We start from the raw sequence: 59,797 nt of genomic DNA, 5'->3' as shown, positions 1-59,797 counted from the left end.
ATTATTATGAAATGTAGAAAGGGGAAAAAGGAAATAATGTCAACATCAATGCTAGATGAATACAGTATAATAAAGTAGAAATGTGGGTATTTATGTTTCTCTACTTCATCTATATCAATGAAAATGTCTTGATGAAGCCTTGAAGATATTAATAATGACTGATTTTCAACAACCGATTCGTCCTATCCGTCTTATTCGACTCAGTGAGGTTTAGTGATGCCATCTGAAGACATTGTCAATATCACTAAATTTCAATATTGTCGCATTAAAAATGTATCGGATCATGAAATCGATAGCACAGGTAGGACTGCTAAGAAGACGTTATTTAGAAAGTTTTTTTTTTATTCTAAGAATTGGATCGTCCATCCATCAACATGGAAGCATGGTATGATATTACAGAAAAATAAAGCCTTTAGCCATTAATTAGGATGTCAATTGTCTACAATGGCAATAGGATGATCCCCTTGCTGCATTCTAGTATAGAGTAAAGATTTAAATCACCAATCTGTTGTGTAATAGAAAGCCCAGGCAAATGCAATTTTATCAAAGTGGGTTTTCCGGACGAATGCTACCGTCCCTCATTGTGTACCATGGTGTCGATTTAATAGTCAGGAAACTGTCAAGATAATACATGATCGATAGAAGATGAATCCTATTAATGTGGGACAATTGTAAAAGCTAAGATCACGTATGCCTTTGATACGCCATAATTGAAAAAAACTAGCAAAGGGTTAAACTCTAGACTTTCTTTATCCACAACAACAACAGCACAGTAGCAATGCGCGTCTATCATAACTGTAAATGGATAAAATGGATTGTAAAAAAATACATTAGATCCATTCTAAATAGAATAGAACGGCTATTGCTATTGTTATCCTTGATTTTGGATTATTTTTTCCATAGTTTATAAGCTGTACTTGGGATAGATTAAATGGACAATTTTCTTCTAGCGTCCTACTCAATCTTTTACAATCATGATCATTCTTATCATCATGAAAACAAATTTTCTTTTGCGGTCATTTGAGAAAGTATCATCTCACCACAAAGTTTACATTCTATTTTGATAGCCAATACAGTGTTGTAGTGTTGGCTATTTATTTCTCGTTTCTATCTAACTTCAGTGGCGAATGTAGAAAGGGTTGGCATGGATTAAACAAGGCCATAATCGTGGAAATGGAGAGAACAAACTTGTGACATGATATCCACTCTAATGTGATGTTTCCATTTGAGTGTAGTCGTACAAGATTGAAGTAGTAGAATGTAGTTATTAGTGGAGATTAGTTTCGTTAAATAATTATGACTAACGAGAATTGAAGTACGATTGGATAGATAGTCAGTGTAGATGACTACTACTCAAAGACAGTGGAAAGATGTATATATGCTTTTAAAATAATGAATGAGTAATTATTAATATGAGTTCTAATTAATAAATGATAGATCTATATCTAGTGCTATGGAGAAGTGGAATACTTCAAGACGATATGATGGTGTATTTTGACTATGAGAAAAAATGGAATTTTCAATTGGAAGTGGATGATAGATTGTCCAGTTGTATATTATCTGAATGGAATCATGATTTTTTGGATCAACACCTAGTATGCACTAGTGTAAACTTGATAAGGATATTTTTCTTCTTCTCTTGAAGGAAATTCTCCTTCTAACTGATTTCGAATCTTATCATAGTATACAAGTTCAGAAGTGAAGAAATTAAGAATAACGAATGGCGATGTAGTAGCACCCGACAAGAATGACGAGGAATGCGAATCAATAATAATTCATAAGTAGATCTTGGACTGTATTCAAAATGATCGCGTTAAAGTAGGGTTAAGTTTCGACTTTGATTATTAGTTGACTATAAGGGCCAAAATAAAAAAGATCAATTTTACAATTATTATACAGTATAGTAGTTCATTGAGGCCATGAATAAGCCAGGCCCAACAGCAATCATAGGTGGCATGTCTTATGGATGAATTTTCAATAGGATCGAGAGATGTAATTTTGTAGAGCGCAGTAGGAGATAGATACAACATCAACAGATGCATCTCTCTACCGAACAGTCCATAATTGTATAAATTGTGGTCGACAGTTACCTTGACCAATTACTTAGTAGAATAAACTAATTGACCTATCGGTAAAGTTACGTCTCTCCTCGTTATGATTAACAACGGAGAAATTCTTGATCAATCTATGGTATATAATACAGTGAATGTAGGTATACAACGACGATCATGATGGGGATATTGTATAGTATCAGTTTGAGGATAAACTAGGACAATTAGCCTTTCTAATGATGATGCAGCAGGACTACTTTATGATGATTCTTTTAAATACAAGGAGAACAAATAATCGATTACTAGCAAAGTGGACCTACGCGTATACTGGCAATTATTTCGATCCCTCTTAACAAATGGCTATTCAACAGTATAGCGATTCCATTTATTGCACCATTGCAAGTCATTTTTGATTACTATTGGAGAAGAATGGACTAGAATTATGATGAAACAGGCTAAGACTAGTCGATATAGATTCAATGGTAAACTCTTCTAACCCTGACGTAAATTGTAGAAATAATAATAATGACGATTATATTGCATTCTCATTGATGTAGTAATTAGGCAAAGCTTGATGTACATATTTTATTCTCTACCAAGACTACCATACAACTTGGCGTAGTATATCGGTCTCATGGTAAATATGTAAAAAGAGAAGACGATCATTCATGTTCAAGTCTCTTTCGATAGCATGGCGTCCAAGTTATGTGATAATAGAACGAATAGAATAGCAAAATGCATCCACCTATTGCAGTATATCAATTTCATATTTGATGTACATATTTTATTCACTACCATACAACTTGGCGTAGTTTATCGGTCTCGTGGTGAATATGTAAAAAGACAAGACGATCATTCATGTTCAAGTCTCTATCGATAGCATGGCGTCCAAGTTGTGTGATAATAGAACGAATAGAATAGCAAAATGCATCCACCTATGACAGTATATCAATTTCATATCACGACTACTTATTGTCCATTCTACCTTGATTGACTAATGTACTGTATACGAGCATGTAGTAAAAAATGGATTACAGCTTAATGTAATTACCAATTAGGTTGGGGATATCGTGCCATCCACCCCCAAAGAAAAAAAGAAGATTATTTTTGTACGGTATCCTACAGCGTTGGTTAGAGAAGTTAAAGACGACAATAGTGTAGAGGTTATCTGGTAGATTGATTTTGGGGACTCTCCAAGAACGCCAATACAGTATACAAGTCTATTTTCGTCATCAAAGGATCAATAAGTTACTTTGCAGCTTTAATATACCAAATAGGGCATGAAGAAGTCGAAAGTGACAACAAGCAAGCCCTTTTGGATGGATGATTTTATCAAGTTCATCAATCTTGTAATACCGTCTTACTCGGTGGATAGACTGTTGTCAGAGTATAGCCCGTTGTACGGTAGTATTGCTATTTTGAAAGTTAGATCAAGGAATTTAAACAACTTTTAATTTAGTCCATTGCAATTTCAGGCGGCAACGTATAAAATACGTGGCTAGAGTAAAGTAACGCCTCATTGAATGCATAATAGTCCATTGTACAGTATAAGGCATGAGAAAAAAAACGATCTGTTCCATCCATTTTTGACGAAGGAAAGCAATGGATTAGAAAGAAACAGTGTGATCCAATGGAGCGATCTGAATGAAGCATTTTTAAGACATGACTTGTTCAACATCGACTATGCTGTCAAGTTGTTCTCCTACTCTTTTCTACTGGATGTTGTTATGGAAAAGCGATAAGTGATGATTCGTAATTACATATGTATTCAATTTGCAAAACTACTACGTTGTTGTCATGAATAATAAGCGGCGTTGTGATAGAATGGGGTAAAAAAAATAGCCAAACATGATCAACTAGATAGGCGATCGCTAACCTCATCCAGTAAGGCAAAAGGGGATCCATCTTGGAGTTTTTTGGGAACGTCATGAACACGCAGCCGAGTTGTGCCTTTGGAATAAGCCATGAATTCTTATCGCTGCTGGAACTTGCTGATCGCTAAAACGACTTGAATAGCCTAAGATGGAAAATGATACAAGCTCAATCAATTTTTTTATCATCCATTTCAATATGGAGACATTTTATTTATTGCTATAGAATGGAATGGATAGCAAGCCCCCCCCCCCCCATTAAAAGAAAAAAAAAAAATTCACTACGTGGGTAGCGGACTAACTCGATGGGATAGCATCATGACGATGATTTGGCATCGTATAGCGCAGTAAAAGAGATTGATTCAAAAATCAAGATGGACTATGTAAACTAAAAAAGAGTGGACGGCGTGAAGTTAGTTCATTACAGGTTGATCCTATAGACCTTGATATTAATTGACTATTTAATAAGAAAATGATTGAAAATCTTCCGTTATGAACTGATGAAGCGGCACATTATATGACAACGTCATTAACCTCAAATTAAAATGTGAGACTTGATACTATTTTGAAGGGCCACAGGTAGAAATGAGGTTGAATTGCAATGGTCGAGAAGATGGATAATATCGTTTGCTTGTGCGATTGAAAACTAGGATGCAATCATGATAAGTACGATAGACGATTCGCCATGGCCAACATGATCGTCTCTTGATGTTGATTTCATGTGGTAGACAACAACAGCGCAAAAAAAGAAAAGATTTGACACGCCTAGGGGAGCAAATAGAGACAAACGCTACTATGGGCAAAACATCTTGATGAGAAAAGTAGGCAAAAACGTTGATGCAAATGGACGAGAAGTGCAGTAAAAAGGGTAAGCCGATCGATCGATGCTGGAATAGAGTGGAAATTGGCATGAATTCATTTTCCAACTTGAACATGATGGCCGATCAAATAGAACAACTTGGTTATTGTTGATGTGCTGAAACGATGTCCAGTTGGAATGGATGGAAGAAAGGGAAGAACTCGAATGTTAGCTAGTTTTGGATCATGACTACGCGGAGGCATTCATCCCATGTCGGAGCTATGCAAGGCCATCAATCGTCTTGCACTCTTTTTCTCATAGCCATTTCCATTGTAGAGAAGGATGGATTATGTTGATGATTGTCCATCTTATCGACCTGTATGGGATGTAGTCGTCTTGCATCGATACTGCACAAACTAGTTTATCTCGGCTGATTGAATGCCGTCTACCGTGTCCTTGAATGGATACCAAGCAAGCAACTCCTGCATCAAGACAGTGGTTGGATGGGATTAGTCCTCAACCTGCGCTCATGTATCTCTCCACGACTAGGTGATGATGGAACGTTGATCGTCGATGAAAATGCTCCACTGGCTGACAGCTAGGTATGGAATGGAGTAGAAAATGATGGCTAGGAATAGAGTAGAAAATGATGGCTAGGAATAGAGTAGAAAATGATGGCTAGGAATAGAGTAGAAAATGATGGCCAGAAATGGAGGAGAAAATGATGGCCAGAAATGAAGCAGAAAATGATGGCCAGAAATGGAGGAGAAAATGATCGACAGAGGAATGGATTTTTCTGGCCGACAGTGCTGTTATTGTACTCTTCTGGCCATGCTATGAAAGAGCATCAACAACGCTAGAATTAGATTAGCATCCTGGACATGAACTACAGTAGCAATTGGGAAAAGGGGGGGCCAGGCCACGCCAACAAAATACGCGATGAAGAGAAAAAAATAAATAACCCATCGATCGATCGTCTCCGACACCGTCGCCATGATGATCGTATTTGCAAATTGCAATCGTGTTCATCTTACCTGCAATGGTAGATTGGACAAAGACGTTGCAGTCTTGCGATGCCACTCTTATTATCAATCAATATTGAGCCGATGAGCAATAGAAGAGCTAATTTAGATGCACAACAAAACTCCTGTGGCCAATAATAGAGTCGACGATTTCTCATCACTTGTTAATATTATGCCCCCAAAATACAATAGCTATGATGAACTGGCCCAAGTTGTCTTGTGTATACTAAACAGACAATTAGACGCTGTCATCAATGCAATCCTACAGTCTGGATGTCCGTTGTTTGCTCTTTTCCATCATTTGAATGCAATGGCACTTGTTTTTCTTGTTGTTTGGATACTAATGATTTCAATGATTGGCTTTTGGCCCAATAACAACAATCATTGTCATCCTAATCATTTGAAGGTTGTATGGCTCTCCTGCCTTGCAAGCCTATTGTATAGCCATTGGACACTATGATACAGTCAACATTGAAATGGCATCGCTGGCAATGGTGGAAAGAAGTTGCATGGACTGCAGCGACTAAATTGGCAATAACATGATGGATTACTGTTATTTGCAGTCTCTACACCCTATGCAAGGATGTAGTCCTACCAGATGGACTGCAGCGACTAAATTGGCAATAACATGATGGATTACTGTTAGTTGCAGTCTCTACACCTTAGCATGGATGTAGTCCTACCAGATGGACTGCAGCGACTAAATTGGCAATAACATGATGGATTACTGCTATTTGCAGTCTCTACACCCTAGCATGGATGTAGTCCTACCAGATGGACTGCAACGACTAAATTGGCAATAACATGATGGATTACGGCTGTTTGCAGTACACCCTATCCAGTTCCTACCAGTTCAACTGTCCTTGTGCCTGATTGAATTCTATTTTTACAGTGTGTCAAGCTTTTGCATTGGATTGCAGTGCGCCTACAGACCCTAAGTTGTATCTGGTATCCAGTACAAAAACAAGGTCAAATATGGATGGAGATACTACTGTCTGTCTCCATTCCAGTATAGCATCAACACCAGTCGAGTGCAATTGATCTGTGATTGCTCGATGTTGGATCGGATGTCTATCGCAGTGGACAGTCATTTTATTAGGGGGTCTGTTGAATTGAGTTTGATTTTTGGAGGACAGTACAACAAATGACCGTCCACTGTCCTGTATTGGGGCCATCCGTTATGATGAACATTTCTTTCTCGGTAAATGCTAAACATGCAGATGTAGTACTGTATCGAGTAGAGCTGCTTGTCTCTCTCTCTCTCTTTTTTTTTTTTACCACAGTACAGTACTCCATCAGTCAGAATGACGCCATAACAACCTTTGCGTTCCAATTTTGCCATCGTCTCCTTCATTGACGGGTGGCAAGAAAGCTAGGGACAGCAAACGGCCTGTTCAATGCAAAATACAGTAACATAGGCTTGTCACTTTGCCCATCATTCTACTACAACGGTAGCCATCCAACCTTCTACCAAAATCAACTTCCTTTTCCACTACATGCAATGAAAATGACGAATAACCTCATCAGTCGTCCAACTTGGAGCATAGTAGGCGACCATCATCAAGACGACAGCAGTACAACAGCACTTGCAGTACAATTTGAGTAGACCGCGGCCTATGCATTAAGCGTCTACTAGACAGCCAAGTCATTTCATGTCCGAAAAGTGCCGCTAAAGCGCCTGCTCAGGGCCGATGTCGGTCAGGCGCACACCGATCATTTTGCTTGGTTGATTTTGCGCAAAACTGGCAGCGACTGCCCGTACAGTACTGTGTACTGTATGTTGACAGTATACAGTACGGTAGGAAGACTAGTACTGTACTGTACTGTACACTACAGTACAGTACTGTATATTGACAGTGTACAGTACGGCCGAATATAGTACTATGTACTGTACAAGTTGTCCCAGAACTTTTTCCCGATAAATTTTAAATTTTAAAAATAAAAAATTGAAATTTTTGTCCATTTTCAATAAGATACATATCAGTCGATAGAGGAAGAGTTAAATTATTAGAATCCATTGGCAGAATTCACGTACGATATCTGATTTCTCCATAATTCAAGTTCTACTGCAAACCGTTATTTTGAAAACTACAGTACTTAAAAAGTACCATACAGTACTGTACAGTATATTGACAGTGTCAGGACGGAGGTGCAAAACACAAGCCTTGTACCAGTACACTGTGAATATTGGAACTCGAGCAGATCAACCATATTAGCAGACTAGAAATCAAATCGTATTTCTAGTCGTCCATCACTCAACTAACCCCATTAATTGAATTGAATTTCATTTCCACAACCCTTTTTACAGTAGAGCACTTCCATAGTGTGTTCTTAAATTGCATTATCATTTGAAAATGCTCAACATTTTGACCCAATCTTTGCTGACAACCCAAAATACCCATACTTCATGTGATATGCTACAGCTGGTCGTGACATCAATCGACGCGGATGGTAGTACGCTACAAGAATACCATTGCTAGAATAGAATCAATGCCAAAGAATACAGGACATCATGCTTAGCTTGCAAGACAGTATATGCCGTAACGAAGGGGTTTTCTTCGCGGATACATATGCAAATACTGTACATCAATCTACCCGGACGGTAGTACGCTACAATAATGCCATGGGCAGAAATCGTAGAATGAATGCCAAAGAATACTGGACAACAACATGCTTAGGTTGCATCACACTATGCAAATACGCAAATACATCAATCTACCCGGACGGTAGTACGCCTCAATAATACTATTGCTAGAATAGAATCAATGCCAAAGAATAATGGACATTGGACTACAACATGCTTAGGTTGCATCACAGTATGTGCAGTGACGAAGGAGTTTTCTTCGCGGATACATATGCAAATACATCAATCTACCCGGACGGTAGTACGCTACAATAATACCATGGGTAGAAATCGTAGAATGAATGCCAAAGAATACTGGACAACAACATGCTTAGGTGGCATGACAGTATGTGCAGTGACGAAAGGGTTTTGTTCGCTGATATATGTGCAAATAGCCTTAATTAATAATGAATAAAATGTAATATAGCAATAATACAGCCCACACTAGTTCCGGCAGGAAGTAAAGGAATAAATCATTCCATCCCCTTACTTCTAGTTGCTGTAATGAGCAAATAACAAGAACAAAGTCAATCCTTCTTCAAACTCGTTTGCAAGCTGATTGTTCTTTCTTTACAGTGCAGTAATTAGACACGTAGAGGATACTTTTGCCTACAAGTATAGCAAGCATAACTTTACGACATCTCTTCCGCGAGAGCAGCTGCGTCTCTAATTACAACAATCTCTATTGTACAAAAGCCCTATATTGTTGACTTACAGTACTAAAATAGACTATGTCAGTGTCATGGTACGAACTACCGTGAAGAAATAGCTATCTAAATTTGGTTAATATAATATAGTGATAATATATTACATCTAGTTCCTTGCAATAGGAATTACTCTAATTATAAATGTGTTACAGTAAATTTAATGCTGTGCTGTAATGTGTACTGAAATGATTCTGTGAATGGACATATTGTAGTCCGACTGTGAAAAACTAGTTAGTAGATGTTCTCACCCAAGTATTTTTATAAGATGACTTGTGAATGTTAGCTGCTGTAGAAGGGTATATAAGCCCGTCAGATAGTTGAATAAAGCAGTTCTCAATTGTCTAGTTGAGTTTAACGTAGAATTAAAGGCGTCTAAATTCTTGTGAGGTAGTTAAGGGATACTGAATCCCGGAGACTATAGTAATAAAGAGATTTGTTTTACGTTATCCTTGTCACGAAGCTGGTTTGTGACAGTCAGATAGAAACAGTACAGGACAGATAGAGAATACGTGTAATTTAAAGTCAAACAAGTTGCTGCAACTTTTTACATGAATAGGACACAAGTACAGCATCCCATGCGATGGTGCCATGGATATCTTCACTTCCAGCAGTTGCCAAATCTGACACAGTGTCCATGGTGGAGTATAACAACTGCATCATGCATACAATATATCGCACTTTTGCCAATAGTCCACAACGCACACTCAATATCCACAAACGATCATGCTGTCATGACAAATGCTGTACGTTTTCTTGATTCAAATTTTCCAATAAGGCATTGCTGACTTTGCTTTACCCGTACAACTACGAGTATATTCTATAAATGTAGATTATCGGGTATTAACAGAAGGGGCTACCACATTTACACATACCACGCATGGTACAGTATCTGTGTTGGGGAAGCGACAGAAAATTAAGCTAGTATGTACAGCATTATACGCGATCGTACGAAGATTTACCTCCCAATAGTATGGCAGATTGATATTCCAAATACGGTAAACCATCAAGGGCTGCTCAACATACCCGTATCCAGGCAGTTTTCTAGGTTATGCTATAAAAAGGAAGATCAAGTCAATTGATAACATAACGATGTACTGATATTTCATTTTTTACTGAATCTCCAAGAGTATCGCATAGTCAATATTCTAACTTACTGTGTCATCTCTGTAAGCAGAAATGGAGCGGCATTCCTATTACTACATTAGAAAATGGTGCGCATTCTGACTAGCCGCTACATACCTCATAGCAATCGTTGATGAACAGAAAGTACAGCTACACAACAACTCGTAGTTGTTTATAGCAGCGTTTTCGAGGGTAAATATAATTTTATTAAGGGCAACTTAAAATGCCAAAATTGCAATCTACCAAATTACCAGTCTTTTCACCGTTTCAACAATCCCTATATCGAGCCTCTTCTCATCAATGATGCATGAATGATCGATTTGTCATTTAAATCAAGTTGGCATTTATCTTTCCGTCTGTGACTTTGACCTACAGTATACACTATACAATTTTCGGATCGGATTTCGGATTTTATGTAGCGCTTTCAATCGGATTAAATGTTTAGTCGTAGTGGGGTTACAATACACTAATACACACTATGACACAGTATACAGTACTGTACAGCATGCAGTGTACTGTAGACAGAAGACGGTACAGTATAATTTAGCATACTGTACAAGTGTACATACTGTACGAGTACAGAGAGACTGAATTAATGTACACATCATTTATCAGTGTCCTTGATCGATGGGTGCATTTTACAACTTTCTTTACTCTTCGCAGATGTCCTCTGCAATGTTTAGGATATTGTTAATATGCAAATACAATACCAATGTGTGTTGATTTAGTACCGTCAATGAGGATGGCCGAGAAAGCTTAAGCGCTTCTACTTTGGTCAAAGAAATAATACGCTCGTGGTCTATAGATTAAGATCGCTGTCGCAGAAGCGTAGTAAATACGCATCAAGATCTTTAGCCTCTACTTCCCCTCCTTACCAGGGTATCTCACCAATATTTTTCATACTCTTGCTAACTTCCATATACGGTAGATCATACAGTAGTGACAGTACATCATTTTACTTCTGTAGTAACATGGTAGAGTAGCATTTGCGGCAGTTTACGGACGCAGGAAACTTTGTATAGTATGTACTGTATGGCCTGATTGGTAAAAGTCGACCTTTTAGGGAGATTTCCATGTTCACGACAAATTTCCGATCCATTAGCATTTTAATTGGCTGGTTGATAGAGTAGATCAGAATTGACGTTGAAGATGATGCTTCAAACTTCAATGTAGTTGCTTATAATCAAAATAGAGGTTAGATTGGATTACTACTGCGGCTGTCACGGTGGACTTAAGATTGCATTCACTTCAGGAAGTCAATGTAGTTGGTTACAGTCAAAATAGAGGTTGGATTGGATTACTACTGCGGCTATCACGGTGGACTTAAGTCTGCATTCACTTCGAGGACGTTGGTTACAGTCAAAATAGAGGTTGGATTCCATTACTACTGCGGCTATCATGGTGGACTTGAGTTTGCATTCACTTCAGGACGTCAATGTAGTTGGTTACAGTCAAAATAGAGGTTGGATTCCATTACCACTGCGGCTATCATGGTGAAGTTGAGTTTGCATTCACTTCAAGGACGTCAATGTAGTTGGTTACAGTCAAAATAGAGGTTGGATTGGATTACTACTGCGGCTATCATGATGGACTTGGGTTTGCATTCACTTCAAGGACGTCAATGTAGTTGGTTACAGTCAAGATAGAGATTGGATTGGATTACTACTGCGGCTATTACGGTGGACTTAAGATTGCATTCACTTCAAGGACTTAAGGACATAATCACGTCGTATATTTTTTGATGGTGCCACAAGCAAGTAACTACTGGGTACTCAAGCACCATTTATTTTAGCAAGTCTAGTGGAACGGGTGCCTTATTGAAGTAAGAATGCAATCATCATCATATCAACAAAAGAATACAATAGAAAGAAGAAAAGAAACGCTATAACAATAACGTATCTAATAAATTGAATAGGAAAACACTTAAACGATGATGTCACGTTCTTTCTATTGGTCTTTATTGACAAAGCATGTGTATTGACTTTGACAACCAATCAATGTCGTTGCTGTTGCCAATCAAGGATAATAGCAAGACGAATGCAACTTTTCGTTTGCTTTGTATCAACAGTAGCGAAAGCAAAATTTCCCCTTGCTATGTAAACCAGCTTTCGTCTACATATTGTGTGCCTATTCTATGCATACTAGTAGTGTACAGTAAGTAGAGTAGAAAGAGAGCCAAGGAGATAGAGTAAAGCAAACTTGCACAAACAGCCAGTGGCGATAGACACCATCCGGTACAGTGTACAGTACAGTCTTGCACAAGAAGTAAAATGGACTTGAAAATGCACACCATGTAGCCAGTAGGCTACCACTTGCTATACAGTCTATAGTAGGAATGATGATGATCTCATCCATATCATCATGCAAAAGAATCAATATCATAACGTCCATATAACATGTACAACAGTAAATCAAGGCTGTCATTTTACAGTGCACACTCTACACGGCAAAGGAGAGAGTACAGTACTGTACCGTGTCGAGTAATGCAATTTTACCGTTAAGCCGTTTTTTCCAAACTCATTTTCCATCACCCATGTCCTGTTGTGTGTTAGCACTTGCTTCATTATTATTGGACTAACTTTACATTCTCTCGATCTTCATCCAATTCTAATTATTACTGTAGTGTTAACGATCAATTCATCAGTACTGTGCTTGATCGCTTGTAGTTTCAATTCGGAGTGTCTTCAACGTTACAGGAAAGGGGAAAAAAAAAAGGTTCAATTCAAGGCGTGGAAAAATACAAGGTGAAAATTTGCCCTCATTCTCCGCGTCGACACCATACAATCTTACCCTAGACAATTTCTCTCCTCCAACTTGCACCACTAACTACAGTAGGTAGGATACCACCATTGGTTGAACATTATCCAATCAACGTCAATGATACAGAAATAGACCGCATTGTATCCAGTGGTATACTGTACATCCTGCTGCTTCCAAGATGATATTTTCATGCTAATACAACGCTGTTTTATCAAATTGAATGACTTGATTACCTCCACGGATTCTCTCCTCGACTGCCCCAAAGTGTCCATCACGCGCAACAATCACAACACCCAATCCCAAACAAGGCAAAATAACAAGGTGTCCCAACACTATCCTCGTCGTCGTTGTGACGACAAAATCATCCTCTACGCTAGCCAGCAACAGTCAAAACTACTGCAAGTCAATTATAAAGTAAGTGGATGATGATACCAATGAAATAGTCGTTAGCATCATTTTCCGATCTTATCATGACCATTTCTTCTCAATTGACAACAGCAAAATTATTCTCCAGTCTCGGCAATCCAATTGAAAATTCCATTTTCGCCTACGGTCATACGTAGCCGGTCAGTATGGCCGACGCCAAAATTAACGTTAAGCGCCTGAAATATCCAGAGGTCAGCGACATCTTGGTAAAAGGAGGAAAATTTATACGATGGGATGATGTAAGTAGGCTTGCCAATGTAAAAAAAAAGAAAGTGCAACATTGCATGGATGATGTTCCACATCGGTACAATCCAATCTTACAGTAGGTCATTCCATTATTGCTCTACTCACTCCAAACAAATGATAGAAAAACGCTGTAGAACGACAATACTGGACAGTAGACATTCAACTTTGACCTAATCCTATCAATGTATGATATAACCAAACTATCTCCCGTTTACCAAACCATTGTATTGATTTAGACGCTGATAAACGTTTTCGTCTTTTGCACTTGCATGATTGCTACACTTTTACTTCCAACTACTGTAAAGTACAGTCCATGTCCGTATCCAAAGGAATAACTTTCCCCCCCCCCCTTCTCTCTCTCTCTCTCAAGAATGTTGTCATAATTAATCATGACTCGACTTTGAAGTGATAACCAAAATAAAAAAAAATGTACAAGAACATATGTTCAATCTTGCTAGTCCTACACGTACTTTACTTCATCGCATACAATGCAAGGAATCGGAAGTAGAAAAAAAAAATGGCAATCGAAATAGATCAAAGTAAGTTATAAAGATTGTACTGTATAATAATCAATTCATTATTATCATGGAAAAGAAGGACAGATCCGTAGGAGTAGTGTTAGCCTCAATCGTACTGTTTACCAGATCAAGAACAACGCGTACTCGTATGGATAGGATAGATGTTGGAATAAACCTGATGTGATTTATTGCACTATGCTACGTCAATTTCTGAAAGTTCCGTTGCGATCAATTCCCGACTTGGAGAACGATAGCCCTTTCAAGACAATCGAATCTTTCATCAGGGCATACTGTCATCTGCTCAAACTGCCTATCGTACTAGAAGTAGACCAATACTTTTCCCTTCAATTTAACCAACAGTACAAAATTCAAGGCGACATATCGCCCGTATGTCCTAATCTCATTATCATCATACGAGTCTATCGAATGGGTCTAAAATCGATTGTTGACAAGGCGAAAATTGCCCATGTCTTGACCATTGCATTAATATCGACTCTTGATCCATTTTATGCAAATAATCGACGGTATCGCTTCATTCAAGTTGATCTACACGATAGCCAGTCCAAAGACTGATATCATCAATAGATTAGTACACTATTTCCATGAAAATTTGGCCCATTTTGACTTTGTAAAATGGCTCCTGCTCGCTTTACTTTTATCGCTGTACCTATAGTTTACAAAGGAAATTTCCCCACCCTTCCTTTGTGATCCAATCGCTGTCTATTATTACATGCAGCCACAATGATGATGAGTAAAAAAAACACATGCCCATATGGAGGAGCCTAATTCAGTCATAAGAGCTTACTAAACTATCACAACATCTGTGTAGTAACAAAATGAAGAACTGATTGTTTTCAACCATGTTGATATCATGACCTATGGGTTGAAAATGATTCTTCTTCTAGCCGGCAGCATTAGTGAAATTTGGAGTAAAAGTGATCTGCAAAGGTGGGTGAGATAAAATGAAGAAATTGCTCAAGTTATTATTGACGTTTTGACATATGATGTCCAACTAAACCGACTACAAGCAATAACTAGAGCCCTTTCTTAAATCTCTTCCTTTGTTGCTATTGAAAGAATTACTTGGTGACAATCATTGCAAATTGTCAAGACAGGAGATGTACACTACAGGATCGTCTATTTTGATTCGTTTACATTCAATCCACATTGAACTATCGATTAGTGTTGACTTGAATGAATCTAATTTGCTATCGGATAGCCGCTTGCACCAATTTGACAACTTAAACCTACATCCCATGACAGCGGTCGACAAGTCTACCACTCAATCCAATCTCTCTCCACAATTTACTACACAGTATTGATCATCATGCTGTCAGGGTAAACAAGAAATATCCTACTTTTATGACATTAAGGCATATTGTAGTACCAATACCTACATTGCGTGATAAAAAAACATCATATTGCACTATAATAGACGACTTTTTAAACAATATCAGCTAATTTATCGCAATAAGATAGGAAATAGTCTACTGCAATAGGTAACTGGTAGCAACTGCGTCAAGATTAGCATTGCCTGCATGAAATAGGCTTAAAAGAAGGGTATTAGAGCTTCAACGTTTTATTGTTGGTTTTGGAAGTTTTATACGCTTCTGAAGTGGTCCACTTTTAGCAGAGTATCCTTTTTCGCAATGCCTTATCCTACAATATGCCAGTATAGACTGGACTAAAATCGCTCAATAATCTAATGAAACATTAAAATGTTGATTATTTTTTTCAATTTTAGGATAATGCAGTGGCGCACGTTTGCACATTAAAAGTGAATACGAAAGGCAATGTTCTTTATTGGCGAGGCCAAGATACAAAGGTAAAATTTAGTGTTGTTTCTAGGCGACCATATCAGTTTTTGTAATAAATGTTTGCAACGTCTCTAGTACGATAGCATCATATAGACAGACAATATGCATAGAAAGTTGCAGTTGTTCATTCATTAATTTCCATACGGTATAACAAAATAGACCCCTTTACAGTCGGGAGTTTTACCCAGCACAGTATGATATTCAATTTTGATGATAAGTAAATAGAGCCATGTTGTTATTATTATAATTACCAATCTGATTTATAAATGATAAATGGTTTTGCAACACTAGCAATAATGCAGTATGCAATGTTACTACACTGCAACTGTATCATCCATCATCTGCTTTCGTACTATGCGCGTTTACACTACGATGTCTTTCAATCCAAGTTTTTTTTGTTCTTTTTACTTCCACGATAAATATCCAATTTTTCTATAGTTATTAACATAGCGTTCTAAGCTATGTTGTAATAGCGGTATTAAAGTGTTTTATATAGAAAATCTGACAATATCATAATTGGATTGGATTTCGTCATTTCCACTACAGAAATAGACTTGATTTGGTTGGGATTGTTAGAATCTTGGATTTTACTGTACAATTTCTCCGATTCCAATAATCCTTTGCCTTATTTGATTCATTAATAACTACGCTACAATAAACAGGATTGTTAGAATCTTGGTTTTTACTGTACAATTTCTCCGATTCCAATAATCCTTTGCCTTATTTGATTCATTACTAACTACGCTACAATAAACAGGATTGTTAGAATCTTGGATTTTACTGTACAATTTCTCCGATTCCAATAATCCTTTACCTTATTTGATTTAGTAATAACTACGCTACAATAAACTATCGGTAACCAAGCCAAATGATGCTAGGATAAAGCGTTGTTGTGAACTTGGTACTAACCTACTAAATTGAGGGAATACAGCATCCATGTTGTGTTGCAACGTTGATTCATGATGGTGAGAAACAAAAGCTTGAATCGCTGTACTACTGTACTGTTAACCAAGTCCTTGCAGGGGGCAAGGCGAGGCAGAGACTTTCAACAGCGCCTAAATAACATAATTAGTTAATGAATTCATTGTATAGTACAGTGGCAACAAACATAGAGGTAAGAAAAACCTCGATCATAACTGAATCTTTAAAGTGCAGTTATAACGGTTCGCTCACAATTTCCCATCACGGTCATGACTAATATCGGACAGCTACAGCTTGCCTAGTAGTTTGAAGGTAGTCCTTGCAAGGTTATATCCTCCAAATGGACGAATATTGAATTTACAGTAAATGGACAAATAGGCAATAAAGTGTTATGTAGTACCGATATAGTAAAGTATACTGCTGTGGACTATAGTAGTCGTCAAGAGTTCGATCTTGTAGAATTTTAAATAATTCCAATTCAATGTCCTTCTCAATCTAGAGTGCTGCACTACTAACAACCAAATTGGCAGCTTGACTCAGCTGAAACTTGATAGTCTCGATTTTCTTAACACAGAATGCTCAATCATTTGACAATGCTACAACGGCGATTGATTACGGAATCTATTTTGAATATTGTCCTGTAGCTATTGCAATAGAGTACAGAATGATTATTTTGGAAAGTACTCATTTCCACTGCTCTGACACACTGCATGTAGTAGTGTAGTACGTAAAACTTGCCGAGCATCAATTATACAACTGCAACGATTTTAGGCACACTGATCTATCCAGTATGGCCATTTCTTAATTATAATGATCAGTCCAATGGCAGATTGCATCAAGTTTTGACTGATGCTCAATATCTCAAGTATTTGAGCAGCATCGTGAAGTACACTGCTCGAAGTGATGGTGTACGTTGCGTTTCGCCAACAGCATTCACGGCATAACATACGCTCCCGTTGAGCAGTCCATCAATTTATTGATCAATACTCTATGTCAATAAGCTAAGGTGATGTTGATCCTAGTGTTGCCATCAAATGTTCGGATTACCCATTATGGGATATGTACGTGTATTGATGAAGCATCCCTTTTCAAAAATCTTAACAACAGACCTTCTCGGGAATGGAGATCCAATTTTAAACAATTTTTTATCAATACTGTTCTAATGACTACCTTCAAAGTTCATTTCATCTTCAATTTAAATTCTATTGGATACTGCCATTGACAATCTTAAAACATGGCTTAATACAAGCCATTTCCAAACTGTAGACGCGTATACAGTGTAGTCTACGTACTATATCTTTCAATATTCGTTATTGATGAATTGTGATAATTATTATAAATGAATATAAATGGACTCTATTAAATCTTGTAGGATTCCGATTGCCTAGAAATCAACATTATAAAAGATGTTAGGACTGGTCGTGCTGCTCGATTACCAAAGGTGAGTTTTAGATACTTTAAACTTTTTTCTGTAGGCGATGTTGTAATTGATGTATTTGAGTTTACTGAATATGAGGAGTACTAAGCCTTTCCTACGGAATGGCTCTAATCGTCACTAATTACCAAATACTATTAAAGTTGAATTCAATAACTCAATATAGAGTAATATTGTACATTCATGAATCGTGTAAATTATAATACCATCATGCATTTTTTTCGGCACTTCGTACAGTAGTACCAGTCAGCTTTTAAGAGCTTTATCATTTTCTTATAGCCACTCATATACCCCGTCAAAATGTATATCTCCAACAATACATAAGCTGGCATATACAACAATGTCAGATGAATGTTTTTGCTGTATGCTTGTTTAACTGCAATGCTCTGCACAACTTGCGAAAATAACATAGGCTGTTTCTCTTCATGCTATAACTGCAATTCATAATGTACACCTTCAAATTTTAATTCACTGGATTAAATACTAATTCCAAGTAATGATGAACATTACTTTAGCAATATGACGTTACAAATTAGACAACTATATCTATTTCCAATTTCGCTTATTTACGGTAACCTTAATAGCTGCTGGCTAACTGGCAAAATGTATACGTTACAGACCGTTAAAAGACAATAAAATATGGTCCTACCATGCGTATACGCGTATGTACTTATAATACTAAAGATGGCGGTTCATTGCAGTGTTGTGCTGACGGCATTTATCGACAACTACAAGATAAAAGTAACATTTTACAATGTATTGAATATCTTAACTAGTAGGCCGATTTTATTCACTACTCAATGCATGTTTTCATATCTGAAAAACTTTGAATCACTGCTGAAAAGAATACTGTGCTGTATTAACCTTTTATAAATGCACTTAGGCCATAAGCGTACTATCTATGCCTAAATTACTGTGCTTTGTCAACTTTGATCACGTTTCGTAGTCACGTTGATGCTACCTTTTCTACCAGAGAGATTATTTCATTCTGTACCGTAGTATTATCCAATTATTAGAATTAAAACTGATACTATCCACCACTTCATAGACGCAATACTCGCAACACCTGATCTAACTATTCAATATTGCCTTCTCTATTTATGGAAAGGCCACCCATTTACAATATATACCGGTCCTTTGTAACATTTATAAATCGTATACACGTACAATAGACATTATGTCAATTTTATGTTTCTTCAAATCAATTAATATTGAATTTGAAAAAATAGTTACTATACGTTCTATTGCTATAAAGCTATTTTAATTGGCAGTATTAGATTGATATTCCGTTATTATACAACGTGATAGTTATCCACAGTAATTACAAATAAAAAAGTAATTTTTATGACAATTCACTTTTCTCTTTGATACTAATTTATAGGATTCCAAATTAAGAAATTCACTCGATATGGGTGGTAATAATGAGGAATCACTGGAAGATAAATCGGTTACTGTAGTTTACGGATACAATATGGTAGATATCTTTTTCATTACCTTCGTATCAAATTCTGCTAAAGTCGCTAAGGTGAGTTCCGATAATAGTTTGAATAGCTTTTCGTGCTAATAAAAAAAAATTGAAATATTATTTATTTATTACATTTATTATACCTTTGATCGTTGTTGGATTGAAACTATTATTGGTGTGGATAAAATTTTATTCACTTATGTCGTTAATGTCGTTGTATACAGTAATTATAATAATTTTTAAGGCATCATAGCCAGAAAAATGTCACAATTTTATCGCATTAAATTCAAAAATTATAGGATTGGACAACCAATCTGTTCGCGTTATGCCATAACTTATTAGCTCTGAACGCACCGCCAATATCGGTTCTGGAAGTTCAGTAAGTAACTTGAAATTACGTTAATTTTTACTTCTGTTAACGTTACATGAAGGAATAATTGAATAATTAATCTTGGTACAAAGTATTTGTTTGTTATCTTGGCTAACCATATTGTTCTCTTATAAAGATACAACAAATTAGTCTGCAAAACTGTCGGTGAAGGGAAAATATCCGTCAAAGAGTAAGAAAATTATCATATCTACTGAGATAAATACTAACAATTTATTGTAATGACACGAAAGTATCTCCCCTTATTCAGAATAATGATTATTTCATTATTTCTATTGTTAAATGTTAATCTCTTCTCATGACTACAGAATTGAATAATGGAACTTATTAATTATAGATAATTGGTGATTCTCACCCTTTTTTTTCTCAATTTCAGCTTTGCTAAAATTTATTGTAACCACAAAGATGATAAAAAACGAGTTACAGACGCCTTGGCAGCTGTTGGATTACCTTCCAATATAAAGGTTGATAGATTTTATGTAATATTTGCATAGTAAAAATTAAGCTTTGAATTGTATATACGAATCGATTATTAACGTATTACAGAATGGACACCATGATTAAGAAAAATAACTGAAAATCTTATATCTTAAAAATATTCTATTTCAGACTGACTTTATACCTACATCCAAACTTACTTTTGAAGATTTCCTCAATTTCTACTTTCGTTTGCTGAATAGACACGATGTTCAGAAAGTTTTCGAATCACTGTATGCTATATATTGATTCCTTATTTAGGATCAATCGATCTTCACTTTAAGAGATTAATGTGCATTGTATAGTAAATTGAGTTCATTAACCTGAAATTGGCAGTACTCATTAATATTACCGTAGAATTTATGTAATATCTGTATCCTTTCATAACATCGTATTTATTTTCATAATTGTAACTTTGATCTACAAATTTATCAATCTTTGTAGACTATCGTTGATGTAGTTACGCTAATTTTAAAATATTACAAATTTCATTGCAGTGGAGCGAAAAAGAAACCTTATTTGACGTTGCAGCAATTCGTTGACTTTTTGAATAAAGACCAGCGTGATCCAAGACTTAACGAGATTATATATCCCTACGTAGATGAAAAACGAGGACAAGAGATAATTTCCAAGTTTGAAACAAAAAAGGAATTCTATAGCAAAGGTAAACCTGGCTAATCGACATTTATATTTGCCGTTACTAGCTTACTGTTATAACCCTATCGCGACATCGATTGTACTTTAACTGATAAATTTATTTTTACATCAGGTCAATTATCTCTGGATGGATTTACGCGTTATTTAATGAGTGAAGATAATGCAATAATTCCACTTGAATCATTAGACATCTATCAAGATCCCAATCAACCCTTGTCTAGCTATTTCATCAATTCATCACATAATACCTATCTGTCAGGTAGGAATATCAACTATCATTTTTTTGGATATTGCAACTCACTTTGGATCGAATAATGTCGTCGATTCCAAGATAAAGATGATAAATCAATCTGATCTAATTTCTTAATTGACGTTAAATTTATAGGTCACCAATTTACGGGTAAATCTTCCGTTGAAATGTATCGACAAGTCCTAATAGCTGGTTGTCGTTGCATAGAATTAGATTGCTGGGATGGCAAAGGAGACGACCAGGAGCCAATTATTACCCACGGATTTACGATGTGTACAGATATCTCATTTAAGGTAGCGTTGATAATAAAAGTCTTATATATACACTCTAATAATTCTTTAAATATGCTAGTTATTTCTCTGAATTGTAATTTTTCCATTCTTTGCTAATTCTAACTCCTTGCTATAAAATGCTATTCTTTATATTGATATTTATGATCAATTCATACAGGATGTAATGTACGCAATTGCTGACTCTGCATTTAAAACGTCTGATTACCCAGTAATATTATCGTTCGAAAATCATTGCACGTAAGAATTTTAAAACTACAGTAAATGCACATAACTGTATTGAATCTATTTCTAATAGGAAATACTTATCATTAAAGTGATGAAACTTTACTAAAGCTATATAGTAATTTTTATTAATGCAAAATATTACATAAATATTATCTTTAGTACTAAACAGCAACAAAAGCTCGCTCAGTATTGTAAAACAATCTTTGGTGATATGCTCCTGAATAAAATCCTCGATGACTATCCGGTAGACATTAATATCTTTTTAATTTTACGTCTAGTAATACTGCACTGTATGTTGCAAATTTCTTGGATTTCCTAGTGTATACTAAGTTGTTGATTGCAATAATTGCTCACTATAAATACCCTTTGTTATAGCTCGAACCTGGAAAACCACTACCACCACCGAGTGCTTTATATCGAAAAATAATTATCAAAAATAAAAAATTAACAGAAGATATGGTAGCTTATGTCGAAAAACAACCTTCTGTTGATGTACCAGATCAACAGCAACAATCGAATGAAGCTGCCAACGCAGCTGATACGGATAAACCTCAAGCTCCTCCTGCTACAACATCTGCAGAAAATGATGGAAATCCTGAAGAAGAAACCGATGGTGAATCAGAAGCTGAAGAAGAGGCTCCAGTCAATCAGCAAGTTACTCGAATGAAACAAAAGAAAGTGAAGAAAGTAAGTTAAATATATTAAACCTCTGCAGTTCAAATTTAGTTTTTTTTAAATTAATAGTATAACGATTTTATTACTATATCTAGAAACGAAACGATGAGAATACTTGCTGCAAAGAATTATCTGATCTAGTTAATTACGTAACACCTGTGCACTTTCCGGGCTTTGAAAAAGCTGATAGTATGTAATAATGTAGCGTAGATAATGCTCTTCTTAAAATATTCAATATGAATGCGGATATACGGGCGTGATAAAGTTACTGTCTCATAAAACTTTCTTAGTTTTTGTGTTGAAAAAATTAATTATTAATTTTATGTCAATGTATTACTACACTAATGATAGAGAAAAATTTTTCATGGGAAATGTCTTCCTTTGTTGAAACTTCAGCAACTAATAAGCTAAAGGAACAACCAATCGAATTTGTAAAGTATCCTTTGAAAATTGATAAACTGTTAAATTATGTTTACTATATCACTAGGATGTGGCTTGTTGTGTTTTATTTTACGATGACTTGAATTGAATAACAATTAAATAATTTCCTTGACGTGTATCAACTAAAGCTATAACAAGAGACAGCTAACTCGAATATATCCAAAAGGCAAACGTGTCGATTCTAGCAATTATATACCTCAAATTTATTGGAATGCGGGTTGTCAACTTGTGGCTCTCAATTTTCAAACTATGGGCAAGTTGAATATTGAATATGAAGTTTTATACAATTTACTACTCAATAAACATGCTACCCAATTAAAATATAAATAATATTTGTTATTGCTACTCGATCGTGTAGATCTTCCTATGCAACTTAACAATGGAAAATTTGAATTTAATGGTCGATGCGGGTAAAAAATTGTACTAAATAATTCATTTATGATAAATTGGTCAATTTGCCAAATTATGCACAGCTAACTTGCTACAGTTTGGCATGACACTGTTTTGAGATATAATACTGTGATCGTATTCCTAAATTACCGCTCGATTTTCTTGGTATTATAATATGATTCTTTATTTGTATACATATAGGTTCCTATTAAAGCCAGACTTTATGCGAAAGAAAGATCGAAATTTTGATCCGTTTGCAGAATCGACAGTGGATGGGATAGTGGCTGGTAAACTTTCCATCAAGGTATATTACTATATTATATTGGAAATAGAATGTACTTTATGTACTCTTAGTACTGTATTTATTCCTTAGATATCATATTCAGTTACGTAATATATATAAATTTAAATCATAGCATTTTTCAGTGTTAAGTTGCAACCTTCAAATTTCGATTATGGTATCATTGTAACAAATATAATTCTTACCATATCCTGATTGGGCTACTTCAATATTTTTATGCTATAGATTCTCTCGGGACAGTTGTTAACAGAAAAGCGAATTGGTACTTACATTGAAGTAGAAATGTACGGACTACCTGTTGATACAGTCAGAAAGCGGTACAGGACGAAATTAGTACCTAATAATGGTATTAATCCTTTCTATGATGAAGAACCATTCGTGTTCAAAAAGGTTAGCTTTGTTGACCTCGATAAAAATGATCTATTGAAAAACTACATTATACATGTATAATGTAGTATATTACTATTTTTGCAACCATGATGATAAATACTGTATGATCATAATAATCATTAGAATTCTTCGATTGATTGTTTATCCACAGATTGTTTTACCGCAACTTGCTTTGCTTAAAATTGGTATTCACGAAGAAAGCGGTAAACTTATAGGTCAGCGTGTTTTACCAGTAGAAGTCCTAAGAGCAGGTTAGTTAAATATTGGTAATATTATCTACCAGAGTATAGCAAGTAAATAAAGTTTACTAAAGTTACTTTGTATTACATTTCGTCGCTATTCAACATAACCCACTTAATAGGCTATCGACAAATTCAGTTGCGTTCAGAATCGAATATGTTAGTAAACGCAGCTACAATTTTTGTCAAGATTGATGTCAATGATTACGTTCCGGGAGGTCTAGCTGGTATGATATCAAAATTAAATGATCATAAAAATTTCCTAACCCTAATTTCCTTCTCAGGTTATAAATTCACTGTTGGAGTCTAATTATCTATTTTAAACTTTAAAAGACTTTGCTGCCGCTTTGGCTGATCCTATTAACTTCCAATCCGCAGTTGAAAAAAGGACAGAACAATTGGCTGAGTTAATGGACGAAGACGATGCGCAGGGGGTAATCGGAGTACATCGTAGCCTGTATATTCCTATAGCATACGCCATTCAAGATGAAAGCATAGCTTAAGTTAAGCAGTTGATTAATGTATTTATATCAATTAGGAGACAAATAACGGGAAATCATCAGTAAAACAAGATTCTCAAAGCAAATTTAATCCTCCACACAATCCTCCTCAATCTCGAAATCCGGTTACGCCTCATTCGCATGATAAGACGAATCCTCCCCAACCGGTGCCAAAGAAAATCAGCAGTGATGGCAATGGTACTAAGATTCAAGGCCAAACTAATCATGTTGAGCCAGAACCAACTATGGAAAGAAACTATGATTTAGTAGTGGTTGAAAATAAAAAAGTAATTATTCTATCTTATTTTCATTTATAAATTATGTTATGTATGTTGCTAATCGTCTGTATCTATTCATTTCTTTTAGACTTTCAAAAAGCAACAGTCCCTTAATGAACAAGAAGCAAGAGCTGTGATGAAAAAGCATTTAAAAGTAAATTATATGTTTAACAGTTAACAAATGGTAATACAGTTTTGAAATGCTATTAATGTGGATAATTATGTACTGTTAATAGTCTAAATCAACGTTAGCAAAAGTACACAACGAAAATTTGAGTAAATTACGCCAAAATGAATCGCCAATTTCTCCTAAGTAAGTAAATCTTGTTGTAATATTATATATTGGCATAACAACTACATTACTTAGCAAGTAACTATATAATAATTACGGTTTCAATCATCACGAATAATTGACTGTACTTTAAGCGTTAGCTAATGTGAAAAACTAATCGAACTGCAGTTGCCGCTTCCATTCAAACTTGTCCTTTATTTTAATTTTTGCTTGTTCTAAAATTCGCAAAATACTAATCCGACTAATATAGGAACAATAAACCTACTGGTTCTCAGGTATCATTAATTTTGATTTTACAAAAAAATTTGTTACTCATTACGCTTGCTATCACCTAAATAGATTTATATTCTAAAATCAATTTAATTGCACTGATTAGGTCAATAATATTACGTGGTTGGAAAATGAACAAAAATCAGAAATGCAGAAACTTTTGCTTTGTCAAGTTGAAGCATTTTACGAATTAAGAATGAAGCACTTAAAAACTGTTAGTAGTATATCACCGGACATTTACTATCATGCCATTCTAATTACGTTATTTAATTTTAATAGTAGTAATAAAATAGCAGATTCTTTGTAATGCAGTATCTATATAAAGTTTTTTTAATTATTTAGGAATTCGATATTAAGGAGAAATTGCTAGAGAAATATGAAATTTCAAGCAAAAAAAAGTTACAGCAAGCTCACGAAAAGTAAGCTTTAAGGCACCAGTTACAAAATCTTACTAGTACAACATGGTGGCATATTGTTGTTACAGTGGCATGTTACTGACTAGTGCAGTCTACGTTGTACATGTACTCGTGTAGTACAGCCCCTTTGTAAAATTACAAAATCACATTTATACTATGGCATTGTTGAAGATAGATTACGATTTTTACTATAATATCTTCTCTCAGATACTGTATTAATACGTGCAAAACGATATTGACTTAATTTTTATGGGTACTTACTATGATAATAGTACAATTGCTGCCCGAAACTATCTGTCAATCTGGTTGAAATTATTATCGGAGTTATCGTACATACCACTTGTCATTAATATTTTTGCAGATTTACAAATCTTTCATAGTCTTGATTGGTTATTTCTGTAATACACTTGTGCTTCTGTAAATAGTACTTTTTTAATGAACTTTTTCATTAGACAACTATATGATTACAATTGCACCCTAATATATGTATACAGTGCCCGTAATCGAATGTATTGATAACATGAAGATCTTTTTACTTAAGCATTAAATTTATTATCTGTTATTACGAGTACATTATAAGTATATTTTTATAATTTATTTTAGGGAGGAATGTAGCATGAAAAAATATTTGGCGGTTAGAACTAAAGAAGAAATTAAAACTGTCTCCAAAACTACTACTGATAAACATGAGCTTCGAAGGTTCTTATTTCCGATAAAAACTATATTACTAATTATAATTATTATTAATAAGTTTTGCTGTTAGAAAGTAAAAAACAAGATTTGTAATAAGTATTAAGTACTAATAACTTGGTGCTTTTTTAAATATGATTAGCTTGAAAAGTGAAGTGAGACGTAAAATGGTAGAAGACGCGGTCCAAGAAACACACAAGGTAATCATTTGGACCGGCAATGTGCTGTATTATTAATCTATTTTTGTGGTCAGTTAGTAGTTAAATATTGCGATATTTATAACTATTACTAAATTCTCCTTGAATGTTTTGTAGCTAAAGAATAAGCAAGAAAAGGAAATTGCAGATTTAGAAAGTAGATTTCAAGAACTTGCAGAAGAGCTTGGTAATGAAAGGAAAAAGGTAAATTGCAGTATTGCCTGTTGAGTGTTTATTTTTAAATCCTTTCATATTATAAGATTTATTTTGTCGATAACGCATCATTTACGAAAATTGTAGTTAATTCAATTCTTAGTATTAACAATAGCTGACACTTTATCAACTAGGAAGAGAAATCTATTAAAGACGAGTATGAAACGCAGCGTCAAGAAATCATTCGTGATGAAGGTTGAAGGATTCTGAATACTATTATTACCATCTAATGGTCTTCAATTTGTCCCTTCACTCAATCCTAATAACGGTGTGCCATGGTAGCTAGCCAATTCTCATCTTCGAAGTGAACGGCATGGCTTACAAGGAAAAAGCTGTGTTTACATTTACTCGTACATCAACCAGTCACCTAGCTAGCCAGAATTGGTAGCTACATTGCAAATTTATTATTTAGGTTGCAACTAATCGAAAATCTACCGGCAAAAATTCATGATACCTTTTGTCCTCTCTATTTTATGTAATGAAGCACTGATATTTTATCATTCACCGAGGATATTTAATTAAAAATAAAATCACCAGAAATTGTTTTTAAAAATATATACTGATTAACGTGATGGGTAAAATATTATTTAATTTGTTAAGTTTTAATGAAATCAGCTATTATTCGTTTGTTAGTTAAATCACCAATTCTTGCCACATTTTAGTAACTGGCTTATCAACCCAGCTTTATCCTCCAAAATTTATTAATTATATAAGCTTGATCTAGCCTTACATTCAAATTTCTATCATACTATGTAATATTTTATCGTGCTCACAGACATATGGCACCTGTTGTTTACAATCTAGAATTCGTTTAAAATTTTTTCACCATGTCATAAAAAATTTGCAAGCAATCTTTCTAATTTGTAGAGAAGGGTTTTTATTATTTTTAATCACGAGGAATTAGATTTATTTAGACATAATACATCCATTTTATCGACAATTTGTTTATAATCCTAAATTATATTGGGTACGACATTCTACCAGTACAATTTTAAATTGTATTTATTATTACCTCTTGTCTTATTATTAGTTTACGATAGAAATATACATATATATATAACATATATATATATATGTATGTATATGCCTTCGTTATCACTCTTGATTATTTAGCACATCATGCACATGTAATTATTTCTAGCATTGTATTTTACTGACACAAGATATTTTTAAAAATCTTATACCAACACCATCTTACTACAATATGTAGCTCTTTTACCCAGTAGGAAGACTATTAAAATGTTGACTTATAACAAATTAAGTAAATGTAAGTGATTGATTATTCAATATTTAGTTTTAGCTTATTTTTGTCATACTAAATTAGCGCGTTTAAGAAACTAATAATATATATTGTGACGCCTAAGTATAAATGCCTATGAAGAATTGAACAACTGTGCAGTTGTTTTATGAGTAGTGTAGACATTTTATAGTCACGAAGCATGATGCTATCAAATCTACTGCTTAGAGCAATTTTTTTTAAATTATTATTATTGACTTCTATTAAGCGGTTACCTTTGTTATCGGTTAGTAGTATGTCTCTAGCGATTCCATCACATAACTCTTAATTGTTAGGGAACTTGGATTCATACGTTTCTTGTCTTTGGGACTACTTCAAACGATGAGTGCTTCATATCATGAAGGTGAAAGTATAGTGGTAAACAAAATAACCTCTATGGGTGAAATGGAGAGCATTAACTTTTTCTAACTTTATTGGCCGAGGTTATTATCTGATCGACGTCTTATGCACGAACTAGTACAGTAATAATGTCACTCTTTTAAATCTACAAGTGCTAATATATGTTTGAACACTTACATAGGATAATATTATGAGTAGAACTTCGGATGGTCAAAAACTCTAGCTACCTTTCATGTACATTATATTTCGATGCGCTACATAACATAACAAGCTATTTGAATAGTTCTGCCAGCATTCGTGTCAGCACGGCATATATGATAACACAGTTAAGAGTTAGGCTAGGTGTACTGTATTATTATTGATTGAAATCTTTAACTTAAAGCCAACTGCTGACACTTTTAGGCAGTAACTTTGGTTCATAACAAAGTTTCGTGCCATTTTTTTGATTTGTCGGCTTCTTATATGTGTACATGTAAAGAATACTGTTGTAGACAGAAAAAAAGTTCTTTTATTAAGATGCAATATATGCATTGCCGTTTATTTATGTTAGTAGTTATTTAGTCTACAGACAGTAGCGATAAAAATGTTAACATGAGTATTACGTCAGTAATTCTGTGTAGAAACTAGTATCACCAGAGCTGACAAGAGCGATAGACAACTGCAGCACTGAATCAATATTTCTCCAGGATAACCAATAAACGCTTTGATTTAGTTCGTTCTTGCTATAATACTGTTAAGGATATGCATTTACTTTGATACAAAATGTTTCTTGATAACATAGTATTGCACTTCACTCTACTTCAGGGGAGAAAAAGTTATTACAGGAAAGATAAATGATTAGGGATCAATTTAATTGTGATTCAAAGATAAAAAAAAGGAAAAGCTATTCCCTTTAATGGAAATACATCACCACTAAAGGAAGAATAAATAATATAGTAGAGCATTTTGTTGTATATACTGTATCGCCATCATGGCACTCGAGTAAGTCATGGCAGGCATACGCTTAATAAAGATTAGCGTTAACATTACTGGATTGATAGAATGTTTTTTGCAATATAAATAACAAGAAACCACCAAGTATAATCAATTATATCAAATAGTTAGCTTTTTTTATCCAAAAATGACTAGAAATATTATCATTTCATGCAAAGTCGACATACACTAATAAGTACTTGATAACTATCAGATTTTTCTTTTTCTATCTAATCAATTGAAGATATAAGTTACTATACAATTTCTCAGCTAAGCCCAATCACAATCTCCACTAGCTTTATTAAAAACGTAGTCATTTCCACCTATGTTCATGATACCATCTTTTAAATGTAGTTTCCATTTCGATCTGGCACGAGTAACCTAAAATAGATTTTCAATGATGTCAGTATCACATTTCTAGCAATCACTACAGTAAAATATTCAGAACTCCAACCAACCTTATCATATTGACAAACAATAACATTATCGCATTCAAACGAGTCAATATCGTCTTCATCCGAAGCGTCATCATCTGTATTTAATGGCTCATCATCCTCAAGCTGCCATATATCGTATAGGTCAATAATACAGAGGGTTTAATAAATGGAACTATTGCATTATTAGATGGTCATTGTTGTAGTAGTATGAATAACTGCTACCTCTTTGTTAGCTCCGTCATCGGCATATGCAGCTTTATCCGAAGCCGGGCCAGACTCTGCTTCGCTTTCATCAGAAGATACGGCCTCTTCATCATCATCTTCATCATCGTCATCATCATCGTCGTCTGCGCCATCATTTTGATTTACTACTCTCCTGGAGGTATTCTAATTATAGTAATATATACACATTACGTCAGAAAGTCCATTTCAATTTTACAATTTGATTGCAATTGGTAAGTAATAACTTGTTGAGATTTACTTTAGCCGATTTTGCTCCAGTACTTGCAGAATAAGACGGAAATTCGGAGGCATTATCTAATCAAAGAAAAATGTTGATTGGAGAAAGTCATCAATGACACTTACTTAATAAGCACTTGGTTTGAGACGTAAATATATATACACTAAAAGTACCTTTGCTATGCCTGGTATTATTAACCTAAGTTAATTAAAATAGTAGAATTATGTTAGCCAGAGCATAAAATCAAAGAATAAACAATAAGTATTATACCATCGACTAGAACATTGCATGAGGCAGACATTTCCTACGTAGTCTTTACCTGAGATAAAGCGTCTATAGGAAACCTATTGCCATGTGGGTACATAACATTTGATGCACTTGCTGTACGTTGATCTTCGGCAACAAATTCTTTGACCGATCTCGATTGAACAATTTTAAGTTCCCACTGCTAAGGTATAATTATGTCAGATGTTATTAACCTTACTAGGTATGCAATGGATCATGAATTGACCAAAAAAGTTGATTATTCAATCGGCCAGCAACGGTTGTCCAATTTATAATACTATTTATGTAGTTATTTTTATTTTTTAGTTACCGATTTTAACTCTTGTAAAACTTGTTCATCGACACCACGATTTAGAAAAGATTGGCGTATACTTCTAATAACATCATTAATAACGTAATGGTAGAGACCAGCCTAGAAGTCATATCATGTCAAGACGATTTAAACTGCTACACAAATATCATTCAATAGCCTATTGATACTAATTTTAATACAGCATTCTAGCATTATGATATCAAATACATTTATTCGATATACTACTGTACAATAGCAGTGATTGCTAAATATTAGTGGATATCTACATGTACGTATAAGCGTCTCTTGGAATACAGTAGATCAGTTACTGTTTGTATAGAATCCCCTCTTCTATACAGTCTAGCGTATGAGAACTAGTACTTTACTACCGTCAATATTGTAAAATATTCTAATGAAGTTCATGTTCATCCCTTTCGATATCAGGATAGCGTATTCTTGTCTCCTACAGACTATATCCTACATAGGGAATTAGACTAAAAATACCCAGTGATCTTGTCATCCAAATGGATTGCATGCATATCACGTAAGCAAAGTAGGGATTATTCAAACTATGTGAAGGGGGCACAGAGAGTCAAGTCAAAACAAGTAGGTTGAATTGCAACCTTTGCCAACAAGGAATACAACACAAGGTCAGCGTAGTTCCACTTTAAACTATGTTATTTCTACCGCATAACCAGCACGGTAACCTATAGTATTTTTTAGATTGAGCTATCTTAATGCAGCAGCAGTAGCGAAATCGACTGTATAAGTTGTGATCAATCCCGAAATTGGACAACCCTAGATAAAATTGGTTGCTAGGCATTGCCCACTGATTGTTGGTATCGTTTGGATCTCGACTGAAAGGATTCTCAATATGATTTATAGAATAATTAACAATGCTGTATAGTAAATGATTTAGCGCTAGAGTATGAGAAATGGTAGTTCAATTACAGTAGAAGATTGATGACAGCTGCTATCAATACTATTGAGTACAGAATTGTAGCAAAAGTAGCTTACTTTATACGTTTATCAAGCTTCCATCGTGCTATTGACTATGCCAAAAGTGGGAAAATAGTGTACGAGTACATTGAAATAAGGATATGCTAAGTGAAGGAGTTTAGCAGGTGAGTATGAAGAAGAGCTCCATGCACAACAACCACGATCATCCTGATCAGCCATGGCAAGTTGGATTTTGAATCTTAAGATAGATTGAAAAGCAAAGTTGTCAAAGCTTGTTTCCGTTATAGATTGTGTATTCTTGCGAAGTCAGTAAGACATGCTGTACTACTAGCATGATCAAGCTACCTATTGCTGCAGTTGTAATTCCCCCTTGATTTTATCAACAACATGCACTTGATTTCACAGTTTCACTCCACGCTACTATGACGACTCATTGATGATTGACTGTGTTAAATTCTTCTAATTCTCAGCCATTACCATATTTGATCTCGATTCAGGATCGACTGTCGCCATGTTGTGGAACCACTTGGTGCACAGCTATTTATGTTGCATCTGTACTATGGATTGCATGTTAATTGCGTGCTATGCTTTGGAAGCAAAGCATCAGGATAAGGTAAGGCAATATAACGTTATAAAATAGTTGACTATTCGCTATGGATGTTGCATCTCGTCCTTTGCTAGGGATTGCATGCTATGATTTATATTAGTTGTATGCTATGCTCTCAAGACAAAAATGGACGATCAGCTAGCCAACATGGCGCTATGAAACGGTTGACTATTCGCCATGGATGTTGCATCTATACTAGGAATTGCATTTTAGTGGTGTGCTATGCTCTCAAGGCAAAGAATGACGATAAAACAGCAAGCATAGTGCTATCAACTGGTTGGCAATTAGCCAATACTAGTGCATCGGTTCTAGGCATTTGCATCTTTGTTGTTTGCTCTACTTTCAAGACAAAGGATGAGGCTAAAGTTAGCCCAAGATGGCTAAGATTTGAGTCACATACAAGCGGTTGCAACACCGGCTACCGCTGAGCCTGGCTCTCCATACGCTATTTTTTTTCGATCTCCATCGAAGGATAACGAACATGCAATAGTCCAGAAACATCGCAGTAGCTACTCATCTCTATCTTATTCAGCTTAGAAGCGACTTACGGGAGTGGATTCCTTGCCTGCTCCAGCCATGACCGATCGACGATGACAAGATGAGGAAGGTAACCTTGCAAGTTGGCGATAATAGGATTATGTATAGCAATAGACGGTTGTCTGGAGTAGGACACTCGTTGTCTAATTTTTTCGGCCTTTGTTGATCAACGCTTGGATGTTCAACAGTCTAAACCAAGGATCGAATCGTTGGTAAGATCGATTGCAATAAATCGAAGAAGGAAAGACTTAATTCCAACCAATGAATGCCCAATCAGGGCAGCAGAAATAGCAAATCCCTTCGTCTACAACAAGAAAGAGCAACTTTTTTCCTGGACTCTTGTAGCTCGAGTCGACATTACCAACTCCGTCGCCGTCTTTTATATTGTGGCTTTCATCGATTGGCCCTTAGGGGGGGGGCAATCTCAATGCCAATTGTAGCAGCTTGGATTGGATTGGCTGAAAACGCATCGCGTTGCTTTGCGACATCACAATGCACTTGGGGCCATCATCCGTCTTTCTTGTCTGTCTGTTTCTTTTTGTTCTTTCCCCCTCTTCAAAAAACTGCAGTCGTTATGGCAAGGAAACAAGAGCAACGGATAGGAAAGGAAGGATGGACGGTAGGCACCATGGCATCAACAAGTCCCTGCCATCCGTGACGCTATTGTACTGTAGACTACAGTAAACAGCCGGTCCAAAAATGATACTACTGTACACTGTACACTGTATAGTACTGTATTGGTGGCCGTATTAGAGAGGGGCGAGCAATGGGCTATCCTTTTTATGGTCATTCTGGTAGACGCTATCACTAAAACCGGATACTACACTGCTCCAAACCAACCACAGCTTCAAGTTGCTCATTTGGATGAGAATCGTAGGCAGCTATCGCTTCAGATAGATGTTTCAATTCAAATGGCCAATAAAATAATTGGCCCCGCATTTTGGATTGACTATAGTGAACGACCATTTCATTTTCCTTCTCTTTCTTTTTCTTTTTAGTACAGTAGTCCCTGATCCTGTGGCGGACTTTTCCTTTTTTCCCGAAATCCCATAAGTTCACAGCGGAAAGACAGAAAGACGGATCAAACACGCTCAGAGCTATACTGTCTCACATAGTCTCACGACTCTCACGTACTATACTGTACTGCAAGCAGCACTGAGCAGGACACTACTGTACAATCCAGTACAGTAGTTTGTACTCTGTACAATCGCGATTTTATGTACTGTACACTGTATGCAAGTACTGTACTACGAAGTACTGTATGTGCAGGTACACAAAATCGCTAAGCTTCTACGCATGGGCCAAAAAAGATTTTACTGTCCATCTACAGGCGTATACTTGGACTGGCAATCTGCCACTGACGGCGTCAAGGTTGCATTCTTGCAGCCAAGATACAGCCTGCACATTTCGGCCATCAACAGTCGTTGACAGTGCTTTCTTAATTGGATATTTTGACCCAGTACTCAGCCCAAATTGGCGATTGAAATTCAATCGCCAATTTGGCTCGTCTCTTTTCCAACGCAGTACAGTACTGTTATACTGTATAGATCTTAAAGGTATCGAACCGAACCGTTCCCAGCTCCAGTCCAGTACAGTACAGTGTACAGTAAAAGTACTGTAATCTGTGTACTGTACACTGTAGTCTACTGATTCAAAAGGTTTCAACCTTCAACTCCATCGAGATTTGGCTATGGTCGAAGAGAAATTCCTCTGCATGCCATCCACCAATTGGGCTAGAAATCATTCATTTCTTCCTCTCCTCCACACTTATCTGCAATCCACTTCAACACTGGCAATGTCACCACCGATTTCTCAGTTTTTTATCGCGTCTATTCTAGGAGATCCATTGATATTCCATGATTGTATCCTTGCTCCAACACTTGACAGTACAGTCTTTCTTGTTCGTCTTGTTGACAGTAGGCGTGCTGGCGTCGACTGCGCTCCAACTACCATCCATGCATTACCAGTGCAGTAGATTTAGGATTAAATGATTGCATGCCAGTTTGCTAATAGGATAATGGTATAGCGGAGTGAACAACTTGACTGCAGTCCTTGTCAAGTCAAGTTTGAATGATTCATGTTGAACCAATCAATTTGAACGCAAGCTGTGCTGCAGGACATGCTATAGTCCTGCTGTACGATACAACCGACAACATGATAGATCGTAGAGTAGCATGCAATAGGCCTAGCTTGATCAACAACACCATTTGTGCTTGTAATCAAGTTAAATCGATCAAGTATGGATAATGGATTGTACTTAAACTGTGCAAGGTAGAATGAGACAGTAGGATAGACTGTAATAGTGACCTGTATACAACATTGCGTTGAAAAAAAGCCTTCACTGCAACACCAATGTTTCTTAACTGCGTATCAATGCAGTTCGTAATAAAATAGGCAGACAAGCCATGGATCAATTTTGTGCTAAAATAGTCCAAAGCAGGAACAGAGATCAGTTAGCGCCTTTCCTTGTAAGTCCATGATAGTATTATAAATTGTCCTTTGATCAGGATAGTCTTTGGCGTGATCGAATACAACGTCAACATGAAGATATCGATCTATTTCGTTGTAATATCTTTCTCTTCAATATGTGTATAATACGCGTCTATATTATTTAGACCGTTGGCGAGACTCAATATGCCTTCATTGCTCAGAATGGTTTATATTTTGGATGCACATCGTCATCCGATTTCGCCCCAGCGTTCACCATAGAATTACTCCAGAGGTTTGTTTTGATTTATAAAGTATTCCATTCTACAACTTGTCAATACCGATATGACTTACTGTATTCTACTCTAGAATAAGAGATTGATACTAGTCCTCATACGATACCTTGACTACTGCAAGACCTTATTAGCCAAGTGTCGATCAATAGTTAATTAACGTATCTTTCCACTGGCATGCAATAGATGCTGTATATTCTTAATCTGACTTAAATGACATCCATTTTTACTGATTGTCATTGGATAGTGGCCTACGCCGTAGCGATTATAACAATGTTGATAAACTACCTTCAATGTTCCTTTATGCTATATTAAACAATCTTACAACAATAATCCCATCCAAAATTTCAATTCTTTTCTAGGATTGCTACCGTAATCAAAGATTGTTGCGGTGAACTATCAGAAGAAGTTATACGGGCCAATTTTGTTTTCATCAATGAAATCATCTTGGAAATCTGCGTATGTTTATACTTCTCTACTCATTAGTAGCAAATGGATATATTTTTGTCATGTATTGCCTATCGCCTATGGCCACTGACAGTCGAGTATAATGATAACATATTAGATACACCGAAATGTATACGAGTTGATATTGATAATTATATCCTATGCATACATTAGGACTTTGGCTACGTACAAACTACTTCAATTGATGCGCTAAAGCCGTGTATTTATTCTGATGTTGAAATGGTTAAACAAGTACCAGGATATGAACTATCATTAAGAAACACAATAGTAAATACCATTTTTAAATTCTAACTTTCACTCAAGTACAGTAGATTTACCTACAAGTAAGTATACAATAAAAATGTCTAATTTGTCCATGCTAATAGCCCAAATTGGCAATTTTTATATATGGTGCTATAGTTAGGCCCTGCAAGTATTAAATCAACTTCTAAAACTGCTCCAAGCCAAGTTAAATCCAAACCAATTTCAATTACTCGCGGAAATGTAAAGCATTCGTTTTATATCTATATGTAATCTAGAAATAAATGGTATACGCGTACTCCAATCTTGTAATTCTAAATTCAATACAGAATTGAATAAGCGATTGTTTCCGCATTTTATGATAACATTACCTATCATATGATATTTTCAGCCTGAAGGTAGCAAAGAAGTGTACGTAGATCTGCGAGAAAAATTAAACGTTGTCTTTGGTGCCAACGTAATGACTTTATAGCAAAATTGTTAAATTATTGCCTGCTTTATAGTAGCTTTTTCAACATAATCAAGTAATGTCTCTCTAATGCTCCAATATGGATGCTATGATCACCAGGGTAGCATCATTAACTCAGAAATTAATGGCTGCATTGAAATTAAAAATTATGTCCAAGATTCTCCAGGTCTGAATGTTATTATTGTTTATACAATTCTCAACTTTGCCTTGTAGTCTTGTACTAGCAGTTTTGCAAGTGTTTTTTGAAAATTTTTATACTTAAACTGATTGAAACTGGTTTATTGGTATCTGTAATAACACTATTAATGGCTATTTGTTCGTAGAAATTAACTTAGGATTACCTGATGATCTGGTTATTAATTCTATCGATCGATTAGGTAATTTTTGTAATAGCAGTGTAATAATTGATACTGCCTATTTTTACTGACATTTCTTAACAACTGTAAATCATTAGTACCAGCTGAAAGAACCAATTTCTTCAATTGCACAATACTTATCTGTTAATCTTCTAATTTAGGATATGATCATGGCATATGTTTAAATGATTGTAACTTTCACGAATCCGTAGAATTGGATCGATTCGAGAAAGAACGCGTCATTAGTATGAGACTACCGGAAGGCGAGGTAACTTATAGCAGCCCTATCGTATTTATTTCTTAAGAAAATATATTGAAGTTGACTTTTAATTGTAGCTAAAAAGTCATCAAAATTTTATCTACCTCCATCCAAATTTTTAGCATATTATTTCAAGACCTGCTATCTAGTAATTATGAATTATTTCGAAATTTTGATACCCTCTTAATTTACTTAGGCAACCGTCATGAATTATCGAATTTCTGGTATTGATAGCAATTGCTGTCCTCTACGTTTATTTCCTTTCATTGAACAATCCGCTAGTGGAAAGTTTGTAATAATAATACTGTTCCCATATAACGTTGCAAAATTACTTCTTTTTATTTACAGTTGAGTAGCACAATAAAACCTAACATAGAAACTTTTACTATTATACAGAACGTTTGAAATTTCATTGAAGCTCAGCTGCGAAATACCGTCAACATAGTAATCAGCATGACAATGATACGCAGTTTTATTTATGTGATAGTTAAGTTAACGTTATTTATCGAACTCTTTTAGTTATGCTATGAACGTTATAGTCCGAATGCCTGTACCTAAGGCGACGACAAGGTTTTTGTTTTGTCACATTATTCTAAATCTGTCGGTAAAACATTATTACATCAATGTTTTTATATTTATCACTGAAATACTAAAAAATTAACTCGTGCTTATCTAGTGTATCATTGCCAACATCTCGACCTGGTCAAAATTTGGAATATGTATCGACTAGTAAAATTTGTATCTGGAAAATCAATAGAATTTATGGCGGATCTCATACCGCAATTTTTCTTAAATTAAATTCTGATGAATGGTCTAAATCATCACGTAAAGAAATTAATCCCCTCAGGTCAATTGAGAGTTGCGCTTTCATTATTTATTGAAAATTCAAGAGTTTAAAAGCTATTCTTTTTTATGTTATAGTATCGATTTCGAAGTACCAATGTTTACCTGTTCAAAATTTCGTATCACTTACTTGAAAATTAACAACGCTTTGAAAGGATCAAACGTCAATCGCTGGTTAAGACTCGTAACTCATAGGTAACTAACTTATCAAATTATGCATAGGAAGAGCTATTGCTAACGCTTACAATTCTCTCATCATATAGTGGATCTTATGAGATAAGAATGTGAAAGAATATCGTGGCGCAAAATTTGACAATAAAAGTATTATACTTTGGCACTAAAGTTTTAAAGTTTATCTGATTAAAATTGATATCTTATCAGGTTCGGTTGTGTATATAAACTATTTTACAAAATAATTGTACAGTACATACGGATACAACTCTGCTTTACGGACAAACAATTTCGCTATGTAAATAGGATGTGTTAGCTTTATAATTAGGTACAAAGTTGGCTTAAATCAATCTATTGTATCGCTGAAACATGTTTAATGTTAAGTTTAAAATAAAAGGCATTAATGTCAATATTTCAGTTTCTTTCAATGTTACTACGACCTGTCCATGTTTTGCGCTGGAAAAGTAACCTAATTATTGATCCGATAGTTCGTATGATTACTACGTATTTCATTCACTGCAGGTATACTCTAAGCTAATGATACTGTTGTATCGTATTGCGTGCACTTATTGACATCAATGTAAGATCAAGTTTCGGTATCTAATTCTAAAGACTGCATTCTTAACTAACTTACTGCACATTGTGCACAGATACAGCCCATTTCATATATAATAGGCAATTTTTATTCATTCAAAAGTTGCAAATAGATACGTCTACCACTGAGCCAGCGTAAATCTCGACTTAAATCATATCATCAAGGATGGGCTCGCTAGGCAACAATCAAGCGTAAAAAGATGACTTGCCTAAGTTATGATTTCGTTTGGTGATAATACGCACAGACTTTAGCTACGTGTTTAAATTAAAAAGACACATTCAACTGTATAGGCAATTTTTAATTACAACTGAACCCGGAAATAAACGAGCATTACGTGGTCACTTCTAAATAAATCACTTCGTAAAGAAAGGAACATATTATACAGGTAATAAAATAAGTGACCATCAGAATACAAATAACCAGTAAAAGAAAATGAAACTTAAAAGATATATAACTGTTACTAAATGGGGCCTGTACAACTAGTAGATTTGTAGTAATACAACATGGTTATCTTATTCAACAATTTTCAGAACAATTATAATTTAACTACGTCTGTAATACGAGTCACTACTTGTGCTGTTGTAGCCTTGGCTACTCCTGTTGCTACTACTATGACCAGAGAATCCACTGCGATTGTACTGATCGTACGATGATTGGCTAGCATAATTGCTATCATAATGGCGACTAGGGTTGCCACTGTAACTTGATTGGCTATAACTTTGAGGATACTGGCTGCTACTACTGCTGCCGGAGTAGCCTTGACTGCTACCATAAGATTGCTGATAGCTCTTACTCTGATCGTAGCTGCTAGGATAACTCGAATTTTGTGAATAGTAATTAGGTGTTCCACGATTTTGTCCTCCGCTATAATAACTTCCCCCACTATGCATGCTATGTGACTGTTGTGGGACACCGGGATGCCTGTAAGATGAATCTCGTCCACTACTGTACTGGGAACTGCGATAATTGTAATCGTTACGATCTCTAGGACGATCTTGGTATCCTGATCCTCTGTGCGAATGTCCCCGCATTCCTCCTGAAGGCCGCGAACGGGGAGGCATTCCACGTCGCTGATCCTGACCAGGTATCCATCGACGTTGTGAAGAGTTTCCCATATTGCGTCTGTCCTGATGACTATTTCTATGGCTCTGGTTTGAATGACCATGCCTATCTTTACGCTGCCTGTCAGGATAGTATCGGTTATAACTATCCGTGCGTGGATGCTTGCGCGATGAGCCACTTGATGATGCTTCACGATGATAATCGATTACAATCTTTTTGGCAATTTCTTCGCGCTCTTCCACGTACTCTACCGCTTCAAAAATGTCACCAACGATTGGTAAAGTGAAATTGACTAACGTAAGGAAGATATTGCAACAAAATCTCAGTATATACAATATAAGATATTTTGAAAAAATGCTAACAATATAAATAAGCATCGAGCTACTTACACTTCATCTCACGGATTGTCTCAGATGGAATATCTTTATTCTCCTTCTCTTTTTGTATCGATGATCGCTTTTGTAATTCATCATGCCTGGGAACTACGATAATGGCCTTTTTTCTAAAGCCTGCAAACCAACGCATTTTATTCTTCTGAGCTGAAGCGTAAACGTTCGTCTAGAAACAAAGGATGACATTAATATTCATATAATAGAATTAAATGTTAAAGTGCATTCTTTAAACAATTTTATTATTAAATAACTTCCAATAATAACATTGCAAAATTGCAAACCTGGTCTAAAATATAATTCCTTTTCATTCTACCAGCTACTTCAAACAATTTGCCCAAGCACTCAGTAGATAAGGAAATTAACTCCTGAAATCTGCCTTGATAATTATATTTGCGTTGCAAGCCAGTAACCTATGTAAGTAAGAAAAGTCATTTTAGCAATCGAGAATCTTTTTTCTTCAACATTCTATATGATAGAATTCCATTATTAAAATGACCAGGAAACGAGCCATTTTCATTTAAAGTCTTATAAAATCGCAAAAAAGGTTCCTATTCACATACCCTCATCCTTTCCATAATCAAATTAGTGCCTAGCACGTAGAACCTCTTATCAGGATTATCCTTTGAATGTTTTTCAGCCCAAGTTGTCTTTCCAGCACCAGGAAGACCGATCATCATTAATACCTAAGCACAATGCCCGTCAATTTAGTAATTGCAGGTAGTAAGCTATGTAGTTATCACACCTAGTAGTAGGTAGTGCTGAGGCTGGCACTGCTTATCATTTTATAGTGGACTGTTACCTCACAATCATCATCCTTTGTTGGTCCAGTAACTGCCCTTTCTAACTGGTCAGGGCGCAATCCTCCAATGTAACTATAGCCGTCAGGAGGATTATACCATATTTCTCCCTAAATAAGTCAAATAAGAGCCATTACTAAAGAGAAATAGCTATGCATTCTCGAAAACATCCATACCTCGTTCCCGAAATTAACTTGAACTCTTGCATTCTTTAGATAAATATGAGGGAAGAGTGCTTTACCGCTTAAATCAACAGCTAACTGAAATGCAGAACCCAAGTCTTCACCATTCTTCATAAAGCCCACAGTACTAGGTTCCGATTCAAGATCCTAAAAAGAGGATTAACGAAATCATAACATCATAACTAGAACAGAAGTTTGGCTGATATAGTGCACACGAGATAGTTACCAAATAACAGCCTATAACGTCTCCAACACCAAATTCTTTACCATAACTGAAAAAGTTACTGGTAGTCGCTGCTTTTCCTGAACTTCCAAAGCCATAAGAGTATTTATCTTCACCTGTAACAAAGTCATTAAAAAAGATTAATAAGAGTGTATCCGTAAGGCTTTCACGCATATATCGTATAGCAATGCGTAAATCAAACGACAACCTTATCTGAGATTTCTATAATACTACTAACCTAATTGAAAATATGGACTGTCCACTGACCAACCGACACGTAGAGCATTTTTATGAGTTTCAGGATCCGGTAATTCAACCGAGGAAAATTGCAAAATCTTTATCGAAAAGCAAAGATAACATACGTTAAACAGACGCAGCTTAGCAGACAGATACTGATTGATTCTTGATTGAATAAGATTTAGAATATCAAACAATATGCAAAAATAGGAATAGTTAAGAAGTTTTTCTATACATAAAGTAGCCATTAAAATATCTAATTTGAATAAATTAGAATCATTTCTATAGATAAGTATTCAATCGATGTTGATACTAATAATTTTTAATTGTTGAAAAAGTGGAATATCGACCTTGATTTCATAGAAGACTTTGCCACTTTTTGCGCCGTAGGTTGCACGAATACCTCCCCATAGATATGCAAATCCACCTTTATAATAGTCTTCGGTAATTAATCCATCCTTGGAGATTTTTACGTGCAAATCCGAATTGTCTGTAAGGAAAGTCATATAACTGCTTAACAACGGGTGAAATTTTTGGCATTAAGTTCAACTACTGAAGACAATGGCTGCATAGGAATTATAAAGTTCATTACTGTCAAAGCATATATTGTACATCCGTGCAGTCAGTTGCATCACTTAGGCTATCAATTTATACAACTCATGCAGCCGATAGTACGTTATGAATAGCTCATTCGATACTGAAGTATCATAACAATATAATAGTACACTTAGCAGTCTAGACAGTACGAATACGCAAAGTATTAAGAGTGGGAAAATGTACTAGTTCATAAGTAATTGACTATTTCCTGAATACTGTAGGAAAAATTTAAACAAATTTGCTCATTACTCTCTTTCGAGCTATGTAATATAAAGATTGATACATACATCGATCTAGCACAAATGCCGACTCGTCGAATTCTTCCGACCAGAAATCACTTGGCTCTTCGCTATAAGTAATAATATTTAAAATGGGATATGGATTAATTCGTTAATTGCAATACAAAGAAGATAACATTTTAGATTGGAATTTGACATGATAAAATCTGATGTGTGATATTGATTAGATCAATAGTAGCAGCATGACATTTAACAAAAGATACAATAATTACTAGACTGTAATTTACAGTATATGTAATTGTAAGTAAAGATTGATGAATCGCAACACTCAATAAGTACTACAAATAACATTGCATCGAATTGTTATCGTTTTTTTATTCGACTGTAGCGTATATCCTAATTAAGTCCTTATGACCCCAAACAAGTAACTCTTCCTTATGAAGACGTTAACCCACTTCTGTACATATAAGGCTATCAAATAGATAAGTTCAAAAATTTTTTCCCATCAAGCACGGAAGGTGAATTAGATAGTTGGTAATTCGACAAGTAAAATAACTAACCTTTGTCGTGATGTAGACTTGCTATCCGCTTCTACAGTAGAAGCAGGCATATCGTCATCAGCAGCAGCGCTATTGCCCTCATCCTGATCTTGACCAGTTTTGCTATCATCAGCATTATCCAATGCTTCATCAGCTTTACGTTTACGACCACCAACAGCAGTAGTCATGCTTTGCTCAGGCTGTTCCATTTTATTTACTTCGTTATCACCCGTAGATTCTTCAACCATAGGCTTAGAATCAACAACAGCAGCCATTTCATTGGTGGCTTCTTCAACTCCTTTGTCACTTTCCTTTTCCGACGTAGCTTGACTTGTAGCTTCTACTTGTTGTGCATTATTACTATCACTCTCTAAAATTAATAAAAAAAAAGATCGTAAATTAGATGACAAGTATGATTGAAAAATGAATTCCAGACGATGATCTATCTATAACGACTTTAATTGGACCAGGTATTGCCTAGTCCTATGCATGCACTAGTCAACAACGTCTTCCTATTCACGTTTTCTAGCGTTCTATACTGTCTAGTAACTTTATCTAAAGATAGAATCATTCTCGTTATCATCACCGTATTTCAGTAGCAATGATTTGAAACTTCATCTTTCAATGATGAAGGATCGATTGTAAAACTATCTTTTGTACTACCACCTCGTTAAATTGGCGTCTAACTAAGGTCATTTTGACTGATATCGATTCCTTTCTTTAATTCGACATCACTGCTAGACGCTAGCATTACCTTCAATATCGCGCTGATCAATGGTAGCTTGTATTGCATCCGTTGATTGATCCTCTTCTACTACCGAGATATTCTGAATCGGTGTTGATGGTTGATTATCATCTGCATTAGCGGCATCATTAGCTTGACGATTACGTGCGGATTTTTTCGCCATTTGTCGTTTAGAAGGAGATGGTCGAGCATCCAGTGTATCATCGATAGTAGTATCTTGTTGGCTAACATCCATTTCTTCCTCAATCGACGACGACTGTACTTGTACTACTTCTTTCTCATTGTCACTAGTATCTTGTACTGGCGATTCAATAGCTTGTTCTTCTTGTTGGGGTGAATTTTCACTTTCTTCTTTCAATGCATTCAATAACGTCTGTAATAATGCCGCTTTATTACCTTTTGGAACGATGCCACGCTTACTGATTTCAGTTCGCAATTCAACCACTTTTAGCTTTCTTGCTTGTTGTTCATCCATGTTACAATCATTCAATGATAGTAGCAATAACTAAAACAAGGGAAAAAATACAATCTAAAAGGAGAGAAAAACAAGCGTAAGCCATTTTTTTTCAGTTTTTTCCTACTCATCGCACTCATCGACTACACAAAAAAATCATCCAATCACTAGCAAAAAATTGCCTAAAACAATCCTATCATGACATGATCAATCTCTAATAATTCTATCCATCTCTAATCTAACCATAGTGGCAATCATTGGCCAATTTTAATAACGAATCAATCATTACCTAATGGATCTGTGAGAAGAATTAACTTATCCAACTGTTGACTGCACAAGACAAGATGGCGACCCCTAGACCAAATTTTTCCCTTTCACTATACAAAAGCAGTGGAAAGCACACTTTAGTATGAATAGCCCCACGTGCACCAAGTGAGCATGCTCTAGAGATGGTGATAGCGTGGGTGTCTGTCTGTCAGTCGACGACAGACGAGAACGCGGCGCCAGAACAGGTCCCGATCGGGAGACTAGAAATGCGCATGCTTGATGGGTCGTCATAGCGACTAAGACAGCACAAGATGGCGACAAGTGCAGCAGCATTACTTTCTCAAGCGGAACGCGATCGAGCGACGGAAAATGAAAATTTAAGGGCTGAAATTCAAAAGAGAGTCTATGATGCTTTTAGTATATTTGATCATGAAGGAAATAAAACCGTGGATGTTAGGTAATTCGCTTGAATAGTACGTGTAGAAAGAGCAATATGCGGTACATGAATGTATGGATGGGATAAAATCCGGGTGATGATGAATCAATCATAAACAAAACAAAACTAGGCCAACAAGATTCTAAAGGCCTATTCGGCTTATCTAGTCCATTATATCAGGCGTACTATATCATTGATCAATCCTTACCTTAAATTGACTTTCAACTGTAAAAGTTTAGTCCAGTACTGATTCTAGGCTTTCTAGACTATTGCGTCCGGTATACAACATCATGGATCAATCATTAGGTTAAATTGATTTTCAATTACAAAGTTTAGTCTAATACTGATTCCAAATTTATTGTCATTGATATTCAATGTATATTGTTAGTCGATGATAATGTATTTGCCGCAACATAAAGTTTCTATTTGCTGTAAATTTATACAACTAGTTGAATCTGAAAGGAATATACAACTAGCGAATAATTTCAAACAGATAACTTACTGAACATCATACAGCTTCTTAATATTAATAATCAATTTACTTTCAACTGCAGGTCTTGTTCTATAAATATTATTGACGAACATATTATAAAATTGATTCAATCTCAAATATGTATATAACTATCAAACCAATCTAGTCAGATAGGCTATTGAGCATCATACAGCTTCTTAAATAGTAGTATAGCTAATCTACTTACAACTATAAACTTCGTTCAAGTACATTCATTCGCAATTATTGCAGTTGTGTTTTCCTTAGTATAAACTTATTATTCATTGCATTGATGTAGAGGCTATATCATGATTGAGTATTACTCAGCATATTCTTATCAAAACAATTAGCGCAGATATGAAACATTAAGGACGATCTTAACACTTAAAATCAACCTATCTACAGATCTAAATGTCTGCTTAGATATTAATTACAAATACGTTTCTCACTCATAAGTCTCATTCGCAATTGTCACAGTCATATTTCCTAGATTAGCAATTAAATATCCATTGCATTAATGTAGGATTTATGTTATAATTGATTTAATCTTGTTAAACATATATCTATCTAAGCAATTAGCATGTTATAGAACATTAAGAATGATCTTCATGCATAAAATCGATGTACTTACAGTAGTGCTATAAACTTTGCTCAATACTGATTATAAATGTATTTCTTAATTAAATAAAATTTAAAAAGTCATATGCTATACGTTAAATGTCGTATGCTATAATTTATTAGAGAAATAGGTACGATCATTCGGTCACTAAATTGTTGTCCAAGTGAAGGAGAATTGAATGATATGATCACAGAGGTACAGTCCTTGCCTTAATGCGAGAGCATTTATAAACTTATACTATGTTGGTCACATTTAATTATGTATATCGTAAGATATCATATTTTCTATCATTATAATAATTACGATAGATGGAAGAAGAAGAACCAACTGGATACATTAAATACGAAAAATTTGAACCAGTCATGATGAAAGTTATCCTCGAAAGGAAGTAAGTAAATACTAGAATGCAACAATAATATATTGCGTATTATGTAGATGTACATTATATATATTGTACATGAAGCGTAATTATAGTATCATCTGCTGTATGACTTTTAACAAATCTCAATATTTATTTAATATATCGCTTAAAAGTTTAACTGTAGTGCATATCATTCATACACTCTTTAATAATTTCAAACGTAGATATAAGCCCCAAAGTGAAGATATTCTTATGAAAGCACTCGAGGTAAATTTAAAGCCAATAGTAACGAAAGCAATCAACTAAAGTGTAACTGACAAATGCTAATGCATTATCCTTGCTAGTTTACTAACATTATCTATTTTCTGTACAGTCATATAGTATCATATTTGCCAATGTTCGTACTGATTCATACCATATCATTTTACTTTCTTTCATTAAATCAGGTGTTGGATCAAGAGCATAAAGAACATTTAACAATTGATGAAATTACTAAGTTTATGACCGAATATGGTATTTAATTAGTTAATCAATCAGTAGATAATTTTCTCTAAATGTTTATACCTATAATAGATGAAATTGATTCTCAACATAACATGGTGATCTGATAAGATTCTCTTCACTTAACGTATATTACAGGGGAAGCATTTACTCAAGATGAATTAGAAGAAATGAAATCTGCAGCTGTTGATCAAGAAAAAGGTGTCATCTACTACAAAGATTATGTATCACTCTTAGTGGTTGACGAATGATGATAATTGTGTACAGTATGTGTGACAACCTCGTACAAATACGTTGTTAAAAGTGGAAGTACTGATAATATGATCATACTATCGATTAAAAATTAAGAATGTTATTGATCTATTAGTATAAAATGCAATTGATTTTGTCAACTATGAAAGTACATATCACGTATGCATATTTAAAGCTATTATTATGCGTATGGTATCATTGATTGTATTATTAACAATTCGCTTAGATCAATAAGGTAGTATAATTAAAGAAGATTAAATTTTGTATATATATATGTTATACATACTATTACGTCATAGTCTTATATGATATTCTCAATTTCTGTACGTTGACTACCCTGTAGTAATGTATCAATCTTGTAAATATTCTGTAGCGACAAAATATCATAGAATTTTAAGTTTAAGATAAAATATGTACGTAATATTTAGCCAAGGTTTACAATGGAAAGTTCTTCTTCCAACTTGTAAAAATGAAATATGGTAATGACATAATAAAACTGTTATACGATTGCTTTATTACGGAGCCTTATTAGTAAAAATAAGCAATTACACCAAGTTTTACACATAGTAGAGATTAGATCGCAGATTTAAATAACTACCAAACAGCAGCCCATAACAACTTCCGGTTTTGTAAAGGGGTATTTTTGAATGTATATATAATTACTTTATTCATTTAGATATTTTATTATCAAGGATGAAAAGTTTGTATTGACTAGGCTATAGCTAATTAGCTACTTCTATCCGCTACAGTTCTTATTTTTACCTTATGGGCTATTTTTATACATCAACTCTTTACCTACTTTAACTATTTTACTTTGCCGGTATTTATATGTACAGTACATCGAAGAGTGACTTTACTATACTATTCAAGTAAACGCTTATAGTCAGGCTATAAATAATATTAATAATAAATTTTACCTGTCCCTAAATGTAGTACTGTTACGTATTTAGGCGATCATGAATCGTTTACAGATGATCAAACGCATTTTATTTTGGATAGACGAATATCTGATATGCTAAAAACTTTCTATACAGTTACAGTCTTATTACATAATATACTTGCATATCTCATAACTACTAAAACTATCACCCAGAGCCATTGCAGACACTTAGCTAAGAATACATTGCTAACCGTAAAGAATAATTTTTCGATCATCTTATTCTATATTATCTAATCATTGTATTTAGATGTAAGCTTCAAAGGTAAGTTATCATAGCAGTTATTTATTGACCGACATTTCGCTTCCAAAAATTTATTACTAAGCTTTTCTATTTCTTTATCTGTGCGATTTTCTTAATGTCATATCATTATTCAATATTTCATGACTTCATTACTATAAGCGATGCATTAAATCTGTAAAAAGAATCTGCCTATTCTTTACATTTGTAATTTTGCACTCTAGATCGAGGCATGTACGCGTATCAACAGGTGCATAAGCCCTATGAAAACGTAAAATGCAGCTGTTGAAATTATGCACTACTTACAACTCTGACCTTACACAATGTAGGAAAGTGCTAGAGTGATGGTAATAAGGTCAAACACATTAGCTCTAAAAATCGCAATCTGCAGTTAACTGGTACGCTCATTGATCGATAAGTTATAACCATCCGCAACCGCAGTTACAGCTCTAATGTACTGCTAATGTTAAATAAAATTACGGACACCCAGTTCATTTTAATTAAGATTTTATCATCACATTTTTATAGAACGTGCTATATTTTATCACGAAAACGATTACTCTCCTAACATTTCCAAAGTAGCTCCTAATGCCCAACATAATTCAAATTCGTTTATCTTCTTTCCAATCTATAAACAAGAATAGAAATATTGTTAATTGCGAGGCATTCTAATCAACAACAATTTTAAATTTAGTAATAAATGGCTGATGTAATATCAACCGCTCGCTACAGATTATTTTAACAAACTCTTTTTTTACTTACAGTTAATTTAGATTGCAAATCCAATCCAAAACCCTCAGTCAATAAATTTATAATGTACACGGAATCAAAACATAACATATCGTGATCTCTTTTAGGTTTATTGCACTCTAAAAATGACCAAATTTGAAAACGTTACCATCAATTTGCTAATACCATCGATGCAAAAGTCATTAACAATACACATAATTCATTCCTTTAAGTAAAACTAGGCAGAACATGTGTGTCAATAATACGTTTACCTATCTTTGCTGCATCATAAAACTTCTGTATATCGATTTCTCCACCTTTTGCACCTGCAATGAATACATAATACGTGCTTTATACTAAGTAGTAGCAGCAACACTCACAACCTCAGAAATACACCCCATACTGCCTACTTACCAATAAGGTGAAGATCAACAGCAATATCGTAATAATATGAGAAAGCATAAGCTTTCCGAACTTTCAACTCCTCTACAGAACACATTTAAATTACATTGAAAAGAACTATTATCATCTTTGTAAGAATACGACCAAAATAATGTTTACGTATAATATTGAAGTAATTTGACGTAAGTACCAATCTTATCCGTTTTCGGGTAATTTTTTACTTCCTTCATACATTCCTCAAATCCATATTTTTCATCCGAAGGGTTACTATCAATCAAAGTAAAAGACATATCGAGTTACGGAAAAATACATTCAACAGAAATTTCAGAATAAAAGAACATACAGGATTAACATTTATGTTGAGTACAAACCTCACATTATTTTCCACACCAAAGTCTTTCCAAGAAAATTTTGCTCCAGATGGGGAGCAGGCAGTAACAAATTTACCATCCTTGCCTACGTTGCAAATTCGAAAAAATTTATAGTTAATTATTACGCCAGACCTTTTGGCAAAATAAAATATATCTTAGCCAAGTGTATGGTACAAACTTTTGGGATTTGCAGCTAGTACTTTTACTCTGGCTACTTTCAGGCCCATATCTTTGTAGCTATAAGAAATGAAAGTAAAGGAAACGTTAAAGGCTATTACCAATTGATAGGATAGCTGAGTAAAGAAGGACAGTCATAGATAACCCCTGACTATTATCATTATATGTATAACATACAATGGTAATACTTCTTTACCTTTTAGTAAATAGCCGAAATTTTTGTTCTAGCACTTCATCAGTCTTAATGTCCTCCTTAAATTTTTTTAGAGTTTTCTAATTTTCAAAACGAAAGACGCAATGATTTTCCAAGCGGATAATAGAAGTATATTATACGAAGCATCAAGAAGTGAATTATTCTATCACAAATATTAAACGCTATATTAATTAATATCCGGTCAACATTTTAATGATATATCTAATGATTATCAACCTCATCTATTGCTGCGAAGGTTAATTGAGTCGATGCACCTCCAAGATCGAGCGTTCCATACGATGCCTCAGTATTGGAGCTATTCAGTGTACCTAAGGAAAGAACGTTAAAACGTCATGGAATCTCTCATCATGTTACACGAGTTGGCTATTAACTCAGAATAAAATATACCTGTTAAGAAATTTAGCGTCTGCCAAGCATAGATACCTAAAAATACGCATAAATGTGACTATAAGTTCTGCTCCGTAGATTATACTACCTATGCACTCATTACGTTGAATACTTTGTAACTAAAAAAACCATTGACTATTTTAGTTCAGATCATGTCCATTTAAATAACCCTGCCATCAAAACAGGCATGCCATAAAAACAAACAATGACATTTATTAGTACTAACCTTCATTATCTCCACTAAGTATAGAAACATAGCTTTTAGGCTTCTTAAAGGGTGATTTCTTAATGACTTCACGAATCTATGTATCGTATAAGAACCTTCAATATTCAACACGTACCGATATAATATGCTGACCACAATATTTGCATACCGTATCTAATAAAGCGTTGGACTGTTTTTCCGGTAATCGTCTCAATCCAGCAGTTGCAAATAAGTTGATAAGACATGATGAGACTTGGCCTTTCGGAATTTTAGGCATTCCACTATCGAGCAAAGCTTGAATTTTTTCACCGGCCTACAGTATGAGCCCATGAGTAGAGAATTAAGCATAGTCTTAATGAACAAATTTACTCCGATTTTGATATTAGAACCACCATTAGCGATCGATCGAATAGTCCAGTAAGGTGAAATCAAGATATCGTTCTGGATTTACTGTAGCAGTCAAAAATACTCTACCTTTTCTGAATTATTAGCAAAAGCACCAATACCAGGTTGATTTTCCTTAAAGTATTCATCAATTAATCTTAAAATGCCTAAACACAATGATAAAAGTTGTCTTAGTGATTTGGTATTGTAACTGTGTGTAGGTGATGACAGCTTCAGCTAGTTGTACAGTATAGTTGATCAATATACTGTAGAAAATGGAAACAGTTTTAGATGGCTGCCTTGAATGTAGCGCCAAATCATGCCATCCGGCTATATGTATAAGGTATAAGTGCGTGGAGTAGACGTCGTACCAGGTGAGTCATTTCCTATTCAATTTAACTTTAGTCAAGATTGGAGAGTAGGACCAACAAGATATACATACTTGTACGTCTAGTCTGTGTATCATGTCAATTAGACACGTCGATTAGCTAAAAATTGCAATTCTACTGTGTATTGGAAGAAAGCGATGGAATCTTTGCACATGGAGAATATTAGGAAAGCATTGAATATGTTACGTCTAACGCTTTGTCACGATTAAGGTATGGTTGTGCGATGTCTACTTGTACAGTATTATCCGAGATGGACAAGAGGAAGGGAAAAACAAGGCATATTAGCAATTTGGTACAGACTAGGAAGGCTACCATTGCCTACAGGTATTCCATGATGGGATGATTGATGAAGCAGACAACCCAGTACAATTTAATGACATAGTCCATTCGTCCATTCATAGAAAAGAAATTGTAGTATGGATCGTCTTATTGGCTCGATGTGGATTGCGTAGGGAGGGGGGATCCGTCCTTGAACATCATAACTATGGACAATTCGATTCAGTTATCCATGTGATGATGATGAAGGAGATTTTACAAGTTCTTGTCTTGAATGGACACGAGGTAAAGGGTTAATTTACCAAGTTGATGGATAGTAGTCAGTCAGAAGAGTAATATGCGTTATTCATTAGTGTGTACGTCATCAATTCAACTGCAAAGTTATCATTCGTCATCCTTGAACAACGATACAAGTTAGCACAAATGATAGCCTCCACATACATGCTCTATCTTGCCCTTATTTCTACAATCATCCTATCCTACCTTGTTCACTTTTAGCAAAGTGATAAATGTGAATCCGACTACCCGTACTTCCAGCATCTAACATAGCAGCATAAATATGCCTATCACCGTTCAAGGCAGTGGTCGATTTCAAGCTGGATAACGGTGAATCGGGATCAAACGACGAGGCAGCATCTCCCCCTCGAGCGTAGTAAATTAAGACTATCAAAAATACAGCACCGATGGCCATGAAGATTGGCTTCTTATGACGTGCTAATTTGACTTTACTTCTGTCGTTAACGCGATGGCGCATTGAAAAGGAGATTACCAATTTAAATAAATAAAATACTAATTTATAAGGCTTTTAACCATTACTACCAGAGAGGAAAACACTTTGCAACTTTCCGTCCACTTGTACATACGTAGTCTGACCAAGTGAGAAAGCAGTACGCATGCGCCAAGAATGCAATGTGGCGCTTTCTCCACTTTTGACGATCTAAGATTCACAGTACAGTATTTGTACTCTACTCACCAAGTACTTAGTACTGTACTTCATACCAACAGTGATACTGTACACTCCAGTTGGACTAAAGACGTCTGCGCATGACTGTACTGGACTGTAACACGATGGAGGTAAGAAGGGGAAGAAAAATACAGTACACGTACAGTACAGTACGGTACAGTACTCAGTATGGGGTAGAGGTGTCACCAGCATACTGCATGGTGTACAGTAGGGTGTTGGGTAAAAAAAAAAACCAGTGCGCTTACAGACAGGCATGACGGCGTGACTGGCAAAAATGAGTTCGACCGAGCGAGCGCATATGCACTGTCTATGGCAATTTACCGCTGTACTGCACAGTACAGTACAGTACAATATACTAGTCCACTATAGAGTAGAGTACAGTATAGGATGGAAACAAAATCAATCTAGATTTGATAGGACGAGGGCCAATTTAATATACTTTGCAGCCTTCAATTCCTATACAATCCTATATTACGTTGATATGTAGAACAACATCAAATTAATCCAATACAGTAAACTATCTGTTTTCATATGTATAACAACGTCAAATGAATCCGATACAGTAAACTATCCGTTTTCATATGTATAACAACGTCAAATTAATCCGATACAGTAAACTATCTGTTTCGATATAGTATCTGTTTTCATATGTATAACACCGTCAAACTAATCCAATACAGTAAACTATCTGTTTTCATATGTACAACACCGTCAAATTAATCCGATACAGTAAACTATCCGTTTTCATATGTATAACACCGTCAAATTAATCCGATACAGTAAACTATCCGTTTTCATATGCATAACAACGTAAAATTAATCCGATACAGTAAACTATCTGTTTTGATATATTATCTGTTTTAGTAAAGTATCTGTTTTGATATGTATAACACCGTAAAACTAATCCAATGCAGTAAACTATCTGTTTTCATATGTACAACACCGTCAAATTAATCCGATGCAGTAAGCTATCTGTTTTCATATGTATAACAACGTAAAATTAATCCGATGCAGTAAACTATCTATTTTGATATAGTATCTGTTTTAGTAAAGTATCCGTTTTGATATGTATAACTCCGTAAAACTAATCCAATACAGTAAACTATCTGTTTTCATATGTACAACACCGTCAAATTAATCCGATGCTGTAAACTATCTGTTTTAATATGTATATATACAACACTGTAAAGTAGCAAACCTGGATGCATTCCAGTATTCAACCTCTATAATCGCAATACACCAAATAAAAGCGGTACCATACAGCATTAGCTGATTTACAAAGGCGACCAGCCTGTAGTTACTTCCAAGTTATATTGGAAATTAACCGAAAAGTCAGCTAAAGATGCTCACTTTAAATATACTAAAGCCTCAAATATTAGACTAAAGCTATTTGGAGAGCATCATATTTAGATATTACTGTTTCCTATATCATTATTGGAAAAAATTCTTTATTAACAGTGTCAATATGATGATGCTTTATCCAGATACTTCAACAACTTAAATGTGCAGTTGGAAATTTTAGGAGAAAAGAACTCAAATATTGCAGATCGATACTATGATATTGGATCTGTCTATTATAGTCAAGGCAAAGATGAGGATGCTCTTTCAATGGATTGGAAATGCGTAAAAATACCACTTGCAGTACGATCGCTTATATCTAGCATAAAGATTGTAAATACGACGCTGCTATATCAAATTGTTATAAGGGCCTCAATCTCGGTCTCAAAGTATTGGGTGAATGCCATTTAATGACTGCTACCTCAATTAAAGAATTGGATTTATCCATCTGAATCGATGCAAATACAAAGATGCGCTATCTTGGTATCAAAAATGCCTCAAAGTTCAATTGTATGTACTAGGAGAAAATAACTTAGGCGTTACTAATATATATAATAAAATTGGATCAGTATATTATTACCAGAACGAATAGGTAAATTCTTTATCGATGTTTAATAAAGGTACAAATATTCAATTACAATTGGTAGTAAAGAATAACTTAAAAAGTTACAGCTTCCTACAACACCATTGGACTAGTTTATCAACAGCAGTGTCAGTATCAGTATGCAATATCCTGGTACAAGAAAGCTCGACATGTTAGACTAAAAACATTAGGAGAATAATATATCTGTTACTTGGCTTGAATTCATTATGGTGCCATCTAAAATTTTTAAATTTCCGTTAGCAAGTTGATAAGACCAACAACTGACTTTTAGACTTTGGGCTTACCTAATTAATAGAGTAGATATTTGCTACTAATGGCTATTACGTAACATTGGGATAGCAGCCGGAAAATAGATTATATTAGAAAGTATATTCAGAAAAGCACAATATTTTTGTAAATTAGTAGACTTCAATATAGACAGGACCAAAATAATTGAATTAAATACTACTCAGTAGCATCATATTTGCAGCATAAATTTTTAGCGTCCGTATCTAGTACGACTGAGTGCACTAATTAACGATTCGATCTACTACTAGGGATCGCACCTTGATATTTTCGTTTTGTAATAGTAATAAATCTATAACGAATCGTAATAATGCAATTAGTGAAGCTAGAGTATTTCTTAGCAAAAATATATTTAGAAATGGAAATAGTAAAATTAGAACCTTGACCGAAGGATATTGCCATTACGGTTAGTGTGTGTATTATATGCTGAGTAGCATATAATGTTTTATAGGAAGCTTTGTGATATGATGAGAAGTAGGTTATTTGGCTATTTTGCTCTAGCCAGTCGATTTTATTCCTTGAACTACTGCTAACACGGCTTAATTCTACCGAAATAAAATATATTGTAGCGTGCACATTCAAGTATTACCTTTGGTATACTTCAATAACAGAAATATCTATAGACGCGTAAAGTAATGTATCAAATAAATTGTTATCGACAAGCATTAATCTATATAGACGACTTATTTTTGAACATTATGTACGGCACACTTAACCAGTGACCTGAGATTTAATCGATAGAATACATCAAAAGCATTCATCTTGACACAAATATTTTATTATCCTGTATGAATAATACAATTATTATGCTACACTACTATAAGCAGCTGTTGAAAGGATGTCTAGAGTTAAATTCTATTGCTATGTGTAGTTATTTATCCAATAGGATAGCAAAACTATTATGCTACCCTACTATAAGTGAATAATAGAGGCATATTTAGGATAGATTCTATGATAGAGCGAGAATATTACACCTAAACACTCCAACCTATGAAAATTTAGCAGTTTGGTCTTGACACTATCAGAATATTATAATCTTCTAATTAGAAATCATAAATTAACTTGACAATAGTGTAATTATGAAGGATGTTGCGTATCATTATACAAATTGTGGGCAAGATTACAAGGAGCCCTTTGGTAAAACTTAACAAAGGCATAATTAACTACGCACACAGATCGTTCTAAGTGACGGTATAGATCAATGAAATTATATTATATCATTATGGCTGATATAAGAACATTTTCTCCTCATTGAAATAATGCTAATGAGAAATAAATATTCCATATTTCAAATGATACTAGATTCATTTAATATTGGCATAGCGGATACGGATGTGATAGAATCGGATTAAATAGAGCTCAGCAGTTAAAGAGTTCACGATGACAGTCTATCAAATTGTTGTTGTAGCATCCATAATACTTCAGCATATACTAAATCCTTCCTTAATCAACTGATTCTACCTCAGAAGAACGATGATTTAGCGTATAAGATCATTTATAGGAAGCAGTCTAATGATTACGACAACTGCATCCTGTCACTGAACGAAGATACTCTACACGAGGTGCACCATCGCACATAACTGTGATGGGAATCTTCTTAAATCCAGTAGGTTCACAACGATGACAAACTGTAGTCGAATATCCGTAGCTTTTAGCTCTTGTAAAAGAAGTACACCAACCTTCACAGATTTTCAAGGCAACTTGACGTGGTTGGCATCCGCGTAATTTTAACCAATCCTGATAAAGTGCAGGACCACATGCCGTCACTTGAGCGGGATAGAAACAACTTATCATCATCATGAGTGTTATAGTAATGGACGTTGCTTTTGCTAGAGCCATCTTTTCCTAATCTTAGAAATAATTCAGTGCAAAAGAAAGCTGAGCAGAAAATCTTGAAGTTATCAACAGTAAATATAAAAATTAAAAATGAATTAGACAATTTCAACAAAATTGATCTAGACACAAAGTACTACAGCATAACTATTTGGAATCTGGCATTTATTGAAATGTTAAAAAAAAATTTAAAATTTAATAATTTAAATGCTGCAAGACTTTAAAAATTAAAATTGTTTATAGATAAAACTGAACTAGGATTGCTATTTCTGATCTATGCTTTAATATAAATATTAAACTATTGGACGATAAAACTTACTAGATTATTGCTTCTGAGCTTTAATTTTATCAGAGTGGGTAGTTCTAACATAGAAGATTTGAATGAGTAGCTTTTGAGCGTAATTACCTGTATATATATGTGTGCCGCAGGCCTGGTTAATGATAAAGATACAAGTAAAAGAATCGTCAAATTCTATAAATTGCTATAAATATAAAGAGTAAGAAAAGAATCAGTAAAAATAAGATAATTAATTTATTTCCATTATGTCAGAAAAATTATTTATTCTCAGCGTGGCAAGAATATACGATAACCTATAATAATAAAGCTTGTCAAATTAATTCAATGACTTCCGAGCAATCCTAGCAATCACATTACTCAATGAATTGTTAACGGATACGCTAGCTAAATAAAAATATCAATTTTTTATAAAAAAGACTTCTGTTTTCAATGCAGTCATAACGGTTTTATTTACCTAAATTAGAAATATGTCATTAATTTATCATAATAAACTTCAATCTGAAATAATTATTTGATCAGCATTAAGTAATTTATAGTATAATTCTTTCTTTACCTACATATAGTCATGACACAAAATACTTTAATCATAAAATATTAAGGCTTGTAGCAAAGCGATATATATCGGTGTTAGAAGGTATGGCATAATCAATATCACATTTAAAATGGTATGAAGCTAGTTTAATAAGATATAGTCAAACTAGAATGATGACTAGATCTATGCTAATAGCAACTCTAATTCAAAATTTCTGCTAGCATTAACAAAATCATTTTATATTATACTCTGCTCCCGTTTGATTAATTAATTAATCAACTAAATCTGTGTTATTCACCTACAATGCTATTAACATTTCTATTAACCGTGACACTGACCAGTATATATTGTTTAAATGATACTAGCCAGTTAAAATCGGTTGTAAATTTTCTAATTAGATTTAAATTTAAAGTCAGATGCAAGTGATTAGTAAAAAGTAGATCCATTGTTTGCAATTCATTAAAATGGAAACTTCTACCATGATTATGCCTAAAGTTATGCATAAACTTATTTCCATGTGAGTAAGTTAAAACATTATGAAGTAAATTATTAAACTATTTTCATCTACAGAGAAAGGAAATAGGATAATGAAAGTTATTGTACCTTCTGTACTTACATCGAGCGTCCACTTCGATCCCTATTACAATTATTTATTGATTAAGGATACTCTATCAAAGCATGATAATAATCTAAATCTAATTAAGTATATCGCAATGCTCAACTGGTAATTGTGTATATCATTTATTCCCTACGGTAAATTCCGGATGGCTATATGAATAATTTATTTAAATTTGCGTTACTAATCGTCAATATCCAATAAAACTAATAGAATCAATTAATGTTATGGCAACATTTATGAGAATTAATAAAGTTAATTGAGAGAATTCAGCTAATATAGCTATCAGTTATTGGCATCGGTATCGTAGATGAAATCATTATACTCTTCACGGTATAGGTGCACATTATCATAATATATTAAGAAGTCCATATTTTAAATGAACTAGAATATATTAATTTTTAAATTTATTCCGGGATTTCATAAACAGTTTTAGTTATAATGAACTCGAAAATTTGAGCTGCAAAATTTATCGCTTATATCTCATAAATACAAAAATATCTGTGATAAGAAATTGATACAGTGAATTGATTCAATCGCTATCATCTGT

The 59,797-nt window shown here is 34.7% G+C and overlaps 6 protein-coding genes across 6 annotated transcripts; 3 read left to right on the top strand and 3 right to left on the bottom strand.

Moving 5' to 3' along the window:
- Positions 1-14,144: 14,144 nt before the first annotated feature.
- TRIADDRAFT_61893 (uncharacterized protein) lies at positions 14,145-27,565 on the top strand (the record flags this gene model as incomplete). The annotated part of the gene is made up of 33 exons (XM_002117843.1): positions 14,145-14,166; positions 15,051-15,097; positions 15,890-15,970; positions 17,055-17,076; positions 17,655-17,791; positions 18,256-18,324; positions 19,700-19,843; positions 20,083-20,162; positions 20,290-20,343; positions 20,548-20,635; positions 21,093-21,312; positions 21,418-21,564; positions 21,691-21,848; positions 22,006-22,085; positions 22,233-22,317; positions 22,449-22,760; positions 22,844-22,937; positions 23,548-23,599; positions 23,781-23,883; positions 24,106-24,270; positions 24,422-24,521; positions 24,632-24,736; positions 24,843-24,943; positions 25,048-25,296; positions 25,376-25,441; positions 25,524-25,600; positions 25,830-25,854; positions 25,956-26,063; positions 26,192-26,268; positions 26,869-26,964; positions 27,098-27,155; positions 27,270-27,356; positions 27,500-27,565. The coding sequence occupies 33 exons, from the start codon at positions 14,145-14,147 to the stop codon at positions 27,563-27,565; spliced, it is 3,375 nt and encodes a 1,124-aa protein (XP_002117879.1).
- Positions 27,566-30,243: 2,678 nt separating this feature from the next.
- Positions 30,244-33,592, bottom strand: TRIADDRAFT_61892 (uncharacterized protein; the record flags this gene model as incomplete). The annotated part of the gene is made up of 7 exons (XM_002117824.1): positions 30,244-30,354; positions 30,432-30,533; positions 30,892-30,947; positions 30,996-31,068; positions 31,190-31,318; positions 31,466-31,567; positions 33,563-33,592. 7 exons carry the CDS (start codon positions 33,590-33,592, stop codon positions 30,244-30,246), a joined length of 603 nt encoding a protein of 200 aa, XP_002117860.1.
- Positions 33,593-35,956: 2,364 nt separating this feature from the next.
- Positions 35,957-39,194, top strand: TRIADDRAFT_61891 (uncharacterized protein; the record flags this gene model as incomplete). Its single annotated transcript, XM_002117842.1, has 13 exons — positions 35,957-36,019; positions 36,167-36,273; positions 36,634-36,730; positions 36,893-36,970; positions 37,371-37,436; positions 37,548-37,614; positions 37,772-37,825; positions 37,966-38,072; positions 38,260-38,351; positions 38,583-38,633; positions 38,740-38,910; positions 38,985-39,101; positions 39,170-39,194. 13 exons carry the CDS (start codon positions 35,957-35,959, stop codon positions 39,192-39,194), a joined length of 1,095 nt encoding a protein of 364 aa, XP_002117878.1.
- A 1,020-nt stretch (positions 39,195-40,214) lies between these two features.
- TRIADDRAFT_61890 (uncharacterized protein) lies at positions 40,215-45,160 on the bottom strand (the record flags this gene model as incomplete). The annotated part of the gene is made up of 12 exons (XM_002117823.1): positions 40,215-41,026; positions 41,124-41,292; positions 41,408-41,536; positions 41,687-41,809; positions 41,926-42,033; positions 42,100-42,252; positions 42,332-42,444; positions 42,567-42,663; positions 42,916-43,055; positions 43,450-43,511; positions 43,962-44,310; positions 44,695-45,160. 12 exons carry the CDS (start codon positions 45,158-45,160, stop codon positions 40,215-40,217), a joined length of 2,721 nt encoding a protein of 906 aa, XP_002117859.1.
- Positions 45,161-45,717: 557 nt separating this feature from the next.
- Positions 45,718-48,064, top strand: TRIADDRAFT_51129 (uncharacterized protein; the record flags this gene model as incomplete). The annotated part of the gene is made up of 6 exons (XM_002117841.1): positions 45,718-45,863; positions 47,074-47,146; positions 47,260-47,339; positions 47,537-47,579; positions 47,759-47,825; positions 47,952-48,064. The coding sequence occupies 6 exons, from the start codon at positions 45,718-45,720 to the stop codon at positions 48,062-48,064; spliced, it is 522 nt and encodes a 173-aa protein (XP_002117877.1).
- A 1,735-nt stretch (positions 48,065-49,799) lies between these two features.
- On the bottom strand, positions 49,800-53,468 carry TRIADDRAFT_61888 (uncharacterized protein; the record flags this gene model as incomplete). Its single annotated transcript, XM_002117822.1, has 14 exons — positions 49,800-49,871; positions 50,006-50,112; positions 50,245-50,298; positions 50,387-50,458; positions 50,565-50,641; positions 50,746-50,830; positions 50,924-50,982; positions 51,119-51,195; positions 51,353-51,444; positions 51,524-51,559; positions 51,750-51,825; positions 51,865-52,041; positions 52,203-52,279; positions 53,261-53,468. The coding sequence occupies 14 exons, from the start codon at positions 53,466-53,468 to the stop codon at positions 49,800-49,802; spliced, it is 1,269 nt and encodes a 422-aa protein (XP_002117858.1).
- Between the last annotated feature and the right edge of the window lie 6,329 nt (positions 53,469-59,797).

The sequence above is a fragment of the Trichoplax adhaerens genome, genomic scaffold (genome assembly GCF_000150275.1).
Source record: "Trichoplax adhaerens TRIADscaffold_31 genomic scaffold, whole genome shotgun sequence".
NCBI classification, from domain to species: domain Eukaryota; kingdom Metazoa; phylum Placozoa; class Uniplacotomia; order Trichoplacea; family Trichoplacidae; genus Trichoplax; species Trichoplax adhaerens.
The sequence above is the reverse complement of the archived record's forward strand: the minus strand, read 5'-3'. Positions and strand labels throughout refer to the sequence as shown.